A 72,089-nucleotide genomic window follows, 5' to 3' on the forward strand; every position below is an offset into this window, starting at 1 on the left:
CTGTCTCGCCCTTCTATAACTCTCGCTTACCTCCTCTCTGTCTCGCTCACCATCTCTATAACTCTCCCTCAACTCCTGTCTCTCGATCTCACTCCATCTCTCTCTCTCACTCGTCCCCTCTATAACATTCCTCAGCACCCTGCTCTTTCCCTCAAACCCCCGTGTTGCTCCACCCTCTGTAACTTTTCCTCAACCCCCAAATCGCTCAAGCCTTTCTCTCTTCCTCACACCCCCCTCTCTCTCAATCTCTCTCGTTTGTCACCACTGTATCTCGCTCCCCCCATGCTCGCTCCATCTCGCACTTCCTCTCTCTCTCTCACTCACACCATATCTCTCAGTCTCATATGTGTCTCACTCTCTCTCTCGCTCGCCCCTTCACTCTCTTGGTCGCCATCTTTGTCTCTCGCTCACGCCCCCCTCTTCCTTGCATGCCCCCTCACTCGCTTTCTCACTCTCTCTCGCTCTTCCCCTCACTCTCACTCGCCCCTCTCTCTCTCACTGGCATGCCCTCTCTGGCTTTCTCGCTCACCCTCTCCCCCTCGCTGTCCCCTCCCTCTCACTATCACGCTCGCTCCCACTCGCTCGCTCTCACATTCGCTCTCTGTCTCATCCTCTCTCTCTTTCTTGCCCCTCTCTCAACCCCTCCCTCTCTTTCTCACCCCATCTCTCACATTCACCCTCGCCCTCTCTCCTCTTTGCCCCTATCTCTCTCCCCCCCCACCGCTCACTGTCTCCTTTGCTCTCTCTCTCTCTCGCCCTTATCTCTCGCCATCTCTCTTGCCCTCTCTCTGTCCCTCTCTCGCCCCCCCGTCTGTCTGTCTCTCTGCATCCTCTCGCAATCTCTCTCTCTTGCGATCTCTCTTGCCCACTCTCTCACTCTCTCTCTCTCTTGCCCTTTCTTTTCCTGCTTCTGTTTCTCCCTCTCAACCTCTCTTTCTCGCTCTCTCGTCCCATCACTTCCACTCTAGCCATCTCTCGCCCTCTCTCTTTCTCTCACCCTCTCTCTCACCCTCTGTCGTTCTGTCTCGCTCTCACTCTCTCGCTCTCACGCACTTTCTCTCTCTCTTTCTCTCTAATCCTCTCTCCAACTCTCTCGCTCTATCTCGCTCTCGCCCTCACCCTCTATCTCTTGCACCATCTTCGCCCCTTCTCTCTGTCTCGCCTCCCTCTCTCTTCTCTCGCTCACAAACTCTCTTTCACCCCTCTATCGCTGTCTTGCCCCATCTCTCTCTCTCCCCCGCCTGGCTCACACCCTCTCTGTATCTCTATCACTCTCTAGCCCAACCTCTGTCTCTCGCCAACTCTGTCTTTCTCTCTCATCCCTCACCCTCTCTCTCGCTCACCGCCTCTCTCCATCAATTGCTTCCTCTCTGTGATTCTCTCTCCCGTCCCCTCTCTCTCGCAGCATTTCTCTCCCTCTCTCTCACCCTCTCAGTCTCGCTCTCGTGCTCTCTCCTCTCGTATCCCTTCCTCATCCCTCCCTCTCTTGACCCTCTTTTCGTCTCCAGCCCCCTCTCGCACTCTCTCTCTCACTCTCCCTCTCTCCCCCTTCCTCTCAAAACCCCTCTTGCGCCCTCACTCTCTCTCGACGCCCTCTCTCTCTTTCGCCCTCCACCTTTGACTCACTCACGTACTCTCTCTGTTGCCCTGCCTTCTCTCTCCCCGTCATACACTTTCTCGTTTGGCCCGCCTCACTCTCTCTCTCATCCTCCACCCTCAGTCTCCTGCCCCCTTTCTCTCTCTCCGTACCTCTGTGTCTCTGTCTCCATCTCTGTCTCTATCTCTCTCTCTCTCTCTCTCTCTATTCCCCCAGCCCTCCCCCCACTCCATCTAGCCGCTCTCTCTCTCTCTCTCTCTGGCCACTCTCTCTCTCCATCTCTCTCTCTCTCTCTCTCGCTTCCTCTTTCTCTCGCCTCCCACTTTTAATCACACTCTTTCGCCCTCTCGCTCTGTCTTGCCCCCTCTGTCTCTCTTGTCAACACCTTTCTCTTTCTTGCGCCCCTTTCAACCTCTCTCTCACCCCCTCACTCTCTTGCCCTCACCCCACTCTCTGTTGCCGCCCTCTCTCTTCCTCAATTTTTCTGCCCCACTCTGTCTCTCTCTCTCTCGCCCCCTCCCTCGCCCAGTCTCTCACTCTCTCCCTGTCTCGCCACTCTCTGTCTCTCGCATCCCTCACTCTCTCCCTCTATCTGACTCTCTGTCTTTCACCCCATCTCTCCTCCGCCTCTCTCACTCTTTCTCACACTCTACCACTCCTCTCTCTCTCTATACCTCGCCCCTTCCCGGCCTCGCTCTTTGACTACCTCTCTCCCTCCCCACCTTCCCCCATTTCACGTTGACTGCATCTCTCTCCCTCCTCTCCCTTCCTCCCTCTCTATCTGACACACTCTGTCTCCCTGATCTTTCCCTCTCCCACACACCATAGACTAGCGTTTTGGTGGTGAGGCTGCATGTGCGGGGGTTGAGAGTATAGAGAGATGTGGGACGTTAGTTAAGGAGGAAAACGTGGTAGAAACGGAGTTGTGGGAGGGAGACAGGGACAGCAGAAGGGTGAGAGTGAAGGGGAGGGGAGAGAAAAGAGTGGAGTACGGTGGACAAACAGGTGGTTGAGTGCGAGATAGAAAGGCGGGGGGTAGAGGGAGAGTGAAAGAGAGTGTGCAAGAGAGAGAGAGGGGGAGAAATTAGGAGAAAGAAAGGGGGAGAGGAAATGGGGAGGCCAGGTTGGAGTGGGGGGACCCAAATATAAAAACACAGACAGAAAGGGGTTAAAGCCAACTCCTCAGCTCAGGGTCCAGTCCCCTCCACTTCACTGAGGACCAGCGCTTGGGGCTAAGTCTGTCTCTCTCCAGCTCAGCTTCTCCAACACAAAGACACACAATGACATTGGTCACTTTGCTGCTCAGCACTTTTTAATGAACATTTTTATTTATTACAAATTGAAGTGATGGATACAGTCAGTGGGATGATGTATTTTCTCACTGGCCCCTGAGTTGTTGGAAACATTGAAATGTGCCGCTGTAATCGACGCCCCCACCCCCTCCCCACTGTGGGATAAGAATGGACAAACCAACGCTGCGCTCAATCTGTTAGCATAGCGACTGTCTGCTTCATCGCTGGAACTCAGAACTCAAATGAGAAAATCCCGGATGGATTGATGAATGAGTGAATTTGATTGTTTGATGGATTTAGGTGAAGGGATATTTCAGCACATTCTTCAGCTGCTGCCTGAACTTAGTCTGGGTCACGGCATAAATCGCGGTGTTTGTGCAGCAACTGAGGAGCTGCAGCATGAGTCCCAATTCCTGCACAAAGGGATGGAGTTCTGCAGACTGATACCCAATCCAATACATTCGGTACCATATAGAATACGCCATTAACGCGGACCATAACAGCATGAAATTGGCCGTGATAACATACAGTAAAATGATGGATTTTTTTCTGTTTCTCATTTCAGTGTCAGACTGAGCGTCCCCATTAGTGTTAGCCCGGAGTCTCTTTGCTGGTCACTAAAATGTGTCTGACGGTGAGAACATTGATCAGCAGAATCGGGTAAAATTGGACACACGGGGTTAGAATGTTGTGGAGGAAATCGATTGAGGCCCAGACACTGGAGAAAAAAACAGTGCTTGTTACGTTACAAAACCAGGGCATGTTCCCTAGCCGATAATGAGGTAAGAGCATAAAATACCAGAAAATATTCATTCAACAGCTCAGCACAGTCACTGCTCCCAGAACCACAGCCGCCGTTTTCTCACTGCAATATTTACTTTTCAGCTTCTGGCAACAAATGGCCACAAACCGATCAAAGGTGAAAGTGACGGTGAACCAGACAGAACAGTCAGTGGCTGCATTAAGCAGGACGGCGTGGATATTACACACGGGGATGGAGTGCCTAAGGAAATAAAACTGTTTCTCATAAACAATGGGAATGTGTCTCAGTATCAGGTCGAGGATAATAACTTGTAGATCTGCCACTGCCATGGCCCCCAGGTAACGTCTGACACATGGAGACAATCCACAATCTTTATAAAGCAGGACGTAGATGGTCACTACGTTAACTATGAGGAAGGGAAACAAACCCATTATCCATCAGCCTGGAGGCAAAGGGACCCGTTTGATTGGGGACCCAGTGAGATTTTCAAATGTGTCCCTGCATTCAGGGATTTATTAAAATAATTGGAGCTGAAATAACAAACGAGAGAATATGAATTACTGACAAAAATGCGACATAAACCACAAGAAACCCTCCTTCCCCAAACACACAGAGACAGATGCATAAGGACAGATGGTTTCTAAAACATTCCCACATACACAATTACTCGAGAGTAGACACAGACCACTTCTTTCCAGTTCCTAATACGGAGGGTGAAAACGTTGCTGTCCTGAAGGATTCTCTCCCAGGTAACTGAAGATAAACAGAGTTTAGGAATTTCTGTATTTTGATCTAAATTGTGGTCGATCCTGTTTCGTGAAAAATGTAAACACAGATTAAATGTATTCACCCCTTGAAATGCCTGAGGGAACATCTGAAGAGTGTTTCCTTCTCCCTGGAACGGGATCTCTTCTCTAGGAATTTTATCGTTTTTTCAATTCACTGACGTTTGGCCGGTCACAAACAATGTCAGTGTTCCGGGGAATGTCAGTTATAGAATGTTGGAGATAGAATGTTCCGGGGAATTTACCCCAGCGACATCAGCACCATCCACCCCCACCCCCCACCTTTTCTTCCATTATATTGGTGACTGTATCGATTCCTCGTGCTCCCATGCGGAGGTTGAACAGTTAATCAACTTCACCAACACATTCCACCCTGAACTCTCGTTCACTTGGACAATCTCGGACACCTCCCTCCTCTTCCTGGACGTTTCCATATCCATCCCTGGCAACGGACTAACGACAGAATTCTACTACACACCCACCGACTCCTACAGCTACCTGTACTACATCTACTGATCCTAACTCCTGTAAAAGCAACATCCCTTACTCCCAATTGCTCGGCCACCACTGCACCTACCCCCAGGAGATCCAATTCCAAATGAGAAAATCCCGGATGGCATTCTTCATCCAAGGCGGCAATTTTCCCACCCACTTGGTCCATCAGGCCCTCCAGCACATCTACTCCACTTCCTGTAGCTCCTCCCTCTAACCCCACCCTTCACAATGCAACAAGGACAGAACCTCCTCGTCCTCACATATCACCCACCAACCTTCATATACACCATATCAACCTCCGGTATTTCCACCACCTCATAACAGACCCCACCACGAGGGATATGTTTCCCTCCGCACACCTGTCAGCATTCCAGAGAGATGATTTCTTCCGTGACTCACACTGTGCCTCACACCAGCCCTCACCCCAATCCCAACACCTTTCCCTGCCACCGCAAGAAGTGCAAAGCCTGTTCCCAAATCTTCCCCCGAAATCTGTCTGTCATCGCAAAGCGTCCTTCCACATCGGTCAGCAATTTACCTGTACCTCCACTAATGTCATCGATTGTATCCATTGCACCAGTTGTGCTCTCCTATACGTCGGGAGGCCGGACACCAACTTGCAGATTGTTTCAGAGAACATCTCTGGGATACATGCACCAAACAGACCCGTAGCTGAACACTTCAGCTCCCCCTCCCAATCTGCCGAGGACATACAGGTCCTGGGCCTCCTCCGTCGCAAAACCATTACCACCCAACGCCTGGAAGAACAGTGCCTCATATTCCGTCCTGGCACCATGTAACCACACAGGATTAATGTGGATTTCGCTGGTTTCCTCATTTCCCCTCGCCCCATCATATCCCAGTCTAAAGCCTCCAACTCTGCACCACCAGCTTGATCTATTCATCGCCTTTCCCACCTATCCGCTCTACCCTCCTGTCGGACCTATCACCATTACCTCTACCTCCATCTGCCACTTATATTCTCAGCAGCCTTCTCTCCATTCCGCCCTCCTCCCATTTACACCCTGGGATACCGTCAGGGAAAGAGCTGTCCTGGAATTCCTCAATATAAATTCCATAACCCGTGTAACTCATGGTAACAGGTCACAGATGGTCAAAGAAAGCACCTGAGGATGGAAATCTCCTGCCGCCAACTCCACGCCTTGGCGATAACTCAGTTCCCCTCAATGTTGAAAACAATTCAGAGGTAGCACTGAGGGTGACAAAACCACAAAGCGTACTCTGTGTGTGGGACTTCATTGTTCATCACCAAGAGTGTCTCCACAGGCCCACCACTGACTGAACACGGAGAGGCCTCTAATATACAGCAGCCAGACTGGGGGAAGTGATGGGGGAAACAACAAGAGGGAAACATTCTCACCAAACTCATTATCCCAGATGAATCTGTCCCTGACAGTATCTGTATGAGCAGCCAGCACACAGTCCTGGCAGAAGGGAAGTCTGAGCCTCAAATTGAAGATATTGTCCACGGTGTTACGTGACACTGTCTCTTGTGAAGTAGTATATACATCTAAAGGATTGAGCAAATGGAAGGTGGACATCCATGAGGCACTGTGGGTTATCAGCAACTGTAGCATCAATGGCCTTCCCTCCATCGTAAAGTCAGAAGTGGGCTGTTCACTGATGGTTCCGAAATATTCTGCACCATTCCCAACTACACATGTACTGAAGCATGCGATTCAGCCCACCAAGAGTTTTACACAGGAACAGAATGAGGCCATTTGGCCATTGGAGGCTGTTACTCAGCAATTGGAGCAGATCTTTTAATCTCTCATACCTGTTACACAGGAAATGGAAGGGAACATTCAGCCTTTCAAAGCTGCTGCACGGGAATACAGGGAGGGCTGATTATTGAGCCAGGAGCAGGGATAAATTAGGGAGCAATCAGTCTCTATCAGTTAAACACAAATTTACGACTGCTATGACACATTGACCAGTGCTGGGCCATCAACTATTTGCAAAATATATCAACGGTGTCCAGAAATGGAACAAATGTGTTCTAACTAAATTTAAGTTTACACCAAGTTAGGCAGGGACTGAAATTATCAAGAGGATGTAGAGAATCTGTAAATGTCTATGCAATGGACAGCAACTTGGTAGATCGAATATAACGTGGGTAACCGTGAACCTGTGGTTTTCTTTTTCAGGAAGAATAAAAGGTTGTGTATTACCGGAATGGAGAGGGATTTCAAGACTTAATGAAACACTCCGTACTGATCCGTTCAGAAGTATTGTTCCACCTCCCTGATGGTTTGCTCCCTGATGTTTCAGGGGCTCCATTGCTCTCAGTGCACACGGAATATTTTGATGTGGCTGTTTGGCAGTGGAGAGTGGTCCGGGGAAGTGTGCTTTGAGTCGTGGACTAAGGTGACGGCCTTCTTTTGGGAGGCCACCCTTTCTTTCCCCACAGAGACGAAGACAATGGGATTGGGTGATTGTTTCTGAATGAAGAGGCTGTAACTGCTGCCAGGACAGTGGATATTCACCAATATGATGTACTGTGCATGGGCACACTGTAACGTCAATGGGGTGAGAGATGAAGGGTCCAATCACAAAAATGGGAACGAAAGGCATTGCCAGATCAGCTGAAATGGTAGTTGTATCACATTCTCAATCCACCTCCAGAACCAGCCCAGACACAATAAAACTAAAGGAGATATATGCTCACAGTGGAACATTGTGTAAACCAGGCTCGTGTACTGCTCAGTACAACCCAGCAATCAATCTAGATTGGAACATTGTGTGCAGATTCATTCATTGCACTGGTCAATAAAATCCAGCAATCTGTCCGGAGTGAAACACTGCATAGATCATATCAGAGGGTTGATCTATAAACCTGGACCAGATATCTGTCCAGCACGGTGAGCTGCGCAGACCACAGCAGTGCATTGATCTAAAAACCCGGACTAGATATACTACGGTTTGTCGACAGGGGCATGGAGGTCCTAATGAATGGGCTAGTACAGAGGGGGAACCATTCACTTCCCGGGGGGGGGGGGGAGTGTTGCACACCACCAAAGCCACCGAACATGGTCTGAGCTCTCCACCCACCTCAGTGCAGTATCTGCAGTCTGAAGAAATGTCCAGCAATACAAGGCAAGCATCAACAATCTTCCCTGCTCTGTTAGGATAAGGGTTACCTTATTCTGCCTGCTCCATGACAGACACTGTATTTCTGTTACAGTATTTACATCTGAACAAGTCGTATGGTTCAACTGCTGCATGCCACACCTTCCTTCTCTCTCTCTGTCACTCTCTCTCTCCCTCTCTCTCTCCCTCCCCTTCCTTCTCTCTCTCACACAGACAACATACCATTGGAATCCTCCCACACGGTGGTAAAATTATTATGGAATTTTCCAGATAATGTTCCAAATATTTTCCATTTTCATGAAAATGTCAATGCCCCAGTATGTAACACATAAGGGGAAGGAGTAAATATGCATGTTTTCAAATCACATACAATTCAAATCCATCAGGAGGCTATTCAGCCCTTCTAAAGTGCTCTAGAATTTAATAATATCGCGTCTGATCTGATGATTTTCTCATCTCCATGTTACAGGAACTTGCAGACATTCAACCACCTGGGTTCCTGTCACTGACCGGACGACACTCAGGCACTTATACCCCGGTATTCTTCAAGCGCCTGTTCGTTGGTGCTTCCACGGGGACGGACTCTCCTAACAATATATTCCATTTGCTTTATACGTCTCTGTAATGGTAAACACATTTTACAATGACCAATAAAAAGTCTAGACTTATTTTATGGCTTTTGCAACCTATCACAATTACTCATTTCGGTTATTTCACTTGCCTCACCATATTGTATTCATCCAAAAACGGCTTCTAAACACTTATCTCGTTATAAAGTACTATTTCGAGCGAAGATCGTTTTTATCCTCAGCAGTTATCTTGACCATGATCTGAATTGTATCTTTTTCCGACTTTTGAAATTTTCTCTTGCCCTTAGTCTGTGACTGCTTCTGTCCGTAACTGTTCCACAGTCTCCCACTCAGTTGGCTGGAGGGCTGGTTGGTGATGCAGAGGGAGGCCAACATCCCAGGTTCAGTTCCCCCATAATGACAGATGTTACCATGAAGGGGACATGCTCTCAACCTCATCCCATCCCCGACGTGGGGTGACCCGCAGGGTAAACCACCACGCCTAGTCTCTCTGTAATGACAGAGCAGCTCCATGGTCCTTTGGAATTCTATTCTATTACTGTTCGCATTTTAAATTGTTATCAATATGATCATTTTGTTTTGCATTATGTTCCTGAATGTTCTGGATCAGTGTCATTTGTTCCACTGTCAGCATTTCCCCCACACTGCACATACCTGCCCAATAATCCTTGACAGTGTTGTAATTTATTAACCTTCTCTCTGTGCCTCAAAATATTCAATTTATCTGCCTCCAATACTCTGCGGGAAAGAGAGCTCCAAGATTCACAACGCTGAGGAAACTAATATAAAAATCATCTGAGTGTAAGATTAATTTTTGTCGCCTGACTTGAGAAAGGAGAGAGTTACAATGGAAGATGTTCAGATATATTACAGTTGGTGTATTCCAGTGATGAAAGGGTGGAGGCTTTAACAGGTGAATGGAGGCTTTAACAGGTGAATCTTGGAATTAGAGGTGATCTTATTGAAACATTCAAAACCTTGAGGAGAGTGGATCAGGTAGATAACTACTGGGTGTTTGTATCGTCCAAACGTGTTGTCATTGTTGTAGAACCTCGACAATGCGGAAGCAGGACAGCTCCCCAACTGAGTCCATACCAACCAATTGAATAGCATCCAGCGAGTGGTTAGCACTGTTGCCTCAAAGTGCCACAAACCCGGGTTCAATTCCCGCCTCAGACTGTGTGGAGTTTGCACATTCTCCCTGTGCCTGTGTGGGTTTCCTCCGGGTGCATAGTCTAAAAATGTGAAGGTTAAGTGAATTGGCCATGCTAATTTGCCCGTAGCGTTAGGTGAATGGGTGAAATGTGGGGGAATGGTTCTGGGTGGGTTAAGCTTCGGCGGGTCGGTGTGGACTTGTTAGGTCGAAGGGCCTGTTTCCACAATGTAAGTAATCTAATATAAAAACCCAGACCTGACCAATGTAACCCTGTATTTCCCATGACTAACCCACCTAACCTACACATCCCTGCGCACTATGGGCAATCTAGCATGGCAAATCCTCTCTAAGCTACATATCTTTGGACTGTGGGATGAAACTGGAGCATTTCGATGAAACCCCACACTGACACCGGGAGAATGTTCAAATTCCACATGCAGGCTTGCCCGAGTTTAGAATTGAGTTCAGCTCCTTGGTGATGTGAGGCAGCAGAGCTAACCACAGATCAACCATGCTCCTCCATTAGATATATTAGTTATTTGTGTCTGACTAAAAAAATCGGCCTGACTTGGTCCTATCAATGAAACTGACCCAGTCTGAGAATTTTACCATCAGCCACATCAGCAGCCTGGTTACATTTCAAATTTGTTGTGGACAGTGGAGGAGTGGGACTGGTAAAGGAAACAGTGACACCGCCCAATCTCAGAACCGGAGTGAGGAGAAAGTCACGAACAGAAAGTCACGCAGAAGTTTGGGATGGCTGAACCTTTATATTATATCGAGGCTGGCTTTGTCTGATTGTCCACAGACAGGTGAATCAGCGATAATGGTGCATGGAGTAAAAAGTGCAGCTGGGACCACAAGGAGATGAGACACGACCTTATTTACTGGTGGAGTAGTGTCAAAGGGCCGAACGGCCTGCTCGTGTCCCTCAGCCCTCTGTTCTGTTGTTCCATTCAGCCCTTCGGACCTGCTACACAGGGGCAGATCGAGGCCACACCGATGGTTCGGTGCAGTTTTGAAAAATGTCCTTGGAAAATCCGGGATCGGTCAGGAAGTAACTTGCAAACGTAATCCCTCTTTCCAGACTTTTCTATCTGTTTGTAACTTCTGCTCTAGATGTGGGTCATGTTACAGACCCAGATTCACTCCCTATACAATCCCTATACCCCAAAGAGGGTTAACTCAAACAAATCCATTTCTTTCCCTGAATGCAACATTGTGCAACACGACTTCCAAGAAAATAACCAGTTTCTTTCCAAAAGCAATGCATAAAAATGTAAGAAATAGGAAGAGGAGCAGGCTATTCGCCCCCTCAATTCTGCCCTGTTATTCATGAAGAACATGGCTGATCGAATCCAATGCTCACCTCCAATGTCCTGCTAACCCCTCGTATCCCTCAACTTGCTGATACGTCAAAAACCAATCCACCCTGTTCTGTAAATGCATGCAGTGACTCAGACTACACAACGTGGCTTCGGGACAACCAGACATTCACTACCGTCTGAAAGAATACATTTCTCTACATCTCAGTTGGAAATCGATATCCCTTATTCTGTATCTATGTCCCCGTGTTCGAAACTCTGACCAGGAGTGGAACCATATTCTCAGAATTTACCTTGTCAAGCCCCCACTGTATCTTGTACGTTTCAGTAATATCACTCTATTTCAGTTCAACCACAAAGAATAATGCCTCACCATTTTAGATGTACGCAATAATTCAATCCTTTCATCCCAGGATTACGCTGAATGAACCAGCCGAGTTACTAGCTGCATCGTGTGCTGACGTTATGTTTCATACACAAGAACACTCCAATCTCTTTGCACTACTCTTTAGTTTGGGAGTCCTCTTTATTAAATAAAAAAATCTGCCTTTTGGTTCTCAGTGTCATCCTCAAACTTGGATGGATATTGCACTCAACTCCTGCCGTCACGCTGTCAGTATAGGTTGTACGACTGAAGCCGTCGTAATGATATTTGTGGTACTCCAGTAGATATTTTTTTATCGATGAATCCTGACTGTCCGATTTTTGTGTTAACCAATCGTTATTTCATGCGAATACATATTCCATCATCCTATGACCCTCTGTCTTGTGTAAGAACGTTTAATTTGTTCTATCTCGTGGAAGATCTCTGGAAAGCATCGTGTCTACCAGCAAGTGCGCATGTTACATTCTCAGGGATATTCAGAAAACACCTTTGCGTGATTTTACAGGGCAAAATATAGATGCACATTCACAAAACCATGCTGAGTCTGCGTGAAGCTTTTCTAAATGTCCAGCAATTCTTTCCTTAATAACAGACTCTAACACATTCCCAGCAATAATGCTGAGGCTAAATGGTTCCAGCTTTCAGTCTCGCTCCGTTGTTGAAGATAGGCGCCACATTGGAGATTCTCCAATTTCACTGGACTACCCCTGTAATCCAAAGAGTTATGGAATACATCACACAGAGCTACTAGTCACTCTGTAACCATTTCTTTTAAAACCAACTATGAATTACTGCTGACCTGTCTACCCTTAATCTTATCTGTTTGTTAAAAACCTTATTCCTTTTGATAGAGGCAGTTCATGAACTTCCTTCCTATTACCATTTTGTTCATATCACTGCAATACTTACAGTGCATTCCCCTGTGAAGGATGATGTAAAATACTAGTGTAAATGATCTGCCTGTTCCCTCTGGCCAATTCCTGAGGAAGGGCTTATGCCCAAAACGTCGATTCTCCTGTTCCTTGGATGCTGCCTGACCTGCTGCGCTTTTCCAGCAACACATTTTCACCTCTGGCCAATTCCCCAGTCACACCATCCAAATATGCTCAATACACTTTCCTCACTTCATTTCTACCAAAGGTTACACACTCATTCTGAACGACTTTTCAATATACTCCGAAAAGCTCGTGATGCCTTTTTTTTAATCTTTTTTGCCAATTTGCTTACGTCTTATCTTTTCTTCCTTTTTCCTCCCTTTCTAGATTTATACAGTGATTTAGCACACAAACAGAACCTTTGATTCAACTTGTTCATGCTGACCAGGTTGTCCAAACTAAACAAGTCCCATCTGCTTGCATTTGCCCCATATGCCTCAAAATATCTCCCAATCACATATTTGTACAAATGTCTTTGAAATGTCGTAACTGCACTTGCATCAACTACTGGCAGCTCATTCCATACACATATCACCCACTCCGTGAAATAGTTGCCCCTTGTCCTTTTTATATCTTTCCCTTTCATCTTAAAGCTGTGCCCTCTTTATTTGTATTCCCCTATTCTCCCTATCCATGCCTCCCATGATTTTATAAACTTCTACAATGTCACCCCTCAACTTCCTGCACTCCATCTGATAGTAACTTCAAGAATAATCATTTAAGCAAAACCACAGCAAATTTGAAACAATATTAAAAATGACAGGAAAACAACACTCAACCCAAAACTTCATACTGTGATTTGTTTTTCTTCATGTTACAATACTGATGCAGCATGAAACTCTGACTAGTACCAGTAAGACGTCAAAAACCTGAAATCGTTTGTCTGAAGGGGTGATGATTTCTACAGTGAAAATGTATCTCTGGCCAGATCAATATGATACCACATGTTCAACATTCTTCCTCCTGGCCTCCCTATGACGTTGCGTGTTTGCGTCTTCTTTATCTTACTCTCAGCAGAGGAAACCCCATTTCCCCCATTCACATCTTAATTTGAAACCAATTTACGTCATCTTCTCATTCATCATTGCTAAAAGCCGGTTTATCCTTCGCCACGCCCTCTTTTCCCTGTCGCCCATCCTCCACCTATGCCAAGGGATTCAAAAGCCCAGTTTCCAAGACTTTTCAGTTCAGTGGAAGTGTCACACTGGGCTTGAAACGCCAGCTCTGTTTCTCTGACTCTGCAGATGCTGCCAGACCTGCTGAGCTATCCAGAAATGAATAGCACAGCACAAGTTTTCAATTAAACCAATAACGATGGATACTGGAGACAAAATTCAAAACAAAAATGCTGGAGAAATTGGGAGCTTTGTAGAAGGGACACTGGGCCCGAAAGATTAACTCTGCTCTCACTCCACAAGATGCTGCCAAACTTGCTTAGTTTTTTCAGCAATTCCTGTTTTTGAACGAGTTCCAACAATGTTCATCAAAGATGCTCAAAAGCCCTATCCAACACGGAACACCATACACTGGGAAGTGAATGATAAGGCAAAGGTTACAAATTCCTGGGTTCTGAAACTACATAAAGCGGAAATCCCGGATACTGAAGAGTTATTAATCATGGTCAGGGAGAGAAACAGAGGGAAACACATTAACTTCAAACAGCGAAGACGACATTACAGGAATGGAAAAGATTCAGAAGATTATGTTAAAGTGTTTGAGTAATGCAACAAATTGGAGGCGTAACACCAGGGAGTGACCCTTAGCAGAATGAGAATATAAAAATGGAAGTGTTCCCACAGCAGAAACCAGGTAACTGAGTATAGGGCTAATGGGTATAGGGGACCTGGTGTGAATTGGGGAGCAGTCAGTCGAATTGAATTGCGGCTCAAACTAGGTATTCATGTGGTACTGTAGATCACAGCAGCTGCAGCAGCAGAATTGCATTCAAACACAATCTGTAAACTTGTCCCCAGGATAATCCTTCAGTCTACTATTACCATCAAGCTGATCTATGGTTCAGTGGCGAGTGTGCGTGCACTTGCCAAGGTCAGAATCATGTGGACCTCAACCTGTTGACAACCCACTTGACCAGTTACATTCCAAACAGTAGAACCAATATCTAGTGGTGAGGGAGAAATTATCCCAAGTCTAACAGATAAGATCTAAGCTCTGCAGTCCTGCAACATCCAGGAATAAATCTCGATGGATTTTAAACACCTTACTGGAGGAGTGGACTCCACAAATATCCATATCCTAAATAACGGAACATCCCTGTACATCAGTGTAAAAGAAAGGATGTAGTATCTGCCCAATCGCCGCCAAAAGTGTGGAGTGGAGGATCGACACCAGACTCCTCATGATGCCTACAAAATCACAGACGCCAGTATTCTATCAAATCGATTCGCTATACGTGACATGAATAAACATCTGAACACAGTAGATACAACAAAGGTTCACTGTGTCTCACACATATACACACACACCGGAAAAAAAAGAAAGAAAAAAAAGAGAAAAGAAAAAGAAAATAGAAAGAAAAAAAAGAGAAAAAAAATAGATACAACAATGGAAATTGGCCCTGACGCCATTCCTGCAATAGGACTGAAGACTTGTGCTGCATAACAAGCCGTGTCCCTGGGGAAGCTGTTTCCTTCTAGCTCGAACTCTGACGTCTTTGTGCCGATGTGGAAAATTACTCAACCATATCCAGTCCCCGAAGTGAGGAATAATTACAATCTGACCAATTACCAGCCCCTCAGTCCCATCACGAAAGTCACATTGGTGGGAGTTATTTTTGACAGAGCTGTCAAGCAGCACAGAAATAACCTGCTCTGTGTGGTTTCTGGTAGGCGCCAATGTGGAGACGATGTTGTTCTGGAAATGTCATGGATTACTAATCCATATCAGGATAATGTTCTGGAAGTTTAGGGCAATTAATAACATATCGAGTCGGAAAATCTGGTGTCAGTAACTGTGAGCTTGAAGCCAATGTTGATTGAAACATCGATCTCCTCCCCTAATGTACATTCAGGAAGTGAATCTCCCGTGCTTTCCTGGTGTGGCCTAAAAGTGACTCCAGGCACACAGTCATGTGATAAACTTTTCAATGTGTCTGAAACGGCCAAGCAAGACGCTCAATTGTATCAAACTGCTCAGAGGTCTTAAAGGAAATACCGGAGAGAACACCCAGCGCCAGCCTCAATATCGGAAAGAGGGATGTGAAAACTTAGTCCTGAGGACCCTGCACAGACCTCCTTCCTAACATCTGAGAGTTTGTAACAACATTTACAGAGATTTCCCACAGACTGCACAGAAATATTGGGAAAGGTGGAGGTCATACAACACATTGAGCCTCCACCATTCTAGTTCATGGAGAAAGTCTCCTCAATGCAGTTTCCCCCGCACAGTTTTCATATCCCTTAGTTTGTGTAAACATCGTGAAAAATAAAGTAAAAACTGCTGTCGTCCCTTTGGTCCATCAATTTTGCTCTTCCATTCAATATACAAGCAGTTCACCAATAACGCTTGTTTATTAAACACAATTTAGCTGCAACACGATTCATGAATTGCGGATCTTTCTTTACAAAGGGATCTCCTGTTCACTGTGACACAATTTCTTACACGGCACCTAATGAACAACAAATCCCAGCCTCAGGGTCCTCTGTCTGTGAAATGCGCCCTTAGTGTGTTCAGCTAAAAAAGGAATGCAAACCGCTCTGTAAACCTTGAACCTGAGTCTGAAACTAGGAATTGTAGTCTACATTTAGAAGGTACTACCACCTGATGAAGGGGCGTCGCTCCGAAAGCTAGTGTACTTCCAAGTAAACCTGTTGGAATATAACCTGGTGTTGTGTGATTTTTAACTTTGTACAACCCAGTCCAACATCGGTATCTCCAAATCATGCTGCAGTCTGTCACTGTAGTGTTGAAGTGTTGCATTTACAGCACTATTTCATTACAATATAAGATTTAAAGTCTGAGCTATACTTTGTGTTCGTCTAACGATTATTTTTGTTTTGATTTGTAGTTATACTTTAACGGTTTCCCTCTAAAACCACCATTAATAACATTTATGATTTCAGTAAGACAGTGTTCCACAGGATCACAGCTACCACATTATTGGACCTGTCATGATGGCTGGCCCTCGAGCTCCAAAGCATTCTCCTGCTCTCTCTCCATTACTTTAGTTTCCAGAAATTGTTATTTATATTCAGTGCCTCGGCTTCCACAGCCTTATGCGAGAGATAATTCCCCATGTTCAACAGTCTCTGTGTGCAGACATTTCTTCTCATCTCAATGCAGAGTGGCATGCATGTACCTAAGACTGTGACCCCTTATTTTATACTTGCCAGCCTGGGGAATTTTAAGCCCTGCTTCCAATCTGCCTCGCCCTGTCAGAGTTGTATATATCACTGAGATGTCGATTCATTTTCCTATACCCCATGGAATACAGGCCCAGATCCCCAAACTCTGCTCGCACAACAAGCCTGTCATCCGACAGATCAGTCTGGTCATTCTTCACTGCTCTCAGATATGTCCTTCATTATGTAAGGAGACCATAACTGCACACAATACTGCACGACGTTCGAGATGCAGTCTCACCAAGGGCCCTGTACAGCTGCAGTAATACACGCCTACGCCATTGATATCAAGCTCAGCACCATATTTATCTTCCCAACTGCTCTCTATTCCTGCAATATAGCTTTCAGTGACCTGGTGTACAGGGATGTCCAGGTCCTTTCACACCATACACTCACAGGAGCACAGACTTTGTACCATCATATATACAGCACGGTCTACATTAGTCCCACTTTCCTACACAAGGCCCATAGCCGTGAATGTTATGACACTTAAGAGCTCGTCCAAGTACTTTGTAATGGTTGTGAGGTTACCCGTGCAAACTCTCCTCTCAGGAAGTACATTCCAGACCCCAACACCCTCTGGGTGAAGAATAATCCTCTAATTCTCTCTCATCCTCAAACCCTTCACTTTAAAATTGTGCCCCCTTGTTCTTGACCTTTTTCCACCCTGTTCATGTCCATCGAAATCTTGATTTGTAGATGCCGGTGTTGGACTGTTGGACTATAACACCAGGTTATAGTCCAACAGGTTGAATTGGAAGCACACTAGCTTTCGGAGCTGATGAAGGAGCTACGCTCCGAAAGGTAGTGTGTTTCCAATTAAACTTATCGAAATCTTATCCTTCTGTATCGCGACCCCTCGGCTTTTTCTACTCCAAAGTAAACAAATCGAGCATTTCCAGCCACTCTCCACAGCTGATATGCTCCATTCAACCGAAAATCATGGTGAATCTCCTCTGCACACCCTCCAGAACAATCACATCCTTCCTGTAATGTGGCTCCCAGAACGACACACAGTATTCCATCTTGGCCTCACCAATGTTCCGCAAAGCTCTTATAATCTATGTGCCGATGAAAGGAGGCTATGTTTACGATCCCCTATACGTTCTCAACTTGTGCATTAACCTTTTTAGTCACATTTTGGGATGTGTGGAGAAGCACACTCTGACCTTCCTCGTGTGCTACTATTCATTGAGTACTCCACATCTGGTTCCTTCTTCAAAACTGCATCACCTCATACTTAGCAGGGTTACATTCCATCTGCCATTGATTCACCCATCTGACCATTCTATCAGTATCGTCCTGTAACATAAGGCCTTCCTTCCCACTGCCAACCACCTGGCCAAACTTTGTGTTACACATACACTTACTTATCACCCTCCCCCAACACCGCTTACCATTCACATCTACATCATTTATGAATACCACAAATGATAAGGTTAAAAATCACACACTACCAGGTTATAGTGCAACATGTTGATTCGGAGGCACTAGCTTTTGAAGCGCTGCTTCTTCATCATATGAATGTGCGCTTTGAAAGCTCGTGATTCCGAATAAACCTGTTGTACTGTAACCTGGCGATTTGTGATTTTTAACTTTGTACACCCCAGTCCAACATTGGCACCTCCGAATCACAAATAATAAGGGGCGCAGCACTGATCCCTATGGTGTACCATTGGACACTGCTTTGCAGTTACACAAACAGCCTTCTACCACCACTATCTATCTCCTACCACTCAAGTTTATTTGGATGCAACTTAGCAAGTCACTGATGGGTTCTACTGTTCCCGAGTCATTCGGTTCCTATTGATAGATGCAGATTACCGAGGGAATTTCCCAAATCTTGCACTTCCAGCAGGTTTCCATGCCCCTGTGTTAGTCAGTCCCCAACAAGTGAATAATTTCCTCCTTATTGCGGTCTTAAATGGCCTGTCCCTTCTCATGCTATTGTTGCCTTAACTGTAGAGAAGACAGCCAGACAAACGTACTGTTTATTTCCAACTTGTCAACTGTTTAATGTATATTGTAAATTTCACTGCGATTGCCTCTTATTCTTTGAAACTCGAGAGAACACAGGTAGAGTTTCCTCATCAGGCAATCTCACCACCTGCTTTATCTGGAGAATGTCCATTGCACTGCCTCTGTCGTCAGTATATTTTTCTCAGATTGGGTCACCAAAACTGTACACAATACTCCAGACACAGTCTGCTTCAACATGACCTCCCATCAATATTCTGATTCCCTTAAATGAAGGCGAACCTAACTTTAACTTTCCACTTACATCTATTCCTCCAAATACCCTACAAACTATTTCGAAGTTTATCAAGTATGATTTCCCTTTCAGCAATGCTTACGATTTCGCTAATGCTGCTGTTAATTTTTAAATGTCCAATATCTCACCCTATGTAATAGATTTCAACAATGTAACGACAGATGTCAAGTTATTTGTTCTGCAGTTCTCCACATTATCTCTTCTTGCCTTTGTACATGCTTGGATACATTCCATTCATCTACCATGCTTGTATCACGTTTACTACCTTCCATTCATCGAGAATGGCTTCCGTCGTCTGCAGAATTCATAAGAAAATAAAACACGCTAATCGACTGTGCAATTAATACTTCTGTTGCTGATTTATTTGTAATATTTTGATATGAAGTACACTTATCAATTCTCAATCCAGCTACAATGTTAAGTACTACCTTGTTACTGATATGAATTTACTTTTTGTCTTTAGTTCCACATGTCCTAGATGATCACTTGGTATTTCTCAGAGATTTTCGGGATCTTCGTCCATGAAGACAGGTACAAAGGAATTGGTTATATTCTTGGCCATTTCCCTGTTCACCACAATAAACTCTACTCTCCCGGTTAAAAATTCCTACATTTGACCTTGCTTTTATCTTGTTTTATTTGAAATATAGTTTTTCGATTTATGCCATCTTTGTGTTCTGTTTGTTAATATACATGTTCACTTTTTGATTTCCATATCAGTGTCATGGCACGTTTCTCGATTGTAATTTTTTGAGAATTCTCAGTTTTCCAAAATGTCTGGAATTCTTCTGAAGTCAATTCCTGTGATTACTATAATCGATAAGTTGTTATGTTAACCATCATTAAGTCACTTTAACATATTTTGGTGTTTTTACCTTCAAGAAATAGACGTACTTTCAGACTTTGCAGTATTTCTTTAAATCTACCATTTCTGACCAGAAATATCCGAAAGCACTGCAGGAGGAGAGAAAAGAAATTGCAGCGGCGGGGGGGGGGGGGGGGGGGGGGGGGGGGGGGGGGTGTTGGCAGTGAACGTTTTGTCCTTATTCAAGAGTCTGTGGCGTTATTAGTGAGAGACATGGGCAACACATTCGGGGAGACTCACCTCAACGCTGAGATGATGTGAAGAAATATCCAGCAATACAGGACAAGCATCAATGTCCTCCCAAGTTTGCCAGGGTAATGGTCACCGTATTCTCTCTGCTCTCTCACACTCACTGTGTGTCTGTCATAACACCGATACCCGAACAAGCCTCACGCTCTATCTGAAAATAAGGGTCATGCACTACCACACTATTGAATTCAGCACCTTCCTTCAATCATTTTGTCTGTGGTCTATGCAATACACCGCACGAATAACACTGCATGGATTCTGCACTGAGGTCTGTCTCCCTCCAGCCATCTCACGATCTCCCCCACCCCCACCTACACCAGCACTAACAGCAGGGCCACCCACTCCCACCTTCATTCCCTTCCTCCATTTCTCCGATTAGAGGAGAAACAGCCTGGAATAGGACAGAAAGGACCAAGCTGGGTGTTGGAGTGCCTGATATCGGGTACTCCATTCCTCACCCCCTCCCCACCACCGCCATGTGCGGAGGACATGGTACAAGCTGGGCAGGATCGGTACTCCTCGTGTAGAGATTCTGAAACATCCATGTCCCACCAACCGAGCAAGGAGCAATGTTCAATGAAGGGCAATTCTCACTTTGAACCCACTGGCAGTTCCAACGTCAGCTCTCTCACTCCCTCCCCCCAAAAAACACATACCACATTGCGCAGAGATGCAGGCACAGAATTACACAGAAATATTGGTAAATACCCCAATGTACTAACGTGCACAAAACATACAAGAAGATAGGCATACACACACGTAGAAGCACACAGGGGCATATACAGTCACACACAGATAGACACAAACACAGATAGAAACACATAGGTTGATGTACAGACAGACGTCGACACACAAATACTCAGATAACAAGCACATGGACACACACACACATACACACACACCGAGACACTCGTGTCTGAAAGACACCAAGAGATAAGTTTTTGATTTAAAAGGGGATCAAGGATTCTTGGAAGAAGGCAGGAGAATGAGGTTGAGGAACATACAAGAAATTATTGAACGGCATTTCAGACTCGATTGTCCGAATGGCCTAATATCGCTCGTTTTTTAATGCTTGTGTGTTGTTATGCGATCAGGTATTCTCGTGCTGAGACAGCAGCAGAGGCTGGGTTTGATACATAAAGAGTCAGGAGGAAGGTGGGACAGGTTTAGAGGGCTGAATGGTTTATGTCTTTTCCTAATTATTGTTTCCTTATGTCTCAAAAGAGGCGATTTGATGTGAAGTTAAGTTAAGTTTAAAATAACGGGTCCTGCAATGAAATAAGGACGTCCCTTTCCCTTTAGTGTTGTGATATCTGTGGTGTCCTCATTCTCAGGGAGCAGTGAAGACTCAGTTATTTAAAATATTCAAGGTTGAGCTCGACTGATCTTTGCTGGGCAGTGGATTCAATGTTTACTGAGTACAGACAGGCGACGGATTGTCAGACATAATCGGATCAGCCATGACTATTCTGAATTGTGCTGCTAAATGGCCAACTGCCGTCCCTTCCCGACGTGTTGTTCCCTTAATCCACCCCTTGAGGCTATTACAGGGATGTAGTGCTGCCTCTACCACATGTGTTGTTCCCTCAATCCACCCTCGACGCTGTTGCAGAGACACACTGATGTCCCAACCCCACGTGTTGTTCCCTCAAGTAACTCCTCGATGCTGTTACAGAGATATACTGCTGCCCCTACCCATGTTTTGTTTCCTCAATCCACCTTCGATGCTGTTAAAGGGTAGGTGACAACCCCATTCAGCTACATAAGATCGTTTCAATGAGATGGGAGGGAACCATTCTGCACCTCGAAGGAGTTGTAAAGGAATATAGAATGAAGTAATTCAGCTCGTTGAGTACATTTCGCAGCCCAGGAGGAGACCATTCAAACCACCCGAGCAACTTAACAGGAAATAGAGAGTAGAGATAAATGTTCATTTTCAGGTTGCAAAGCTGTAACTGATAGATTGTCTCAGAGATCACTCTGGGATCGTCAATGATCAATAATCTGTATGAAAGAGCTGGAGGAAGACGAGGGAACGGCTTGAAGCTCAATTAACTTGTCTACCAATATGATCATTCAATGTGTCAACAAATAAAGGTAGTGAGTTTCTATTGTGATATAGACAGGCAAGGTTAGTGAGCAAACTTTCAGCAGAAATAACATAAGGTGAGGTGTCTGTTTTGGCAGGAAGGATAAAACAATGGTAATCAATTTTAATGGGGAGATTGCAGAACTCTGTGATGCAGGCTGTTTCCATGTTCCTGGTAAATGAGTCATATGAAGTCAGTCTGCAGATGCAGCAAGTGATTTGGAAGGTAAGTGGAACGATGCTGTTTCTGGCAAAAAGATAACAGGTTAAGTGAGGAATGTTTCGCTGCATCTGTACAGGGCAATGCTGAGACCACATCAGATACACTGTGTGAAGGTTTGATCCCCTAAACTAAAAAAAAGATAATTCTTTCAGATGATTTCCAACGATGTTTCCATTTACTCATTCACGGAATGAATGCCTTTTTTTATTGGGGATTATCAGTTTCGATCTTAGATGATAAATCTTATAAAACCATCCATGACTTTCTGAAAAGTGTATCAGCTGAATGCGTATTTTCTCTTGTTAAGGAGATTAAAGTAGAAACTTAATTTAAGAATAAGTAATATTGATTTAGCACACGTATTATAAACACATCGACTAATATTTGCAAATTATGCAGACACTTATAAACATGTCATCAAATTATAAAGCGGGGACATTTCTTTTTGCGAATGAAAGCATTGTGCTCAACAACTGCAACTAGGCACCTGCATATAGTTCATTATCATCCATTCCAGAGAATGTTCATGGAGAGCGCACATGGCCCAGTTTGGTGTTCAACTGAAGTTATTTTATGCTCTAACACAGAGAGGGCGAAAATGTTTCCCTGCCTAATTAGCAGCAGCCGATTGATCCATTTCTCTTACTCTGTTCCAACTGATAGCAAAATATGAGACCATAAAATTCCTGAGTTACCTTTACCACTTTTCAAGGATTCCTGATGAGTATTCATTGGAATCTCTCCACAGCCTGAAGCAAAGGGAATTCAGCCAAATCCAACTTTCCTTGAAAGAAATTCCACTTCCAGCAGCTTGTGTGAACAGACTAACTTCAAAAGCATAAAACTCTCCCATTTTACCACTTGTGATGTGTTCAACTTTTTGTGTCTCATAATTTTCCAGAAAATGGCCAGTGTGAGACCTACACAATTGGTAATATCACTAAACTGGTTAAATTTAAAATTTGTTGTAACCAGTGGAAGAGTAGGGCTGGAAAAGCAAACAGTGACCCTCCAACATTGATCGGAACACAAATGAGAAATTCTTTTCGGGCAGTTCAAGTGGGAATTCCCTTTCCCAGACGTTTGTGGTGCCTGGATGTTTGCATTTATTCAAAGTTGTATTGTATTCAAACGTTTGACAGGGAAGTGAATTTAGGAAAATATATACAGTGAGAAAAGAGCTGCTGAGATCGCAATCAGATCAGCCAAGATCTTAGTGCCTGCTGGAACCATGACTAAATGTCTGATTACCAACTCTTGATCCTCAGTCCTATGTTCATATGTTCCATTTAGACTCTGAAACCTCCTGCACAGGCGCAGATGGGGGCAACACGTTCCAAATACCTGGTCCACAGGAATACAGCATCTCATTCAGTCCCTCAAGACTGACACACACAGTTGGTGTGGGTTGCATAATGTTATTGTGAAATCCAGGCTGTGTTCGAGTAGAACGCATTGCTGTGAGTTTGTAGTGTTACAACACAGGATACATTCTCCTGCTTAATTTAAAACCAGCAACAGAGAAAAGATTTATTCTGTGCAGTAATCTGTGGTAAATTTCGAGTCCAAACCTATTTAAAGTAAAAATTAACAACTTTACTTCTGAAAGTATAAAAGCGAATAATAAACCAACGATTATTTCCAACTTCGTCCTCTCACCTATATTTTACCTTCCTGCTCCCCAATACTCGAGTCCTAATTAAGATTCACAAAACAAAACATTTTATCTCTAAACCAGGAAGCTTTCAGTTCTTTTGCGTATTCCTGTCTTTTTTTGTTCTTGGGGATTTTGCTTCAACAGTTACTGTTTAATAAAGGTACTTTCATGAAAGCTATTTTTCAGGCAATCTTTACATGGTAATAGCTTGGCAGTTCTCCTCTCAACTGTTCAATTTCCCAGATCCTGCAAACCGAAAGCATTGGATTCTGTCATTGTCTTATAAGATTACCAATATTTTAAATTCAAACTTGTTTGGAGCTGTGCGTTTTGGGGTGTAATTTAAACTGATTGGTTGAATTTGTTTTTGTCTCCCAGCAACCAGCTAATCGAGTTATTCCACCAAGTGTTACATTTTATCATTTTTCAGAACATTTGGGGCTGCCAGGTAGTAATTACCTTTTTAATTTTCTTAAAGGTACAGTACGCCCACATCTTCATAACGGAAGTTACACAGAAACCTGACCAGGGAAAGATGACACATTGACTTCCCTAAACGACTTGAGGCAAGTAGATGGACTTTTATAACAAATGATAATGGTTGTTTTTAAATTGCACCAATTTCCTTCATGAGTTATCAAAAGACGTTTATTCTGTGGCGCTTGATTATGAGTCAATGATTTGGCCTCCATAAAGTGTCTTCTCGTTTTTGCAGAGAACAAGTTAAACATTCTCAAGAGAAATTATTTTGATGGGCATGTGGTTAGAAGGGACTTGTAACTGTTGCGTCCAGATTGAACCACGGCACAAATCATGGTTTATTCAGAAGTTGCACTGAGACTGAGGACGAGACTGAGGTATCATGACGGTGGTATTGGACAGGATCGGTGAGTGGGGAGGACATGGAGATGTAAATATGTGAAGGGCAAAAAGGCTTATGAAGCTTGAGAACAGTCTGGTTCCTTGCCGCATATCAGCGAGTGATGTATAAATAGTAGTTTGATTAGATTAGATTACTTACAGTGTGGAAACAGGCCCTTCGGCCCAACAAGTCCACACCGCCCCGCCGAAGCGCAACCCACCCATACATTTACCCCTTAGCTAACACTACGGGCAATTTAGCATGGCCAATTCACCTGACCTGCACATCTTTGGACTGTGGGAGGAAACTGGAGCACCCAGAGGAAACCCACGCAGACACGGGGAGAACGTGCAAACTCCACACAGTCAGTCGACTGAGGCGGGAATTGAACCCGGGTCTCTGACGCTGTGAGGCAGCAGTGCTAACCACTGTGCCACGGTGCCACCCAACCCTAGAGTGGGAGCTCTCGGCGATGCTCCCACTCATACTATGGGATAACACATTGACTGAGCCCATTTATCACGAAACGATGGAAACTCTGCACTGGAATAAATAGAATTCATGGAGATTGACATTAATCACAGTCACTGAACAAGCAGGTTCAGTTAACCACTTTAAATTAAATAGGGTTTGGATACTTATAATTTATACAGGAAGGAATTTTTGTTTGGAACTGAAGACTTCCGCTATTCCAAAATTTACCTGTCATGAGCAGGAATTCAGTTCAACCCGGTTCAATAGATAAATGGAATGACTTACCAGTAACACAACTATAGCGATGATGGGATAGTGAAAACCTTGAATAATCCAAAGTATACCTGATCTGTGATGTTTATGATATCCAAGGATGAGATACATAATAAAGACAACGGGATAAACTCCTATCTATTGCTATAACATTCCAGACTGTCATTCTCAGATTCTGATGCATTGTTAGAACACTCCAGTCTATTGTTCTCAGATTCTGAACCATTGTTGCAAAATTCCCGTCTAATGTTCTCAGATTCTGATCTCTCCTCCCCCTTTCTCTCGAGCTGCTGATCCCTATTAGTGCTCTCGGCGATGCTCCCACGCATACTATGGGATAACAAATTGACTGAGCCCATTTATCACGAAACGATGGAAACTCTGCACTGGAATAAATAGAATTCATGGAGATTGACATTAATCACAGTCACTGAACAAGCAGGTTCAGTTAACCACTTTAAATTAAATAGGGTTTTTATTAAAATTCAAAAGAACGTTTGAAATTTACACATTCAGCATGTGATATGCAGGGGTGACTGAGGGAAGAAATATTGGAGGAGGTAGATTGATTGTGTATAATCGTTCAATCTTCTTAGATGTGTGAGTAATGTCATAGGATTGTCAGAACATAAACAAGTTTCTCTGTTTCCAAATGGAAGCGTACAGCCTGTAGTTACTGATCATTGATTACAACGTCAATAAAACACGGAGAGAACTTTCATTGTCCATTATCTGACAGGAAAATGCGCTTAAGACAACATGGGTTATAACAGACAAATGGCATTGATATGTTAACAGAGAATATTACGTGACAAACGCAATTCAGATGGTTTTTCGAGGATCAGAGATGGCAGGTGAAGATCCTGCTGTTAACTTCATTGATGTCAATTAACTGTGATGAAGTGCCAATCACTGGTCTTCAATTGCAGTGTGATTATGATATTGGGGAGGAGACAAATCACACATGGAATTGGGGGACATGGCTGGTGAGACTGGATGGAGGGAACATGATATTGCCCGGTCATCGATATATTACTCTTTATAACTGATCTAAAGATAAATTTCCAGGATACATCTACAATGGGGAGTGAGGCGAACAAAAAATTAACCACACGACCAGACGACATTGGAGCAGAAATTTGGCCATTCAGCCCATTGAGTCTGCACTGCCATTCAATGATGGCTGTTACGTTTCTCAACCCCATTCTCCCGCTTTTAACACCTACCCCTTGATCCCCTTTAAAATCAAGAGTTTTTCGATTTCAGTCCTAAATATACTCCATGACCTGGCCTCAACAGCCTTCTGTGGCAGTGAATTCCATAGATTCACCACTCTCTGGCTGAAGAGGCTCCTCCTTAACTCTGTTCTAAAATATCTTCTCTTTAATCTGTCCCCTCTGTTCCTAATCTCTCCTACCATTGAAAATATCTTCACAAAATACACGTTGTCCACGTCATTCAGTATTCTGCATATTTCAATTAAATTTCCTAACATCCTTCTGAACCGTATTAAATATGGACCCAGAGCCCCCAATCTTTCCTCATATTTTATGCTTTTCATTTCAGGGACCATTCTCGTGAATCTGCTCTGAACATGCTCCATGACCAGTACTTCCTGAGATATGGGACGCAAACCTGCGCACAATAATCCAAACGTAGCCTGAACAAAACCTTATAGAGCCTCAGAAGTACTTTCTTTTTTTTTATATTCAAGCCATCTTGAAATAAATGCCATCATTGGATTTGCCTTGTTAACCACTGACAACCTGTAAGTTTATCATTCGAGACTCCTGGATTAGAAACCCCGAATCTTTTTGCACTTCAGATCCTCAATTGACTTGCTATTTAGAAAATAGTCCATGCCTCTATTCGTCGTGGCAAACTGTATGATCTCACATTTTTCCACGTTATACTCCATCTGCCATTTCTTTGCTCAGTCTCCTAACCTGTGCAAATACTTCATCAGGCGAAAGTGAAGATTGCAGATGCTGGAGATCAGTGTCAAATAGTGTGATGCTCGAAAAAGCACAGCCAGTCAGGCACCAGCTGAAGCCCAGGAAACTCGTCGTTTCGGGCAAAAAGCCTTCATCAGGAATGAGGGAGCTGGGAAGAAGGGGACTGAGAGATAAATGGGAGTGGGTGGGGATTGTGGAAAGGTAGCTTGGAAGGCGAGAGGTAGATGAAGGTGGATGGTGATAGTGATAGTTGTGAGTGGAAGGTGGAGTGGATAGATGGGGAGGAAGATGGGCAGGTAGGACAGTTCAAGTGGGAGGTGCTGAGTTTGAGGGTTAGATCTGGGATAAGGTGGAGGGTGGGGAGCTGAGGAAACTGGTGAAATTGGCCTTGATGCCGTGTGGTTTGAGGGTTCCAAGTTGGAAGATCATCCGTTTTTCCTCTAGAGGTCGGGTGGCCAGAGGTTAGCAGTGGCGGAGGCCACTAACTTGCATATCCTTGGGGGAGTGGGATGGGGAGTTGTAGTGTTCATCCACAGGGCAGTGGGGTTGTTGTTCGTGAGTGTCTCAGAGTGTTCCCTGAACTGTTCCGCAAGTTGATGCCCTATCTCCTCAATATAGAGGAAACCTGGAGCAACAGACAGAGTAGATGAGGTGTTTGGATGCACGGGATGTTGTCTGCCCGATGTGGAAGGATCATTTGGGGCCTTGGATGGAGGTGAGGGGAAGGTGTTGGCACAGGTTTTATATCTCTTGCAGTGTCAAGGGAAGGTACCAGGAGTGGGAGGTAGGTTGGTGGGTGGCGTGGACTGAAGGATGGAGTCGTGGATTGAATAGTCTCTGCAGAATGCTGATGGGGTAGGGAGGGAAATATATCTCTGGTGATGGGGTCTGACTGTTGGTGGTAGAAATTGCGGTGGATGATGGGTTGTATCCTGTAATTGCTGGGTGGTGTTCAAATCCTTGTTGTGGTTGGAAGGGTGGTGATCAAAGGTGGAGTTGCGGGAAATTGAGGAGATGCGCTAGAGCAACCTGCTGCCGCCAAACCACAACTTTAATGCTACCTGTCCCTCTGTCTATCTTTTTACTGTCTGAAAATTTAGCCAGAATGTCCTCAGTTCCTCCACTTAGATCATTAATGCATAAAATGTAACGTTATGGTCCCAACACTGAGTCTTTTGGAACACCACTAGTCTCTGGCTGCCATCCTGAGAACAACCCTTCTATTCCAACTCCCTGCTTTATGTCAGACAGCCGTGCTTCTTGCCGCTAACTCCATGTGCCCTTATCTTTCTCAATGGCCTCCTGTCGGCACCTTGTCAAAGGATTCTTTAGGTGCGGCGAGATAACATCAATTGGTTCTCCTTGGTCTTATCTGCTCGTTACTTCATCAGAGAATTCTAGCAGGTTTATCAGTCATGACCCCCCCCACCCCTCCCCTCATGAAACCATGTTTTTTTCCTATTTTATCAAACACCTCCAAGTATTCAGAAATCTCATCCTTCACGATGTATTCCCTCAATCAAGGTTAGGCTAAGCACTCTGTAATTTTCCATCTTCTATGTGAGGGTGTCAGTGGTAGGGTACAGTTTGGTTCGGCGGGAAAGGAAGAAGCGGAGGGCTTTGAGGCCTTCGTGATGGGGGTGGAGGTGTATAGGGAATCAACTAACTCAACTTCAGCCAGTGGTCAGAGAGAGGGGAGTGTGTAGCTATGAGTGAGGCAGTAGAGGGACCGAGGAGGTAGTTTCATGAGTCTCAGCCCCTGTCCGTGTCGAACAGGTTCAAACTCTTGTTCCCTGCGTGGATGGGAATTGGCACTGCAGCGAACATGAGACAATGGGCCCCAGCACCAAGTTTAGGGAATCTTTCAAGGGTGGGGGGGAGGAGAAGAGACATGTTGTTGCAACTGGCGATAGTATAGTCAGAGGCATAGACACTGTTCTCTGTGTCTGGGATTGGAAGTCGTGAAGATTTTGGTGCCTACCTGGTGCTCGCATTGTGATATCGCAATTGGGCTGCAGAGGAACCTGGAGTGAGAGGGGAATGAGCCAGTGGTCGTGGTCTGTATAGGTACCAACTACAGAGACAAAACTAGGGCAGAGGTTCTGCTTAGCGATATGCACAGCTTGGAGCTAAGTTAGAAAGCAAACCCAAAAAGTAAATAATCTCTGGATTATCGACTGAGCCATGAGCTAATAGGCACAGGGTCAGCAGGTAAATGTATGACTCAAATATTGGTGTGGGAGAAATGGTTTTGAATCATGGGACATTGACATCAACACTGCGGGGGACGGGAACTGTTCCAATGGGACGGTCTTCACCTGAACCGTGTTGGAACCAGAGTCTTAGCAAATCGTATAACTATGTTTATAAACAGGACTTTAAGCTTAATGGGGTGGGGTGGGGGTCGGTTATACGGAAAATTAGAATACCCGAATTAAAGGAGAAGCTAAAAGTGCACAACTCAGCAGAAGTTATTAAAACCTCCAACACAGATACAGAGTGAATGAAAAGTGTTAGCAATCAAACTTCAAGGACACAGGACAAACAAATAACAATGAAAAGAGGGAGGTTAATACAGGACGGAAGTGTTCTATCTGAATGTATGCCGTCTCAGGAATAAAGTAAATGAGCTTGTGACACGAACACAAACTGGCAGATACAACATGGTGGCCATCATGGAGACATCGCTGCAAAAGGATCAGGATTGGGAGATGAATATTCAAGGATACTCATCCTGTCGAAAAGATAGACAAGAGGGCAGAGGAAGAGGGTTGCCTCATTGGTAAGAAATGAAAGTGAATCAATAATAAGAAATGAAGTAGGTCAGATGGTGTAGAATCTGTGTCGGGTAGTTTAATGGAAAATTAACAAATTTAACATTTACTGTGAAATCTGAAAGTGAATGCTTTTCTAAATTTAATGCTGTGCTGAGTTCTGTAGCCAGGAGATAGCTTGTCTTTGTTTGACGTTTGCAAACATTCAGTTTGAATTTGCCACATTCGAATTCAGCGAAATCTGAGGAAAGCATAGGGAACAGTTATGTCCACGACCAGTGGATGAGAGAATAACAACTTAAGTTTTCCCAGTCTTCAAGAATATCTGAAATATGCTCCTGTGGCCCTTACATGAAGCATCTGGTCGAATGTATTCGATCGGTTCTGCAGAATCTGAATAGAACTCTTTTGTTTGCTCGTGCTAACAGTTGAGTCGAGTCGATTTAATTTCCACGACAGTAAACTTGGGGGCTCGTCCCGGCACCCCGCGACTCGGTGGGATTCTGAAGATCCCCAAGAGGCGCAGACACCAGCGCCTTGAAAGTCTATCACTTTATCTCGAGCGCTGAATTGGCCCCTTTGCGTGAGAGGACTGGGAATCTGTGGATCGCCCTCGCGCCGGGATTCGAATTGAATAATTTCAGGCTACGAGTCGTGCCTTAAGTAATCGCACATAGAGACTCATTCTCTGAGAATAAATGAATCCGGAAAAGTGTTCAGTAAACTCTCGCGTGATATTTGAACTAAACTCAAGGGAAAGGATTGCCGTCTCTGGAGTGCTTAAGAGACAGTGATTTTAAGTGTGGTTTTAGACTTGAAGCCACAACTGGCTGAGTTAAACTCGCCAAAGACGTACCTAGTACTTGGTTTCTTGGTTTACGAAAACAAAAGCATTGAGGCAGATGCGCCGAAGGCGAGAGGGGATCTGCAGAGGTAACAAAGCACGTCAATGCAAAAATATGATACTGCGCGCGCGAGAGAGAGCTGAACGCTTATTGTTACGCTACAAATGGGCTCTGGCCAGAGCAAACAAAAAGAGGGTCCACCGAGGACTTGGAATGGCCAACCAAAAATAAAATGCATGCAAAATAATTACGGCCCAGAGTCTGTAAAGAAGTTAGAATTGTGGGTCAAGGAATTTGGTTTTCCGGAGGGAGGAAGTTTGACTAAAAGACAATTGGAAATATTGAGGTGGAGGTTAAAGGAGAGAGAGAAGGAGAAACGGAAGGGAAAACAGAACTTGTGAATTGGAGTGCTTATAACATGTGGAACGCTGAGGCAGATATCAGAGAAAGGATATCTCATGTCAAAGGTAGATCCTATACACATACAAACACCAGCACACATGGAGACACGCTCAGAAAACAACGGAACGGACCTGTGCTGTGTCTTAAGTCTGTTTCAGATTCTGACTTTGATGACTGCCCTCCAATTCCTACAGCCCCCCTAAGAGATCTGCCTGGCGAAGGTTCCTTGTTAGCGGCGCCACCTCAAGGTGTGCTGAATCAATGGTAACACTTCGTACCACTAATCAACTGAAGCAAGAAGCCCAAAGTAAGGGCGCCACTCCAAGATGGAAAAGGATCCCGGGCCTGCTCGCGATTACCCCCGATGGATGACGAGTCAGACCGTGAGAGTAGTGGTGTGCGATCGTCTAGCCAGGTAGTTCTGAAAGCTCCAATGGTTGAAGTTGCAGGTCCAGAAGGGTATCCAGTGGTGGTCCACAGTCCATGGACCATGAAGGATCTGGAAAGTGCCTATGGGTAATTTCCTGACACACGCGAGGTTGGAGGTAATAAGTTCGTTGAAGACGTGACAAAGTTCTGTACTGAGTTCTGTCCCAGGTCACATGGAATCAGACGTCTCTTGAGATGACACCTGGGTGCCGATGTCACCAAAATCAAGTATAAATAGCCAGTCGTAAACGTCCAAGCCAGGGCAGCCGACCCCAAGCTTTGATGCTTTTGTTGCAGCCGCCCGTCGAGAGGCATTCCCAGTGCAAATGGACATGACCAAAATTGCAATGGGCAAACAACAAGAAGGTGAAACAGTGTCCCAGTACCTTCCGCTCCTCACTGAAGTCCATAACGACCATAGTGGACTGAGACTACCCGACGACATAACGGTGGCAGAGATCACGCTGTATGAGGCACACCTCAGGAACAGCTTCATCAATGGAATGAAGGACAAAACAGCTAAAAAGGTAGAAGACACTTGCATTACCTGGGACACCCGAAAGCTGAATTTGATAGAACAACATGCAATGCATGATGAAAAATTGCTTACCCACGAGAAGAATAAGCGGAAACTCAAGATGGAACAACAAGCACATAAACTCCATAACTATGATGCAAATGATAACCCAGCCGTTGGTAGAAGGTGCTGCAGAAAGAAACAGAGGCTGAGCTGGAGGTCGCAGAAGAGGCGCTACCAGAGGCATAACTGGCGGTTGAGTTGTTTGCGGAGAAATGGACCACTGGGCAAGGCAGTGCCAGCATAGACAGCGTCAATCAGCCCGGAGCCTGAGCGGCAGGGCGACTCAGAGGGGAGGGTTGAGGTGGAGGTAAGCAGCCCACAAGGTACAGGTAAGCCTCTTTCCTTTATGCTTGACAACGAAGACTCGCTTATGGTAATCTTTTCTACTAACCATACTGGCACTGAAACATTTCTCACCTCTGTGTTAAGCTCTGAGATTGCGAAGTATATCAGTGATGCATATACGTCGATGCCTACCTCTATGCTACATGTGGAAGGTAAAATTTACCTTTTTGGTAGATACAGGGGCAGCATATTTAGTCCTGAAATCAAGCCAGTTCAGAGAGTCAATGCGAATAAAGATGAGTGGAAGGTTCCTGAACTCAATGGGTGCATCAGGTGTCGTGATACGAGGAAGATTTACTGCATCCCTATTGTGCCATTTTATTAGAATGATCACAGATGTGCAGTCAGTATGAACTTATCTAAGGTATCTGTAACAGCAAGCAGACCCTGTCTTTTTAATGTGGAAGGCTCCGCTACCCACGTGTCACTGGCGAAGGCACTCAGTGACAGGTGGCAGGTATTGCGTCTAAGTGCGCAAAGTACGAAAGATTGGGTCTTCAAGGAGGATTTGGGTATCTGGTTCAATGCAGATATGTGAACATATGACAATAAAGTTAATTGGCTAACTCAGGCTGATAGGACAGTCCAGGTAACTCCCGCTATCCCTGGAAAGCTTTGGGGGGTAGCCTGGCATTTACCAAAGATAGAAATCTCAGATCCAAGAATTAAAACGGTCCCTACTGAGTTGTAGGCAAAAGGCAAACATGATATGTGGCTCATAAGGATAACTCCGAAATCTGAGTATCGTTTTTGCAGAGCACAATAATAATTAACACCCGAGCCATAGAACGGTTACTCCAGTCTTTTAATCTGTCCTAATGGCTGGAGAGATAATCCACTGTGGAAACTCACTGGTGAGAAGCCCCATTTTTCTGGTCAAAAAGGCAAACATTTCCGGTGAACCGGAGTAATGGAGGTTTGTTCAAGACCTGCAGGTAGTCAATTATGCTGTAGTCCCACGCACCCCAAATGTTCCCAACCCCTATGTTATGTTAGTTCAAGTTCCACCGGACAGTAAACGATTCTCTGTTGTGGATTTAGCAAATGCCTTCTTTAGTGAACGTTTCCACCCAGATATTCAATTCTGGTTCGCTTTATCATTCAAAGGAAAATCATATGCCTTCACACGACTTTGTCAAGGTTACTGTGAGCCCCCCCACCATATATAACAAGGTTCTACGCAGGAGTCTGGAGACTCTAGCTTTAACCCCGGGGTCAGCGCTTCTGCAGCATGTGGATGATTGCTTAATAGCAGCATCGACAGAGGCCGAGAGCACATTTGTTGAATTTTAAAAGGCGGTCCAAACTGCACTTACACTGGGAATTCCAAATCCAAACAAGCCTTTTGTACAATCAGTCGTTGAGAAACGTAGCTGCATGACATCTGTACTTTTGCAGGATCATGGGGGGAAAATTGAGGCCAGTAGCATATTTTTCAGCGAAAAGTAGACCCCGTAGCAGAAGGATTACCTAAATGCCTGCGATCCGTGGCCGCAGCTGAAAAGGCTGTTGTAGCATCCAGGAATATAATCGGCTATGGTGAATTAACTCTTCTGGACCCACATGCAGTATCCTTTCTGCTTTCGGAGCAAAATACCGCACACATGTAGGCAGCACGTTGGCTCAGATATAATACTGTGCTATTGGAGATGCCTAACATTACAATATAGCAATGTAACGTTCTTAAGCCTGCTAGCCTTCTCACACAGAAGGAGATGGAGACCTACATGATTGTGTCGCTATAACTAATGCAATTCGCAGCCCGAGACCAGATTTGCAGGATTCACCACTTCAGAATCCAGATATGGAGATTTTTCGTGGATGGGTCAGCATTCAGGTGCAAGGAGACAGGCCAGAATTGTGTTGGGTATGCTGCAGAATTGTGTTGGGTATGCTGCTCTGACAGCACAAGCAGCGGAGCTGATTGCCTTGACTGAGGCCTGTAAATTGGCTGAGGGAAACACATTGAATATTTACACCGATAGCAGATACGCATTCAGGGTTGTACATGATTTTGGAACCCTCTGGAAACAAAGGTGCTTCTTGACCCCTACCGAGATGCCAATCACACACCGTGGCCTGATTTCTGACCTCCCTTGAAGCGGTCCTATTGACTAAATCAATCGCTGTGTGTAAATGTGAAGCCCACACAGAAAATAATGATTCTATTTCTCAAGGCAATGCGAGGGCAGACTTTGCAGCCCAGCAGCTGCCACGTGATCAGATTGGCATGTGTATGACAATAAATTGTGCCCCAACAGCAGACGTATGGGAGCTATAGTCACAGGCCACACCTGAAGAAAAGCGTGAGTGGACGAAAGCAGGATGCAGTGTGAGGGAAGGAGTATAGCGTGGCCCCAATGGTAAACCCTGTCTCCCACGATCATTATTTCTATTCTATGCCAGACTGACGCACGGTAAGGACCGTGTGTCAAAAGGGGTGGCGGGGTGGGGGGGGGGGGGTATTTATGACAGTATTATGGCACTGATGGATTTACTCATTACTCCCAGAAATATTGTGAACTTTGTGTTATCTGCCCCACTAATAACATGGGGAGGGGAATACAAATGAGTCAGGCAGCATACCCCCAACCCCAAAAAACCTTTGAACTTTTACAGATGGATTTTATTGAACTAACGCCCAGTGAAGGGAAAAGGTACTGTCTGGTAATAGTTGATATGTTTTCCAAATGGGTGGAAGCGATCCCCACGTCTAAATAGGATGCCAGTACAGTCGCCAACTCTTTGCTAACTGAGATAATTCCCAGATGGGGCAACCCTGGAAGGTTTAGTTGCGACAATGGGACACCATTTGTCAGTAATGCCTTACAACAGATCAGTGATCACTTGGGAATAAACATAAGACAACACTGTGCCTACCACTCAGCGAGCGGTGAGTCATTGGAAAGAGAAATTGCTACCCTAAAAATAAATTGACAAAATGTTGTGAGGAACTTGGGGTGACGTGGACATAGACACTCCTGAATGTGCTAAAAGTATATGGAGATCCAGGAGGAGAGGAAGAGCTAATCTTAGCCCGTTTGAGATTTTGTTTGGTAGACCACCCCACACAGGAATTGGACCAAGACCTAAGGTAAGACAGATAACAGACGACTATGAGGATGAAATGTTGTGTTACTGTATACAACTCTCTGCACTTTTGTCTCAAATACAGAATCAAGTGAAAGCAGCACGACTCGAACCAGCCGAAGGGAAACTGCATAATCTTGAACCTGGAGACTGGATAGTGTTGAAAGACATCAGGAGGAAAAACTTCAATGTGAAGAGTCGGCTGGCACCGTTTCAAGTGCTCCTTACAACACAGACAGCTGTTAAGATCGCTGAAAGAGCTACGTGGATACACGTCAGCCATTGCAAGCGTGTAGCTGGGCCTGAGGAGACATCGGAAAACACCCGGACGAATTAAGTGCAAGTAGTTATTAGAAGCCTCGTACGAATATGGGGCTGCCACAGCTCACACTGTTCGTAAGCACCCTGATAGGAATTGTCTTAAGGGAAGGGGCATTTGGGATGCAGCCACAAACGGTAATCTTAACTGAGATTGATAGGGGCACCTTCACATACGACCCATGGCCGTTTAGAAACCAGGACGACTATATGTGGGACAATAAATATTTAAGCAGGGATCCTTGCGGCGCCAATGACTGGCACTTAGTAGTAGCCACCACAGGTAAAGGAACACCTGACACGGGAAATGGATATTCTATGATCAAGTTAGGAGGTTCCGGGGCACGGGTGATAATATCCAAGACTCAGAAGAGCGATAGGGGAGTCTGGTGGTCTGGAATAGATAAACCCTTCTCCGACATCTATTGGCAGGTGAATATAGTGGTACAGTCGCTCAGCCAACCCCTCCTCCCCGAAATTCAGTGCAGAAGGTCCTACAGAAGATAGTAATACCGGGGCATGGCAGCCAATCAAACCAGGTCATGGACCTAACCCCAAGCAGGCCAGAGGGCATTAATGTCACGCCTGAACGCAAAGGGAGTCAACTGGGGGACGACAGCGAGTCTAACACAGTAGTGGAGTTTTCCCCTGCAAGTGATAAATGGCGTAAATGCGACGCCAGTAGGTTGGGAGGTGCGTCGGGCCTTTGCTAGATGTTCAGGGAACAGAGCATGAGCTTTGGCCCTAATATTACTCCGGAGATTAGGGTTTGGCTATCCTTGTTGGATATGTTTGCAGACAGCCCAATGCTGAACTGCCGAACCAATCACAGAGAGCCTGGCGAGAAGTGTTAGCGGTCTGCTTATGCGGGCGGTGACTACCCTGGGAACAATTAGGGCAAATCTCGCGTCACCTCCAGAACTCAAGGCTAACTGCAGACCCAAAGCTGCCGCGTTCCCGACGACAGCCTTCCATAGAGGGGAAGGCAGGTGAGAAACGTGTATTTGCACAAATCAGGGGAGACTCCATTCAGGATCTCCCAGTGTACTACGACACTATATTTGAACAATGACTCTTGTTCAGTAACTTATGCAAATGGTACGATCATAACTATTGCTTGTTCCTTTATCAATAATCAGACAATGATGGTGGGTATAATATGGGCCTGTGGAGAGAACGGTACCTTCAACTTCCCGGGATTGAAGGGGTGCTGTTACCCCACGGTAAAGTCCACTGCCACAACAGTGTTCGTCCCAAGAGCCAGGAACAGATGCACCCGAAGGGACGTCCCACGGCGTTGGAATAGGTACACACTCGCAGACTCTCGGACTTCACCAGGAGTGAATATTGGGTGCTCCATTCTCTTGGGAGCAGGGACAACAGTGCTTATAAACAAGAATAATGGCTTTGCATTTAGTGTATTACTGTAAGCTAACGAAACAGAGGAAGTCCTACTACTCATTAACACTGAGTTAACGGCGATTAAGGAAGCAGTGATTACAAAATAGATTAGTGCTAGACATACTGACGGTCGAGAGCGGGGGCGTCTGTATAAGTTTAGGTGCCTCATGCTGTTTTAATATTCCTGATGAGTCCCAAAATATCATTGCTGTAATAAATAATATGAAGGCAGTGATACGACCACCTCCCCCAGTAGATGACTCCTGGTTCCGATGGCTCACCTCCCTTTGTTGAGGATAGGGTATTAGATTCTACACGTCCTACTAGTTGTAGGACTGAGCTTATGCATAGTGCATTGTATAGGACCCCGTTTGTGTACCTGCCTGCACCACTTGCTTCTGAAGGCAGGAGGATAAAAATGGTAAAATTATCAGTGGCCCCAGGCAGGAAAATCCGATTTCGGGGATCCTACCCTGCCGTGACTTTGACGAGTGTAACGTGTGAACATGAGCTGTATACAAGGCACACTAGAACAAGTGACGATCCACCACAAAGCTGTCTTGCATGTAGGTGGTGTCTGAGGAAACGCCTGGTGTTTCTTAAGCATTTTAAATGTATAGCTAATCTGACTCTAGTTATTTTTGTTGCTGGAGTTCTCCTTGTTGTCATAAAATGACAGAAAGGGGGAAATGTAATGCACAATGAACAAATTTAACATTTACTGTGACATCTGAAAGAGAATGATTTTCTAAATTTAATGCTGTGCTGAGTGCTGGTTTCTGCAGCCAGGAGACAGCTTGTCTTTGTTTGAACTTTGTAAACATTAAACTTGACCTTGCCACATTCGATTTCAGTGAAAGCTGAGGAAAGCATAAGAACAGTTATGTCCAAGACCTAGCGATGAGAAAATAACAACTTAAAATTTCCCATTCTTTTCCCTTGACAGCGTAATAATAACTGTATAAGTACTGTATCTGAATTATGCTCAGGTGCCCCTTACATGAGACATCTTGCCGAATGTATTAGGTCGGTTAGGCAGAATCTGAATAAAGCTCTTTTCTTTGTTCTTGCTAACAGTTGAGTCGAGTCGATTTCATTTCCATGAGGAATCAAAAAGGTAAAAATAAAATAAATTTGGAGTTATGTACAGGTCTCCAAACAGTAGTCAGGATCTGGGGTGCAAGGTACACCAGGAAATCGAAAGATCTGTGAGGAAGGCAAAGTTACACTGATAATGTGGGAATTCAATATGCAGGTGGACTAGGAAAATCAGTTTGCTTGTGTTTCGCAAGAAAACGATTTTGTGGAATGTATACGAGATGGCTTTTTGGAGAAGGATATGCAGACAGACAAGGTAAGGAACGTAAGGTCAAGGAAACCTTACGAGACAGTTACCATTATATGATTGAAATTATTTTGAAATTTGAGAGTGTGAGGGTAGAATCAGTGGTAAAGGTATTACAGCTGATTAAAAGCAATTACAGAGTCATGAGGGACGAGCTGGGTAGAATTGATTGGGAAAGGGCTCAGCAAAGAAAGACTGTGGAACAGCAATGGCAGGAGATTCTTGGAGTACCTCAAGACAGGCTGCATAGATTCATCCCGAGGAAATACATGCATGGTACAGGGAAGGTGAGGCAACCATGTATGACGAGGGAAGTCAGATAAAGCATAAAAGCAAAAGAGAAAGCAGATCATGTGGCTAAGAGCAGTCGGAAACCTGAAAATTGAGAAAATTGGAAAGACCAGCAGAGGGCAACAACAAATAAATACAGAGGGAGAAGATTGAATATGGGGTAAGTGGATCACGAAGATAAAGGAGACTGTAAGAGTTTATTTGGATATATAAAGTACAAACGAGTGGCAAAAGCGAATATGGGACCGCAAGAAAATGAAATTGGAGAGATAGTATTGGGGAACAAGAAAATGCCCAAGAAATGAATAATTACTTTGTGTCAGCCTTGACGGTCGAAGGCACGAGTAATACATTTAACATTTAAGAGAGTGAGGGTGCAGAGCTGAATATGATGACCACCGCCAAGGGGAAGGTGTTAATAAAATCTGTGTGGCCTGAAGTAGCTTAAGCAACCTGGACCAGACGGATAACATTCTGGTGTTATAAAGGAGAGAGCTGAAGAGGTATTGGAGGCGCGATAATGTGATCTTTCAACAAATTCAAGAGTTAGGAAGGATCCTAGAGCACTAAAAAATACCTAAGGTGTCACCACTTTTTTAACACGTGAGTACGGAAAATGATAAAAAACAAACCTCAGTGATTAGCTTAACCTTGGTCACTGGTAAGATCCTGGAATCCATTGTGAAGGATGAGTTTTCAGAGTATTTGTAACTGTTTGAAAAAATAGGGCAAAGCCAGGATGGTTTCATTAAGACAAGGTCATGCCTGACTAATCTGCTCGAAATCTTTGAGAAAATTTTGAGCTGGCTAGACCAAGGACAGCCAATGGATGTTATTCAACTAGACTTCAAGAAGGCCTTTGAGAAGGTGTCACACAGGAGATTACTAAATAAGATAAGGGCCCGTCGTGTTAGTGGAAAAGTAGTGGCGTGGATAAAATCTTGGCTGTCCCCGCCCCCGCCCCTCTCCGGCCTTTAACCCTCAACTTAACCTCCGTTCACCCATCGCATTCTCATCCCCCCTCCCCTAGTCCTTCCTCCCTACCTCTTACCTTAGCCTGCTTGGCACACTCTCCTCATTCCCGAAGAAGGACTTATGCCCGAAACGTCGAATCTCCTGCTCCTTTGATGCAGTCTGACCTGCTGCATTTTTCCAGCAACACATTTTTCAGCTCTGTTCCCCAGCATCTGTAATCCTCACTTTCTCCCAGTTGATTTTAACCTACTGCGAATCCTCTTGGAAGGATGCCTTCCTTGACGAAGCTCTCTTCCACCCTCTACAAGAATCTCAGTGAGTCCCTCTCTCACTACACCCTCCAGGTCATCTCCTCTGCCCTGAAGCTCTTCAGCCACGTCCAAATTCGTCCGCCTCCACCGCATCTGCTCACAGGAGGACCAATTCCAATACTGAACAACCCAGAAGGCCTACTTCTTCAAAGACCGCAAATTCCCCTCAGATGTGGTTGACGATGCTCTCCAAAACATCTCCTCCACTTCCCGCTCCTCTGCCCTTGAACCCCGACCCCCAATCGCCACCAGGCCAGAACCCCACTGGTCCTCACCTACCACTCCACAAACCTTCAGATACAACGTATTATCCTCCGCCATTTCCGCCACCTCCAAATAGACCCCACCACCAAGGATATATTTCCCTCCAGTCCCCTATCAGCGTTCCAGAAAGACCACTCCCTCTGCGACTCCCTCGTCAGGTCTACACCACCCACCAACCCAACCTCCACTCCCGGCACCTTCCCCTGCCACCGCAAGAAATGCAAAACTTGCACCCACACCTCCCCATCACTTCCCTCCAAGGCCTCAAGGGACCCTTCCATATCCGCCACAAATTCACCTGCACCTCCACACACATCATTTACTGCATCCGCTGCACCCGATGTGGCTACCTATACATTGGGGAGACAACCACCTACTTGCAGAACGTTTCAGACAACACCTCTGGGACACCCGCACAAACAAACCCAACCGCCCCGTGGCTGAACACTTTAACTCCCGCTCCCACTCCGCCAAGGACATGCAGTTCCTTGGCCTCCTCCATCGCCATACCATGGCAACACGACGCCTGGAGGAAGAGCGCCTAATCTTCCGCCTAGGAACCCTCCAACCACAAGGGATGAATTCAGATTTCTCCAGATTTCTCATTTCCGCCCCCCCCACCCCCCCCCCCCCCCCCCGCACCTCATCTCAGTCCCAACCCTCGGACTCAGAACCGCCTTCTTGACCTGCAATCTTCTTCCCAACCTCTCCGCCCCCACCCCCTCTCCGGCCTATTACCCTCACCAATAACCACCATTTATTTTGTAATGGACACTTGCTTGGAAGGGACCTGAAACAGTTGTATCCGGATTTAACAAAGGCGCAAACGATGGTCTATTCAGGAGTTGCACTGAGGCAGAGGAGGGAGTACTGGACAGGATTGGTGAGTGGGATGGATTGGATATGTAAGTCATTGCAGGAGAAAAAAGAGCAAGGAGTTTGAGAACATTCTGTTTCAACCTCGCATATTGGTGAATAATTTGTATTGAGTAAATTGCAAGGTATGATTTGTACGAAATGGAATATTTGTATGGAACTGGAAGTATTGACATGCACCTTTCCAAAATTTACATATCACAAGCAGCAATTTGGTTCAAACCGTTTCAGTAGACAGATAGTGTGACTTACCAGGAACACCAACTATATCTAGGATAAGATAGTAACTAGCTTGAATAACCATCAATACATCTTCAATCCACAATGCTAATGATAGCCAAAGGTGAAAAAGCCAGAAAAGACCCGAGGATAAACTCCTTTCCATAGTTTGAACATTCCAGTCTAATGTTCTCAGATTCTAATCCATTGTTTGAATATTCCTGTCTAATGTTCTCAGTTTCTGATCTCTCCTCCCTCTCTCTCTAAAGCTTCACATCCCTGTTACTTGCTGTGAGTAATGCTCCCGCTCATACTCTGGGATGACATATTGAAAATACTTCGTTCTTGATAGAAGAGGAAACCCTTCAGGGACGCATAGGATTCATGGAGACTGACATAATCACAATAGCTGAACACATAGCTCCAATTAAACGTTTCAATTCAATTCTATTTTGTTAATATTCAAAATAATATTTATGCATTCTGGATGTGATGTGGGAGTGTGACTGCAGGAAGGAATGTTGGAGATGGCAGATTGATTGTGTATAATCATTCAGTCTGCCTTGGATATTGAAGTAATGCCATAGGATTAACGGAACACAAACATGATTGTCTGATCATAAATGGAGAAATAAATCCTGTAACTACTGCTCAGTCATTGTAAAATCAGCAAAACATTGAGAGAACATCTATCATCCATGTTTGATGGCAAAATGTGCCTAATACAAAGTGCGTTTATAACAAACAAACAGCATGGATATGTTAACAGAAAATTGTACTTTACAAACAAAATTCAGATTGTTATTCCAGAATCAGAGAGGGCACGAGAGGGTCATGCTGTCGATGTTATCCATGTTAAGAAACTGAGATGAAGAATCGTTTACTGGATTTCAATTACATTGTGATTATGACACTGGGGAGAAGACAGGTGATAGACAGGACTGAGGGACATGGCTTTTCAGACTTGGAGGAGGGACAGTGATGTTCCCTAGTTATCAGTATTAGAGCGTTACCCTTTATAACTCATATGAAGAACAGATTCAAGGTTACATCTACAATGAGGAATTAGCAGAGACAATATTAATGAAATGTGTTCATGCAATACAAAATACAGGCAAAAACTGACTTTCTGTACATATTACAATATGGAAATAACAAATTTATAAGATTTTTATAATGAACTCCTGATATTGGGCTACATAGGTTGAAATGTGGATTTCAAAACCATGGAAATGGTGTGCAAACTTTATCAGTCACTATTTGACCCAGAGCTGCGATCCTGATTTCCTCTCTGTCAGTGATCCCCCTCGCTGTTCAGGTCCATTCGCAACTCCTAAAATACTGAAGCAGTTCATGAGCAATATCCAGGCTTGGGTTGACAAGTGGTCAGTAACATTCGCAAAACACTATAGATATGACCTCAGACCCTACTGTACTCCCTGCACACACAGCTCTGTCCTCAGCCCCCTAACTTACTCCCTCTGCACCCACAGCTGTGCCCTCTGTCACTACTGTACACCGTGCGTACGCACAGCTGTGTCCTCAGACGGCTACTGCACCCCCTGTGCAACCAAGGTTCTGTCCTAAGCACCCGACTATACGCCTTGCACATCCACGGCTGTGCCGTCAGACCGCTTACTGTACTCCCCGTACACACATGGCTGTGTTCTCAGCCCACGACAGTACAACCTGTACACACACGACTGTGCCCTCAGCACACAACTGTGCTCCCTGCATACCTACAATTGTGTACTTAGCACCCTACTGTACTCCCCGGACACGCATGACTGTGTCCTCAGCCGCCACTGTACATTCTGTGTACACGGCTGTGTCCTCGTCTCCCTACTGTACTCCCTGTACACACATGGCTGTGTCTTTAGCCATTACTGTACTCCATGTACACCAAAGGCTGTGCCCTAATCACCCTACTGTACTCCCCATATACCCACAGCTGTGTACTCAGCCCCAAATGTATTCCTTGTACACCCACGGCTTTCCCTCAGCCCCCCTCTTCACACCCACAGCTGTGAGCTCAACCGCGGCAGTATTCCCGGTAATCCCACATCGCTCTCTTCAGTCCCCGACTGTACTCCCTGAATACCCACGGCAATGACCGCAGCCCCTACTGTACTCCGTGTATACACATGGATGTGCTCTCAGCCTCCTAATGTACTCCCTGTATAGACACGGCTGTGCACTCAGTCTCCTAATGTTCTCCCTGCATACCCACTGCTGTGTCCTCAGACCTCCTCTGTGCTCCCGTTACATCAACGGCTGTGTCCTCAGCACACGACTGTACTCCCTGTATAACCACAACTGTGCCCTCAGCGCCCTGCTCTACTCGCTCTACCCCCATGACTGTGCCCTCAGCTCCCTACTGTACTCGCTGCACACCCATGGCTTTTTCCTCAACCCTCTACTATGCTCCACGTATACCCATGGCTGTGTCCTCCCCCCTACTATACTCCGTGTATACACATGGCTGTGTCCTCAGCGCTCTACTGAACTCTATGTACACCCACAGGTGTTTCTTCCGCCTCCAACTGAATTCCCTGTACACCCATGTCCATGACCTCAGCACCCGACGGTACTCCATGAATAAACCCGGTTGTGCGCTCAGCCACTGCAGTTCTTCCAGTACACCAACAGTTGTGTCCTCAGACCCCTACTGTACTCACTGCACACGTACGGTTGTGTCCTCAGCTCACGACTGTATTCCTTTTGAACCCACAATTGCGTTCTCAGACCCGTACTGCACTGCCTGTACACCCATGGCTGTTTTCTCAGCCCCCTACTGTACTGCCTGTACACCCACGGCTGTGGCCTCAGCCCACAACTGTACTCCCTGTATACCCACAGCTGTGACCTCAGACGCCTACTGTACTCCATGTACACCAACGACTGTGTCCTCAGGTTCCTACTGTCCTCCCTGTACCCCCACGTGTGTGCAATCTGCCTTATACTGTATTTCCTGTACACAAACGGCTGTGTCCTCAGATCTCTCCTGTTCTCCCTGAACACCCACGGCTGTGCCTCAGTGCCCTACTGTACTTCCTGCATACACAGCTGAGCCCTGAGACCCTGACTGTACTTCCTGTACAAGACAGCTACGTCCTCATCTTCCAACTGCACTCCCTGTACCCCACGGCTGTGTCCACCGCCATCTATTGTATTCGCCATACACACACGGCTGTGCACTCAACCAACTACTGTACTCCCTGTACACCAATCGCTGTGTCCTCAGTCCCCTACTGCTCTCGCATAAACCCACAGCTGTGCCTGCAGCCCCTAACTGTAATCCCTGTACACACACAGTTGTGCCCTCAACCATCTACTGTACTCCCTCCACGCACACGCCTCTCTGCCCATCCCCCCAGGTCTCTCACTATACACTCACAGCTGTGCCCTCAGCCACGTACTGTACACCTTGTACAACAATGGCAGTGCCCTCAGCCCTCTACAGTACTCAATGTACACCCATGGCTCTTGCCTCAGCCATCTACTGTACTGCCTGTTCACCTACGGCATTGCCCTCAGCACTAGACTCTACTCCCTGTACACCCACAGCCCCCTACTGTACTCCATGTCCACCAAAGGCTGTGCCCTCTTCACCCTACTGTACTCCCCATATACCCACAGCTGTGTACTCATCCTCCGAAAGTACCCACGGCTTTGTCCTCAGACCCCGATTATACCTTCCTCACACCCACAACTGTGCGCTCAGCCACCGGCAATATTCCCGGAAAACCCACACCGCTGTCTTCACCTCCCCTACTGTACACCATTTACACTCCTGGCTATGTCCTCAGCCCTCGACTGTACTCCGCATACGCCCACAGCTGTGTCTGCTGCCCAGCGTTGTACTCCATGTACACCCACTGCTGTGTCCTCAGCCCTCGACTGCACACCCTGTACACCCATGGCAGTGACCGCAGCCCCTACTGTACTCGCTGTATACCCACGGCTGTGCTCTCAGCCTCCGAATGCACTCCCTGTACATCCATGGCTGTGCACTCAGCCTCCTAATGTTCTCCCTGTATACTCACTGCTGTGTCCTCAGACCACCACAGTGCTCCCTGTACATCAATGGCTGATTCCTCAGCATCCTACTGTACTTTCAATAAAACCTCAACTGTGCCCTCAACCCCCTGCTCCACTCGCTCTACCCTCACGACTCTGCCCTCAGCCCCCTATTGTACTCGCTGCACACCCATGGCTGTTTCCTCAACCCTCCACTATGCTCCAAGTGTGTCCTCAGCCCCCGATTATACTCCCTCTATACTCACTGCGCTGTCCTCAGCCCCCTATTATACTCCCTTTATACTTACGGCTGTGTCCTCAGCCCTCGACTGTACTCCCTGTGCACACGCAGGTGTTTCTTCCGCCCCCGACAGAATTCCCTGTACACTCACGTCCATGACCTCAGTCCCCGATAGCACACCAGGTATACCCCCGGTTGTGTGTTCAGCCACTGCACTAATCTCAGCACACCCACAGCTGTGTCCTCAGAACCATACAGTTCTCCCTGTGTACCCATGATTGTGTCATCAGCTCACTAATGTATTGCTTGTACACCCACAGCTGTGTCCTCAGACTCGTACTGCACTGCCTGTACACCCATGGCTGTTTTCTCAGCCCTCTACTGTACTCCCTGTACACCCACGGCTGTGGCCTCAGCTCCCTAATGTACTCCCTTTATGCACATAACTGTGTTCTCAGGATCCCACTGTCCTCCCTGTACTCCCACGTCTGTGCGCTGAGCCTTTATACTGTATTTCCTGTACAAACACGACTGTGTCCTTAGACCTCTACTGTTCTCCCTGAACACCCACGGCTGTGCCCTCAGTGCCCTACTGTACTCCCTACATACATAGCTGTGCCCTGAGACCCCGACTGTACTTCCTGTATAGCGACAGCTACGTCCTCATCTTCCAACTGTACTCCTTGTACACACACAGCTGTGTACTCAGCCCCCTACTACAGTCACCATATACACGTGGCTGTGCCCTCAGCCCACTACTGTACTATCAGTGCACACACAGCTATGCCCTCAGTACCCTACTGTACTATCCATACACACACAGCTGTGCCCTCAGGACCCTAGTGTACTCTATGTACACCAACGGCTGTGCCCTCAGCCCTCACCGTACTCCTTGCACACCTACGACTGTGTCCTCATCCCTCTACTGTACTCCTTGTACACCCATGGCTGTTTCCTCAGCCAACTACTGAGTCGTATGCTCCAAGTATACCCACGGCTGTGTCCTCACCCCTCTTCTGTACTTCCTGTACACCCACAGGTGTTTCCTCCAGCCCCGACTGAACTCCCTGTACACCCAATTCCATGACCTCATTCCCAGACGGTACTCCCTGTGCAGCGCCGATTGTGCGCTCAGCTGCTGTAGTACTCCCGGTACACTCACAACTATGTGGTCAAACCCCCTACTGTACTCACTGTACACCAACAACTGTTCTCTCAGCCATCTATTGTACTCCCTGCACACCCACGTCTTTGACCACAACCCCTTAGTTTTCTCCCTGTACACCCATGGCTGTGCCCTCAGTCCCCTGCTGTACTCCCTGCATACATGGCTGTGCCCTAAGTCTCAGATTGTACTCCCAGTACACTCACCGCTGTGCTCTCACTACCCTAACGAACTCTGTGTACTCCCATGGCTGTGCACTCAGCCCCTACTGTGCTCCTTGCACACTCACCGCTGTGTCCTCATCCCCCTACTTTACGCCCTGTACCCACACAGCTGTCTACTCGGCCCCCTGCTGCACTCCCTGTACACACATCGCTGTGTCCTCAGCCCCTTACTGTACTCACTGGATGTCCTTTACCGTAATGCAGGGAATATTATCAGACCGACTGATGTGAAAAGGGGACGAGGTGACATGGAGAAGTGGACATTTTTGCCATCGCTAAGATGTGTTTGAGGGGGGTCAGGGGTGACAACTCAATATTCTGTGGTACAAGAACTATCGGCAGCACAGGAATGGGGTGAAAGAGAAGGTGGTGTTGCATTATTAGTTATGGAGGTAATGAGTGCAGTAAGGATTGATGATATCTTGGAAAGGCATTCAAATGACGCCTTGTGGGTTGAGGTTAGGATCAGAACAATGACAAACACACTGCTGCGGATATATTATACACTCCCAGATAAAAGAAAATACAGGAGCAGATATATAACCAATTCACTGAGGTGTGTAAATACAATAATAGGATCATTGTATTCAGACGCTTCAATTCCAAACATTCATTCGGGCAGTGATCATTTTTAAAGAGGGCACAGATATCTTGATATTTATTCCAGAACGCCTCTTATATCAACATGTACCAGATTCAACAATGGGCTGGGCTGTGCCGGGCCTCACTGTGGGGAATGAAGCCAGTCAAGTGTTGCATGCAGAATTGGGAGATCATTGTCGGACCAGTGACCATGACTCATGTTCTTTAGATTTGTCAGGCAGATTGTATCAAAAGAAAGACAGAATCTGGCCACAATACAGTTACTTCTGGGTGAAATTGCAGCAGAACAGCGTGGGGGTGTCACATGCTCAAAATGGAATTATTGAGTATCACCGCAACATGTTCCACCGAAGATGAAATTTAGGAAAACAAACCCAGTGAAGCTTGGATGTCTACAAATATTCAGAACGGAATTAAAAATGAAAGAGAAGCTTAAAGGAGAAATAAAGTGAGCAGGTCAATGTCGGTCCCAGAAGAGTAGAGACCATGTATGGCTAAACTCAAGAAAGTAAGTAGAAGAGCAAAAAACGGAGGGAGGGGTGATAAAAACATTAATGGGCCATATTTTCAAGAATCCAAAGACATTTTATCGATTTATTAAGGGTGAGAGGGTAACAAGGTAAAGAATATGGAGTATTAGGGACCGAGGACGCAACCTGTGCATAGAGCCAGATAATATGTCAAACGCATACTACACGTATTGGTCTTCACTTTGGAGAAGCAGTTCCTGGATTCACTCTCTGTTCCTGCCAGTGGGACCTGAAGCAAATTGAAGCTAAGGAAGTATTGGAGGTTGATGCAGGATAAAAAGTGGGCAAATCCCTAGATCCAGATGAACTGTATCTTAGACTGATGTGGAAGATGGTGGAGGAGATTACAGGCTCTGAAGCTTAGTATTGTTGATTGTTTCGTCTCTGGCCAAAGACGTGGTGTGATTGAACAGGACAACATCTAATGTAGGTTCAACTTCCACACAGAGTGCTAGAAAAAAATCCATGGGTTTAAAGACTACTAAATCTCACATCAATGGGAAGGAAACAATCGTAGAAAATTGTGAAGGTTTTTGAGGCTGGGTCACTAAATATCGTTAAGGCTGAGATGGACACATTTTTTAAAAAGGGTTATGGGGAAAGCACAGGAAAATAGAATGGAAGGTTATCAGAATATATATACGCTAATTGAAAGGAAAAGCAGACTCAGCGAGCGGATGGGTATGCTGTCGCCCATATGTCTAATGGCAAACTATTTGTAATAGCTTGTATTCACTGGACCATCAACCTCTCTCCCTCCGGAGTGAGACATAGTGTGGAATGCAATCAATGGATTCAAGGAATTCATAAATGCAGTACTAATAGACAGAAAACTCCAGAGGACAGCGACAATGCGGATTGACTGTCAGGGTGAATATTTGCATCAGCGCAGTCACCACTACTAGAAGGAAGACCTCAGCAAGACACGCTTCAAGTCCAACATTGCGCCTGATGTCAAGGATTGCATGAGGCCCAAATGTTCCATCAGTCTAGTGTCTCCCTCCTTCCCTTACCAAAACTAAATGTGGAATGGTCGATTGACATGCTATTAGTAGCAGAGTAGGTAGTAATGCTTTCGTTCAAGAGGCTTCGGTGAGCAGAAGCTCACCAAAAAGTACAGGTAAGGTCAGGTAAAGTCTTTTTAACGCTCATCTGGCAACAGTTGAGATGGCAGTTAGGGCAGTTGCACACTCCTCCTGCAGAATGTGGGAGCTCAGGGAGATTTCCACCGTCACTGATGACTACACGTGTGGGCAGTGCAACCAGCTGTAGCTCCTGGGAGACCATGTTCGGAAGCTGGACCTGGCTGCTCTCCGGATCACCCAGATACAGAGCCCTTCACAGAGCCCTTAGTGAGGTGGTCACACATAAGTCCCTTCCTTAGCCAATTTTCTGTAAAGACTGTAATATCCAAGTCCCATGTAAAGATCCACGCCCTGATTTCATCTGCCTTACCTGTCAGCCCTGTTTCATTTAAATAAACGCAATTTAATCCAACAGGCGTTCCTTGCTTCCGGTAATGTTCCAGGTAGAGAGTAGCTGGGCGACCACCAGGAATTGCAAAGGGAGTAGACAGGGAGTGCAGGATTCCCCTGTGGCCATTCCTCTCGAAAACAAGTTTATCATTTATAATACTGATTTTTGTGTGTGTTGGGAGATGGGGGATGAGTGTCAGGAAATGTCTGTTCAGGGGAAAGCAGCAGTAGCCAGGTTGGTTGCACTACGACTGGCTCTGGAGAGAAATGGGAAAGGATAAAGGTAAACAAGGTCTTAGAGATAGGTGATTCGATTCTTAGAGGGACAGATCAGAGATTCTGTGGCCTCAAACGGGAAACCAGGATGGTGTGGTGCCTATCAGGTGCCAGTGTCCAGAATGTCTCCGAGCGGCTGCAGAACATTCTCAAGTGGAAGGATGATCATCCAGAAATCATTGTGCACGTTGGCACAAATTACACAGGTAGATATAGGAATGAGGTCCTACAGAGTGATTACAGAGAGCTTGGAGAAAAGTTAAAAACCAGGACCTCGACAGTGGTAATCTCCTGATTGCATCCAGTGTCATGAGCTAGTGAAGGTAACAATAAGAGGATTTGGCAGATAAATATGTGACTAAAGAATTGATGCAATGAGGAGGGATTCAGATTTTTAGATGTTTTCTATGACAGAGTCGACCTGTTCAAGAGAGAAAGGTGGTACATGCAATGGAGGGGGGACCAACAGCTGGGCAGCCAGTTTTGCTTGTGCTACACGGGAGAGTTTAAACTGGATTGGCGGGGGTGGGAGAGGGTGGGAGTGGGATGTACCCTCAAGATCAGGGAGGAAAGTGCAAGGCTGGAAGGAGATACTGTGATCAGAAACAGTAAGCTGGAGAGACAGTTCAGGCTAGAAAACGATAGAGAGCAAGGAATGCCGGCTGGATTAAATTACATTTATTTCAGTACAAAAGAGCTGACCAGTTAGGCCGATGAACTCAGGACATGGATACATATGTTGGACTGGGATATTTTAGCCATTACAGAAACATGGCTAAAGGAGGGACAGGACTGACAGCTTAATGTACCAGGGTAAAGTGCGTTAGGCGGGACAGAGATGGTGGAAGGAGAGGAGGGGGCGTTGCATTTTTGATTAAGGCGAGTATCACAGCAGTGATCAGAGATGATAGATATATATATATATATATATATATATATATATATATATATATATATATATATATATATAAAGGATCAACCAGTGAGGCTTTGTGGGTGGAGCTAAGAAATAAGAACGTGATGGTGGCATTATTGGGGTTGTACTATAGGTCCCCAAATAGTCAATGGTAATTAGGGGAACACATATGCAGGGAGGGAGGGGAGACTTGGAGGAACAACAGTGTTGTCATAATAGGGGCTTTAATGGGGCAGACTGTGACTGCATGAGCGTTAAGGGATTTGATGGAATGGAATCCATGAAGTGTGTCAGGAAAGTTTCCTCAAACAGTACAGTCCTGTTCGTTAAATGGCAAAATTTGACCTACTCTTCAGAAATAGGGCAGACAGGTGATGAAGGTGACAGTGGGTGAGCATTTTGCGACCAGTGACCATAGTTCTGTTAATTATCAAATAGTTATGGAAAGGGAAAATGAAACTGCTTCACACGTTCAAGTTCTAAATTGTGGCAAGATGAATTTTGATAGATTTATACAGGAGCTTCCCTGCCTCCTCCTCTCTCTTTCTATAAATAAAAAGCAGGAGACAACAGCCTCGTTTCACTTGGAGGTCGCCACTGATGATGTTACCTAGCCAGGTAATGAAAAGTCTGGATATCAAACCTACAGCTCAGCGAGCAAACCTACACCGTAAACCTCAACTTGAGCTACAAACCTTCACAAACCTTGCGATCTGTACTATATGGATTTCAGTTACACCAGAACAAGATGAAGCATTTCAGCCCATGGAGCCTCAGTCCCTCAAGTCAAAAAAACTGACGCAGTTTAGATCATGCAGCAACACTATCAGTCTATTCAGCTACTTCAAGTCAGTAACACAGGAAATAGAAGAAGCCACAATGTGACTGGGGTATACTGGAATAACACCAGGCTACACAGAGCCTCAAGCCTGCCCTTCAATTCAGTAAGGTCATGGCTGATATGTTCTTGGCCGGAATTTCCCTTTCATGCCCAATTCTTTGGAGCCATCAACTCCCTGACGTGTCAAAACCCAGTAACGCCACTCCACGCCCCAAACGTTTCAGTGATGTAGCTGTCTGGAATAGAAAGGCCCCAACAGTCAATACCCTCTGAGAGAACGAAATACTCCCCACACATATGCCTTGGCCTATTGACATGAACAAAAGATATGAACACAACGTCAGAGTGATTGACCCTGATATTACAGCAGGATTTGACTGAGCAAGATGTCAAGGAGTCCGAACCAAATTGAAATCCCCACTGTTTGGCTCATTCGGAACACAACGTGGCTGGTGGAGATCAATCCTCTCAGTCCCTGGATATCTCTGTAGCGATCCTCAGGGAAACTTTCTCGGCAAAAACAACTTCAGCTGATACATCAATGTCTTTCCCTCCATCATGCGATCCGAAGTGAGGATGTTCAGTGAAGATCACACAATGTTCAGAACAACGCGTCATCTCCTCAGGTGCTAAAGTATCAATAACAGACAGCATTCAAACTTGTGCTGTTAAAGTCTCGGCAACATTCATGTAACAGTGCGATCAGAGCCTGCACATTTCCATGGTGAAAAAAAAGAAACTCATGCAGAATCCCAAGCTGGTTTCACAGGAATGTGAGAAAGCCATCCAACGCATCAAAACTATTGGTAAAAGAAACACAGCCCATTCTCTTTCTGCGGCCGACTATACACGAAGATATTTTGAAAAAAATATCTGCACATGTTGGAATCCAAAGTAGACATGCAGGAGGCTGAAGATAACAACAAGCCAGGCAGCATCAGCCGGTGGATAAGGCAACGCCTTGGTCATAAACCTTCTTCAGGACTGCGGATACAGTAAGGGAGCTAAATACAAAGGGGCGGGGCGAGAGAGGAGGAGGCAGGGAGGTGCGGTGGAGATAGGTGGACAAAGGTAAAGGGGTACCACTGGGTTGGACGATGGGAGGACTGAATCTGGGTAGCAGCTGGAAAAAAGGTTGAACAGTGGAATGGAAGGGAGGTTGCAGGGGCTAGGAAGGGAGTTGGTGGATTAGAAGAAAGGTTACCTGAAATTGGAGATCTCAATGTTGTGTGGCTTGCTGTGATCTTCCAGCCGCCTGCCTGTCTACTATTACCGAGGAAGATAAGGAGTCTAGACAGTACATCACACTGGTCAGCTTGAACCAAAGGTCGCCCAATAATGTCCATGAACCTTTTCCCTGGGACCAGGAGGAGGACATTCAGGCCCTCAAAACACGAATGTATGAAGAGAAGAGGCCATTCAGCTCTTCCAGATTGTAACACACAGGAGGATGTCATTGACGCTCCAACATGACAAATCATTGAAGCATAGAAAAGCTGCTCCATGTTGCTCCTCCTGGCTCCATTGCTAATGTTACATTAACGATACCATGGTTTGCTGACAGTGAGGAGGGACAGCGGATGGTTTGTGCCAAGTCTCAAGGAGGCATCTCCCATCGCCGAGAAGACAGGCTAGTGTTCTGTATGGAGGTCAGAAGCTAATGATAATGGAGAACTCTATCAGAGTGTGGATGCTTACAGATTTGTGAACAACATGGCGTTCAGTACAGGGTCACACACCAGCTGCACGTTGAGTCAGTGAGAGTTCATTCAGAACCTGGAGCTCTCAATTCACGAACATGAGGCCCCACTCAGGTAAGTACAGAATCATAGAGTCATAGAGTCCGACAGAACGGAACAAGGCCGTTCAGCCCAAACTGGTCCATGCTGACCAAAATGTCCATCCATGCTAACCCCGTTTCCCTACACTTTTCTCCTATGCTTCTAATCGTTTCCTTTCTATATATTTGCCCAATTGTGAAAGCATGTATCGCAGATACACGCATGTTTTAGATAATGCTGTCAATGTTCCGTTTTGAAAATAATGAGTGTTGATCCAAAACCCTCAAGTTTTAATACAATCATCTCTTTTTTTGTAGTGATACAGATTATTTCTTTCACAGTCTCTTCGTGATAGCATCATCACATGGATTAGTCCGGTGATACTCCTTTGCACTGCCTCTCTGTGGCAAGGTGATATTCCTTATAAAGGAGGAATAATTTGTACATAGTGCCCCATTTACTTTCTGAACAACACTCTACGACAGCAGGAAGGTGCCTTCACTCCGATACTTGAATCATTTTTCAATAACGGACAGTATACAATTTTCTATGTTGATTACTTGCTGCCTGGTATGAATTCTGTTAGTGACTCATGATCAAAGACTCATTTTCGCCAAGGGCTCTTCCGATCCTCTAATCTTCTAATAAAGACAAAAATAAGAAGGAAGTTATGTTTTGCAAAATCATTACTTAGCTTCGCGATCAGCTGTGCTTCAATCATAGCCACACCAACATCAACATTACTATTGCCAACAGCGATTGTTGGAGATGCTGGGAAGGTGACATATTTGTGGTATTATTAATCCAGGGACCCATGTGCTGATCCCCACCCCAGAATCGAATCCCACGACGGGAAATGGTGAAACTTGAATTCAATAAAATCAAATGAAGCTATAAAACCATTGTCAATTGTCGGAAAATCCGACCTAGCACTCAAATGTCCTTCAGGTAATGAAATTTACCACCTTCAGCTGATCGGGTTTACATGTGAATCCAGAAATGCATTTGACTCTCAATTGCCCTTTGAAATTGATAAGCCAGCCACTCAGCTATATCACTCACTACAAAGTCTCAAAGAAATGAAACGACACGGACCGAAGCACTGACTATTTACAGCCCACGGACTGCAGTTGGTCAGAAAGGCAGTTCAACAACACCTTCTCATTGACAATGAGTAAAGGGAATTTAATACTGGCCTAGCATCCCACTAATGAATAAGGGAAGATAATGAATACACTTAGGGAAGAGAGACAAAGGGACATAACTCACTTTAAACAGTGACTTTGGTGTATACCCGACATGGCATGATTTTCAGTAATATAGGAACAGAAGAAAAATAAATAAGTTTAATCTCGTTTTTTATTTACTTTCCAGCCTATCATCAACAATTCCTTTGTTTGCTTCTTGTTCTCTCTCCCTCTTTTTATCTATTCAACTCACTCCTCCCCTTTACTACAGATGTTCTTTTATCTCTCCCTTTATCTATTCAACTCCCTCCTTCTCCCCTTCATAACAGACACCCCTGTCACCAACATCAATTATAATATTTTTAATCTATGTTCAGTTATGACGGATGGATAGTGGACTCGAAATGTCAATTCTATTTTTTTCTCTCGACGCAAGGGTGCCAAATCTGTTCAGTTTCCGCGGCAGCTTCTTGATTTATTTTTGTTTCTGATCTCTTGCAGTAATCTTTGTGTTATTTAAATTTCAATATTGTTATGACATGGGATGTCTGCATCGCTAGTAAGGTCAGCATTGGTTGACCTCTCTAAATGTCCTTTACTGTGAGGTCATTCCTTCAGACAGTAAACATCCAAGCTCATTGCTGTGGGTCTAACATCACTCTTAAACCAAACCAGGTAATAATGCTAGATTTATTTACCAAAGAACATCAATGAAATAGATAAACTTATTGACAAAAAGCTTGTGCTGTTATTGTTGATATTAGTGAAATTTGCTCTTATTTCCAATTCCTGTCATTTGAATTTAAGTTCTGACATCATCTGAGGTAGGACTTGAAACAGTGTCTTTAGTGTAGTAACCTGGGCCTCTGAATTACATGTCCAGCGACATTGCTTCTCTGACACATTGTGCCTGTCATTAATTTACTTTAGAGACAATACCAAGGTTCTGATGGACAAATTTGTAACAGACATAGTGCTTAGAAGAAAACTGGAAACATAAAGTCTGAAATTTACCAAGGCAGAGATAATGACTTATTTAGGACCCGCACTGACGTCAAGTTGAGGACTGGGAATATTACGGAGCTGGTAGTGGGTATGTTTGGTGATGGAGAGAATACCGAGAAATAAATCAATTCAAGGCAAAAGGTAATTTGTGATTGTGTACAGTCCAGTTCTCAGATGTTTGTGAGGACTTGGGTGTTGGGTGGTTCAGAGGTTTATGGTAATGAATGGAATTTGTATTTGAAACTGAAGACAATACAGAACAGAGAACATTACAGCGCAGTACAGTCCCTCTGGCCCTCGATGTTGCGCCGACCTGTCATACCAATCTGAAGCCCATCTAACCTACACTATTCCATGTACGTCCATATGCTTGTCCAATGACGACTTAAATGTACTTAAATGGCGAATCTGCTACTGTTGCAGGCAAAGCATTCCATACCCTTATTACCCTCTGAGTAAAGAAACTACCTCTGACACCTGTCCTATATCTATCACCCCTCAATTTAAAGCTATGGCCCCTTGTGCTCCCTGTCCACCTTATCTAACCTCTGATTATCTTAAGTGTCTCTGTCTTTGTCAAAGACAGGTAACGGAAATAACAATGAAGTTCAGCATGGTTTATGGGATTAATAAATGGATAGAGATGGAGAGACTTACCAGGAACACCAACAATAGCGAGCATGGGATAGTAACCCGCCTGGATAATCATCAGTACCACATCTGTCCGATCTGGTAATGTTGACCAATACCACAAAAGTTCGGAAAGACCCCAGGACAAGCTCCTGTCCATTGTTGCAGCATTCCAGTATCATGTTCTCAGATTCTGATCCATTAATGGAACATTCCAAACTATTCTCAGATGTTTATCTCTCCTCTTCCTGTCTCTGCAGCTGCGGATTCCTGTTAGTGTTGGAGGTGATGCATCTGGTGCTACAATGGGATAACGCGTTGTAAGAGGCTCCTTACTAATAGAAGATGGAAACCATCCAGTGACATAATTGGAATCCATGGAGACTGTCATCAATCACAGTCACTGAAGAAACAGATCGGTTATCTCCTTTCAGTGTGGTACCCTTCAGATCACAATAATAACCGGACTGGACTGGATGCTGACATCACTGGCTATTGGTCACATCTCCCATCACCAATTGCTCGACTGAAGTTAGTTGTGAGGGAGAATGATGGATGTTTTTTATCGCAGGCTAGATGACTGCTCTGTTGTCTATTTGCAATGCTGTAACCGCCTGAACCTCCCACCATCACTCCAAAACACATAATCTATATGTTGTTAGCGTGCTCCCCTACACGAGAACACAGCACCAACCAGTAGATTTGCAGTGGGCATATTTGCCCTGACCATTACAGGAAGTGTGGACTTGCGTGGGCATTCCTCTAATTGTTTGAATAAGGCAATTTTGTATCTTCAACACACATTGTGCTTCAGCATTTTGTTTTGTATAAATTCACAAACACCTTAATACACTTTATTGGCTTCAAAACAGTAAGACTTACATTTATTGAATTCAGTCCAAAGCGAAATGTGGCATGTTGTCACAAAGCCGGTCCATTAACAAGGTTATGCTGTTCGTGATTGTTTTTAGAGAGGTTCTAAATGACCAATATTTCTGAATTCTTAAAGGTTTATTGGCGTCCTTTTGTTTATACAGAACAATAATGCTGCAGGCAGACAACTTTCAAGTTTTTAAAAAGAAACTTGTATTATCAAAAGGACGTGGCCAGCTCTCGAGTTGATCAGGTCGATTCCGTCTGGGGTTAGTTGAGTCAGGGTCAATGTTGAAATTGGATGCTCTCCCCTGCTTCTGCCCTTCTGACCTCATAACCTGTAAGTCAGAAGCCTATAGACAATGTTTCAGGAATCTAAAGAGGGATCCTGGTCAACTCTATTTTGAGTTTGAAAGGATCAAACAAAGTAATTTTGATCAATGAATAAGAGCTTTAAAAATCAAGCAAATCTACGGTGCTCGTCGAGAGACAATTAATTTGGAGGTTTTTAAAAAATTCTTGCCTGACATAGTGCAAACTCATTCGGATAAGCAGAAAGTTAAAACAGCAAGGTTAGCAGCTGAAGTAGTTGATGATTATGAATTAATCCATACAATACGGTTTGGCTTCCAGAATCAATTTCAGTCCCTGAGGGATAGAAATTGGACCAATGATAAATCCTCACGTGGAAAGGGAATGGTAGATCACAGTGAAGGTCATAAGAACAACTTACCACAGGATAAAAAGGAAACCCGTGAAGAGCACAATGAAGTTGGAAAAGCTCTGGTGTTTTCATTGCAATAACTTAGGTCACATGAAATCACTCTGCTGGTGGGCTAGGGAAAAAAAAACACAGATGTAGGAAAACAGAATAAGCCTGGGAGTTTTATTGGAGCGGAAACAGAAAGCACAGTGCAAGTTATAAAGCTGCATCAGATTGTGCAAGCTTATTGGAGGTTGGTTAAGGAGGAAGTGCCGGATCTGCTCATAAAATGTAACTACAAATTTTATTCACATAGGCCAAGAGTAGCAGGTAAAGACAATGTGATATTAAGGGACACAGGATCCTTTCAGTCAGTGATGTTGAAAGATGAGGTGATATGTACTCCTGAAGGACTATTTCTAGAAAAGGTACTGCAGGAATGGAATTCACGGTGAGACAGAAAGCGCAAAATTATGTAAAGCTTGTGTAGAGTGTCCAGAAGCGTGTGGAGAAACTATGGTGAGAGTGTTGCACACGCTGTCAGCTGCAGGAATACGAATTGTCTTTGCAAAAATATATAGATGATTCACGTAGAAGTGCTGCCTACTCTGGTTGAAAAGCCAGCAAAGACACAGGCAACTGAAACAATGCAGGAGTCTTATCCTGTAATCTTTCCTGATTGTGGGGTGTAACAGGGTCCCAACGTCACCAGTTAAAACAAGAGAGAGCAATAATGTAAAGATAAGGAAGCTGAATTGGCATTAGCAGACACTTTATTCCATCAGATAATTGAAACAAAACAGGAGCAAACAGGGTATCATGCATGTCTTTTAGCTCAGCTAACCTAATTAAGTTATAACAGAATGAAAATTTAAAGCAATTGTAACAACAAAAGCATATACATTAGGGATTCTGAGTGTATCCTTGAGTGTTATTACCTTAAAAATGATTTCCTAATGTCGAAATGAGACTGTCACATATTCAAGGGGATGAGAAATGGGCATTAATGCATTAAAACGTATTGCCAATGCAGTATAGAAAGGAGATGCTGTTAGTAGCGCACGAGCGACCACCTGGAGGTCATTTCTGAGTGACGAAAACACAGGCTTAAAAACAAAGACATTTTTACACACATGGACTGCACCAGAATGTAGTTGAAGTTTGCCAGACGTAGCATACATGTCAGGTAATTGGAAATCCACAGGTGGTAATGAAAACTGCATCTTTAATAACTATTCATGCATTTGAGTTACCTTTTACAAGAGTCTTAATTGATTGGCTCGGTCCCCTACCTCAAACAATAAAGTGAGAATCAGTATTTGTTAACAACAATGGATTTATTGACTAGATTTCCAGAGGCCATCTCCAGATGCAAGATCACAGCTAAAAGGATTGTAGAGGAATTACTCTTTTTTAAAAAAAAAAGATACAGACTACCAATAGAGATACAGTGATATCAAAGTACAAACTTCATATCCAAACTATTCAAGGAAGTTAAGGACCGCTTAGGAAAAAAGCAATTCAAATCTACTGCGTACTATCCAAAATCGCAGGGAGCACTAGAAAGCTAACATGAAACATTAAAGACCATGTTGAGGGCTTATGGTCAGGATTATCTAGACGATTAGGGTAAGGGAATTCCATTTGTGCTTTTTGTGACCAGAGATGCATCAAATGAATCGACCAAATTTAGTCATTTGAGTTAGTTTTTGGGAATGAAGTGAGAGGACCGTTAAAATTGATTAAGGAGAAATTAGTAAATCAGTAAATCAGAATTCAATTTGGAATAGGTCTCAAATTTTAGGGAATGAATAATAGCGCTGAGGATTTGGCTCGTCAGCATTTAAATGTATTGCAGCTTGCAATGAAACAGGAAGCGGATGGGAAATCAAAAAAATGCAAGATTGCTATAGGGGATAATGTATTAGAGTTACTTCCAGTAATAGGTGAACCGTGAAAAGCAAGGTTTAGTGGACCTTATCAAATGCAAAGGAATTTGAGTGAGGGTAACTACCTGATAGGGACTCCAGACAGAAAGATATGTCACAGACTATGTTATATTAATATGGTCAAACAGTGTTTTGACAGGGAAGGAAAACAAGAGGAGAAGGTGTTAATGATAACAACGAATAAAGAAGAGCCAATTTCAGAGGATTCTGAACTGGACATTTCTCAAGTTAAATTGGAAAATAAGGAAGTAGTCTACAATTGGGATAAATTATTGAGTTAACTTCCTGAGAAAGGTCGGAATGACCTGAATCTGACCTGAAACGTCTGCAAGCACTGAGGATGTCACCTAGACAGGGGACGAAACGTCTGCAACACAAATTCCCAGCTCGGCGAACACAACCACAGCAATGAGCACCCGAGCTACAAATATTCTTACAAACTTTGAACGAGTTATTACTATCACATGAGGAGATATCCTGAAGTTAACTGGGATGCACTTATCTAATTGTGCATAATGTAGATGTAGGAGATGCTGTTACGATTATGAGAGGCATGGCACTAATCCACTGATTCAATCAACAAGCACATCGACCTGGACCCTACATACCGGCCACTGCAGCAGAAAGCTGGAACTGACAACCGGAAGCGGCAGATTCAAACCACTATAAATGCTGGAGAAAAGATCACAGAAGTGCTTCACAGGAGGCTCCCAAGCACTCAAGATGTCACCGAGACAGGGGACGAAACGTCTGCAACACAAATTCCCAGCTCGGCGATCAGAACCACAACAACGAGCACCCGAGCAACACATCTTCGCACAAACTTTGAGCTGTTACGATTAAGAAACATCCTTATAAGTATAACCCTCTAAAGTTGGCACACGTTCAGAAGGAAATTAAACACATGCTCCAAGATGGCATAATCGAAGTGATTTACAGTGACTGCAACTCACCCAAAGCCATGTTGCCAATATAAGACAGTGCCCAACGGTTGTGTGTGGATTATCGCAAAGTCAATGCAGTTACAAACAATGATGCATATCCAGTTCTGCGGTTGGAAGACTGTGTTGAAAATGTGAATCGAGCAATTTACATTTGTAATGAAAATCGTGTCAGCCACATTTTAGAGACTAACCAATAACTTGCCGTATTATCCAACTATGCGGTGTATATTGATGACCTGGTGACTTTAGACACTCGTGGACGGAATATTTACAAGGCTTATGAGACTTGTTCGATCAACTTCAGAAGGCAGGCTTCGTGATAAACCTAGCTAAACGTCAATTTGCCAAAATACAAGTCATTTTCCTGGGCCATGTTATTGGACACAGATAAATGGTGCCATGGGATGTAAAACGAAGATAATTGGGGAAATTTCGGTACCATTGACAAAAGGAGCATTACTTCAGTTCTTGGGATTGAGTGGAATTTGTCGAACGTTCGTTCCTAATTTTAGTAGTGTGGCTGCTCCACTCACTGAATTGTTAAAGAAAGGCAAGGAGTTTCAGTAGACAACGGACTGTCAAAAGCCATTTTACGGCATGAAAAATGTGTTAACCACTGTCCCAGTATCAGCCACACCTGATTACACAAAGCCTTTAAGGTGGCTATAAATGCAAGTGATGCGGGTGTCAGTGCTGCGCTCCTGCAGGAAGATGACAAGAAGATAGAAAGACCTGTTGGGCATTTCTCCATCAGGTGAACGTTATTTGGTAGAAATATTCGAAAGCTGAGAAAGAGACTTTGATCTTCGTGTTGGCAATATGACATTTCAGCGTTTATATTACCAGCAACACATCTGAGCAAACTGTGCACACTGATCGAAACCCATTGAAGTTTTTTGGAGAAATTTAAGAAAGAAAATGCTGGACTGTTTAGACAGACACTGAAGTTAAATCCACTCAATTTGAAAATTGTGCATGAGGCAGGTGTTGAAAACGTGATGGCTGATGCATTGTAGAGAACTGAAAGACAGGTCAAGGCACTCAATGTTGGGAGTACCATACATTGAATCCGTATGTAGTTCTGCATGTTGCATGTTCATAGTAAGTGAATGTATATGTGTGTTTTAGTGTACAAACCAATATTTCTGAGGGGTTTTGAAAACAAAAGCCATCTTTGTATATTGATGATTCAGTTTTATATGGGGGGGGGGGAGGAGGGTGGGACTTGTCACAAAGCTGCTCCCTTTACATGGTTATGTTGTCCGTGACTTTTTTCAGCAAGGTTCTAACCAACCCAAGGTTCCAATATGTCTGAATTTTGAATGGTTCATTGGGGTCCTTTGGTTTATTCTTAACAGATGAGACATCTGGCAGAACGCTTTCGAGACTTTAAAAATACTGATACAATCTAGGACACGTGGCCAGCTCTCCAGCTGCGAAGGTCAGTTCATTTCGAAGGTTAGTTGAGGCAGGGTCCCCGTTAAAACTGGATGGCCTCCCCCTCCTCCGGCCCTCTGACTTTGTAACCTGTAATCTTTTTGTGTAATTTTACTCTTTGTCCTAAGGGGTTTGTTTATTGGGATTGTTGAAAGCAATCTGGAGCAGCGACATTAAGTTGTGATAGCCTGTCATATTTGGATAGGAAGAATTATTCGGATGTTCTATGTTCGGTTCGTTGTATTTCATTCCTGAATTTGTAAAACGAATTCCGTTTGTTTAACACTGGGCAATTTAACCAGCTAATTCACTGTGGGAATATGCACTATACACTTACCTTCAACAATTAGCAAAGTTATGGTCTGGAGGACATGCTTAAAAAACGTTTTGCGGGGTCGGGCATGGTCCGTAACAATGTGCAATAACCTTGTTCATTAAAAGTCATGAAATTGACGAATAACGGAACGAAATGAAAAAGATATTGGAGCGGCAGACATCCGGTAGGTGGCCACCGCCATCCGACGCCTTAAAACAGCGGACCCGACGCAGTGCACCAGTTGGAGGATGCTCAGGTGTGCGGTGGGATCCCGTCCGCGCTCACCCCTGCCCGATCCGCGCTCACCCCTGCCCGGACGGAATTTCACATTGGCCCCAAGGTCCCATACTTCCCGCAGGAACCTGTGCCCGCAACCTGAGCCGCCTCAGGAATTTTAATTTCGTCCCTTTTAAAGACGTAAAAAGGCGGACCGGGGTATCGAGTGCTGCTGCACACCGTCCAATTCTTCACCCTCATCCACCGTCCGGACACGCCTTGGCATGCTCATTTGCCACTGGGCGGTGGTGATCCGCAGTGGAGGGCTCTCTACACGGGAGTCCTCCCTCTTTCTCTCGGGGATGTGGGGTGGAGGATGCTGCACGTAACGGTCACCTGCAACCGCAGATTGTGGTGGTTCATGGACTCCCAGCCCAACTGCTTGTTCTGTGGTGCTGTGAAGTAGGTGGACCATGTATATATTGGGTGTGGGCATTTGCACTCCCTTTTTGATTTTCTCAAAAACCTCCTCCTCTGCTTTTGGTTTCACTTCAGTCCCATGCTCCTGATCTTTGGGCACGCGGTACGGAGGAGAGAAGGCAGATCTGAAGACCTCGTCGTGGGTCTGCTCCTGGGCCTGGCCAAACTGGCCATAAACATGTCCAGGCAGTGGGCCTGGAGTGGTCGTTAGGGCCAACTGCCTCCCCCACCTCCGCGGTTACGTTCGAGTCCGGGTGTCTCTGGAAAAGAAACACGTGGTGGCCACCAACACGCGGGAGTTGTTCAGGGAGAGGTGGGCGCCGCAGGGTGTTGAGTGCATTATTTCCCCCCAACTCTATTTTGATTTAATCCCTGCCACCCCCCCCCCTTCACTGTGTGATCACACAGTATTACCCTTTGACGTGAAGGACACTGCTTGTCACAGGCCCGTCGGGTGTTTCTTTTCTTCCTGCTGGTGGAAACTGAATAAAGATTCGTGCACCTTGTGTCCTTCACTGTGTCTCACGCCTGCACACACATAAGGGTGCTGGGGTTGGGGTGGGGGGGAAGCACTACTGCAGCTAGGCGGTAGTGTGTGGGTAAAAAAATAAAAATAAATGAAAAGGATATTGGCTATGATACAGAAAGGTCTGGGGCCAGTAACTGAGGAGACCTGAGGGGAGTATAGCAATATCTCCCAGTCACGAAAATTCAACCATCACTCGTTCAAACAATTGGAATGAAGTGTAATGCAGAGCAAGAGAACAGGTTACTTTTTGTACATGGAATATTGAATGACAACGTGAATAGAACAGTGCAATTTTAAATGTTATGTACAGACATATCACGCAGTCCATCATCTCTGTACCAGCACAGAATGAACTATATCCTCACTCTAACTCTGCTGTAACTCCATTAAACCGCAGACATTTTGTTATCTGTGTCTGTTTTTAATTCAGAATATCTTATCAATCTGTATAACCTGTAATTAAACAGTCTATATATATATATATATATAGACTGTTTAATTACAGGTTATACAGATTGATAAGATATTCTGAATTAAAAACAGACACAGATAACAAAATGTCTGCGGTTTCATGGAGTTACAGCAGAGTTAGAGTGAGGATATAGTTCATTCTGTGCTGGTACAGAGATGATGGACTGCGTGACGACCATTTTTGCAGTAATTATTCTGACAAATAATTGTCAGAATTGAAAACTTCCAGAGCATAAGGAGACAAGCTTAATCATAAATCGCACAATGTCATAATTAAGAAACTATTCCTATTTTTCATCAAGTGTAGCTGTCTCTAAAATGCTTTTAAAATTAAAATCAATTTGCTGAGATTCACACAAATATTTTCAGAACTTAAGGCGTACTTAAGGCATACATGCGTACTGGCACAAATAATGGGAACAGCAATAGAGCATAATGTCCAAATATAACCGGGTTCAGCATCTAGACCGATTTAAAAAAGCGAAATATTAGAGGTAATGGAAATCTGAAATCCAAACACAAGATAGTGGAGAAATGCAACAGATGATGAGGATCTGGGCAGAGAAACAGACTTAACATATCGAGTCGGATATGAACCTGTTCTGAACAAATCATACTGTACTCAAAAAGTTAATTCCGTTTTTCTCTGCTGCGATACTGCCTGAACTGCTGGGTTTCTCTCCAGCACTTTCAATTGGTGCAATGGTAAGAGACAGAGTAATAGTAGGCCGTTGCTTTTTGGACTGGAGGCTTGTGACCAACAGTGCTCCACAGACTTGGTTCTTTGCTATCATTGTTTGTCATTTATGTAAATAATTTGGAATAGAATGTAGAAAGCATGGTAAGTAACTTTGTGGATCTCACCACAATTGGTGGCAGAGTGGACAGTGAAGAAGGTTTTCTAAGATTACAAAAGGATGTTGATCTAATGGGTGAATAAGCTGACAAATAGCAGATAGAGTTCAATCTGGATGAATGAGAGGTGCAGACAATAGTGTGCGTTTGCTGCTGTTTAGTGCACCAGGAATGAGATGACTATATCGATATCCTTCATGAACTTAAAGAGGCCTTACCCTTTCCATGGTTACCCTCTTACTGCGAATGTAGTTGTACAATATCTTTGGATTATCGTTAACCTTATCTGTCCATGCTAGAAAATATCTCCTTTTTGCTTTCCTGATTATCTCGAAATAATGCCCAACACTCTTTGTATTGCTGAAGTGATTCAATTGAATGAAGTTGACGATATCTAAAGTAAGACTCTCTTTTATTCTTGACTGCAACGTCAATAATTTTGGTCATACATTGTTCCTTAATCATACCAGCCTTACCCTTCACTCCAACAGGAACATAATGCCTCTCAACTCTCGTTGTCACACTGTTGAACGACTCCCATTTGTCAGACATTGTTTTACCTGTTAACAGTCTACTCCCATCAAACTTGGTGAGTCCTTGTCCCATGCTATTAACATTTATCGTACGGCAATTAAAAAGATAATATTAGTGGAAGGCGTGTTCTGTTCCATTACCATTTTGAAACGAATAGAGTTATGATTGCAAGACTCAAAGTATTCCCCAATGTTTACTTCAATCACTTTCTCTGCCCATTGCACAAACGAAAATCTGGCTTTACTCCATATCAATTAGACTCATCCACATATCAATGAAGAACATTTTTTTGAACACATTTGGCAAATTTTTCGCCGTTCAAACCTTTAACACTATGGTAGTCCCAAACAATTTTTAGAAAATTAAAATCACCCATTCTTACAACCTTATTAGCTTACATATATCCTATAACACCCTGCATGCATGTTTCTCAATTTCTTTCCTACTGTTGGAGAGCATATGGTACAACACAATCAACGTGCTCTTTCCTTTCTTATTTTTAACTTCAGCCAATATATTTTCACTGGACGGTTTGTCACAAATGAGCAAACCACACAATCTCTTCAAAGTGATCTTTACTTTCTTATTTTTAATGCTACCCATATATTTTAACTGGATGATTATTTTTTTTCAGAAATACCTCCCTCAGTTCCAATAATAATTTATTCCTTAATCAAAAATGGCAGGCCTCCCCATTCCCGCCCATGGCATGTCTCCTTTTCTATCCTTTCTATGATACCCAAAACCCTGAAACGTGAACATCTCTCAGGCAAAAGCGAGTGCTGCAAAAGCAGGAGATTAGAGTCGAGAGTGTCGTGCTGGAAAAAGCGCAGCAAGTCAGGCAGCATTTGAGGATCAGAAAATCGATGTTTCGGGCGAAAGCCTTTCATCAGCCCGTTCCCGATAAGGGGTTTTTGCTCGAAACGTCGCTTTTCCTGCTCCTCAGGTGCTGCCTGACCTGCTCTGCTTTTCCTGCACTACACTCTTAGTCTGAACATCTCTCAAACAATATCCTGGAATAAATATGATGTCCCAATCCCATGTTCTTAAACATGCCCTGAGTTCAACATCTTCCCTGTAAGACCTCTTCCATTGAAATAAATGCAATTTAGTGCTTGAGAATTATTGTATACGATGACGTTTTCGTCTTTCTTTTCTAATTGACGTGTTCTCTCCACACTCATAACCTCCTCCAGCCGTCATACCATTAACACTGGGACTCAGAATCCCCCCGTTGCCCTCTCTATCAATATAACGTCTCCCTACATAGAGTGAGCTAATCTCCCTGCTAAGAAATTGATTGCTTTCCAGTTTAGATTATACCAATCCTTTTTGGACAGGTCTTTTTTTATACCAAAACACATTTCAATTTCCCACTAAAAAATACCACAACAACAAACTAGCTCTTCAGCCATTGATTTGTCTCCTTTAACCTTTTGTTCCTTCCCCGGTTGAATTTGGCATTGGGAGTAACCATATTAATGTTACCTTTCATTACCTACAGACAATAATGTTAAAGTGGAGAAATATATACATATGCATGTCAAACATATAAAAAATAAATAAAATGAACTATTTAGCTCATGAAATCAACAAAATTATTTGTCTTCAATAAATTACGAGAAGAAAAAAGTCTTCTCCGAAGCTGAGCGCGTGTAGCACTCTCCTGGATGAAGGCACAGCTCCTTATTTAAAAAAAAACTGTTTAATTTTTAGATACAAAAAAAATTGCAGCGTAAAAAAATCTTTTAAGCATAAATAGACATTTTTTTGTAAACCACCCTGAAAATGTTCTTTTAAAAATGTTCTTTTGAAAGAAAATCATGATATTTTGAATGTTTTTGTTTTATTTTCGAATGTTAATAAAACAAAATAGAAAACTAATGTTATATTAATAAACTAATATAACTATATAAACTGCAAAAAAAAACTATGATAAATATTTAACTGTCTGCAATCCTAGGAACAGCTGTAAGATCCATGCTGCTCTAAGAATATTTTTGTGCGACTGTTTTTACAATATGAAGAAAAATGGGCGTATGCTTTAATAATTTGTTTCCAGTTCAAGGTAAACATGCCGATATGATTTGATCCCCTTGCCGTTTGTTGATAAATAGAATTTAATTGGATCTTTATCCTCATCACTCCAGCTCTTTAAAACAAAATTTGAAATCTGTATCCATCCTACGGACGAGACGTTCCTTCAGCTCTGACTATTGCAGGGAATGTTCCAATGAACATTATCCAGGGTCCACCTAAAACACAAATATTGCAGTGAAAGCCATCTGGACCGAATCCAATATTAATTATGTACACGCCTAATGAATAAAACATACAGTGGGGCATAGTATAAAAGGAAAATTCAAATCCATGTCCCAAATAAAATCTGTGGCTCCCTCATAAAAAGACCTCAACTGCATCACGCTGTAAATTCACCAAAATAGGGAAAAACCAAGAGAATGGGGTTATCAATTTTTTCACTGTGAAGAACAGGAAGAAAATCAAGGCTTAGTTGTGAATTTTATAAATGATGAGGATGAGAATGGGAGGGAGGGATTTTGGGGGGAATGACAAACAATGTTGTGGATTACACCAATATGAGCTTGGTGGTTCACACTGAGGAGGAACATGTGAGGGTACAGGAGGGTATACCCATTTGTTCAGGTGAACAGATCAATCACTGATTAAATTTAACACTGATAAATGTAATACCTTTAAGAAGTAACAAGGCAAGAGAGAAATCAAACTGGAGGGAAGCTAGATTTACTTGATTTTACTTTTAAGCAAAGAAGGTTAAGAGGTGTTTAACAGCATGCAGGGTATGGACAGGGTGAACAGAGAGCAGTTATTCCCCTTACACGAAGGCTCAAAAACAAGGAGACATACTATCCGTTAATCTTTAAATTATAGAAAAAACTTCCTTATTTCTAAATATGTTGGGTTTCAGGTGAAGCAGCATTTCACTTGCACTCTTTTAATCCAGTCTCCTGTCAATGCTGCTCACAATGCTCTCTCCTTTACATTGGGGAGACCAAACCGAGACTGTGTTGAGGCACACTCCCACTCTGTAGGAATAATCCTGACCCCCTCATTGTTTCCCATTTCAATAACCTACCTTGCTCTCGTGCTAACATTTCAGTCCTGGGCTGCTGCAGTGTTCCAATGAGGCAGAACCTAAGCTCAAGTAACACCACAGTGCTGTAGTCAGTGATTGTAGTGTTGAGGTATTACATTTACTGCAGTGTCTAATTACAATATATATATAATGTAAAGGTTTACTTAGACTGTGCTATCATTTGTGTTGGCTAACTAATATTTTTGTTTTGATTTTAACATATACTCTTGGTGGTTTGCCTCTGACACTTTTTCCCCTTAGGTCCCATTATTGATTTTGTACAATTTTCAATGACACAGTATTTCACAGGATCACAGCTACCACATTATTGGAACACTGCCGACCAGGATGGCTGACTTTATAACGTGGTGCGTTGCAGCCTTAAGAAGTTAATATTCACTTCCATAACTTCACAGCCTGACTCCATTATGGCAGTTCTCCATTCTTCTTGCATTGTACCTCCTGGGCTCCCTTTGTGTCTTGTTTATACTGTACTGAATTGAGTGAATCAATTGCTCCCATTCAAACCCCAACTTACACCTATTTTACATCTGTTTCTCTTTCACCCACAATTAAAAGCCCGTTGTCTTTTCTGCTGCACCTCCACACCACCTGTTTTCTGTCACCCCTCTTCCACTGCTGTAAAGGAATTTAAAAGACCATCTTCTTATCTCTTCCAGTTCTGAAGAAGAGTCACGGGGGATTTCAAACATTAACTCTGTTTCTCTGTCTACGAAAATGACGTCCGATCTGTTGAGTTTCTCCAGAAATGATCAGTACAAATGTACATTAAAACGAAGAACTGTGGATATTGGAAATCTGAAGCAAAAACAAAAATTAGAAACTTTGAAGAACGATCACGGGACCCGAAAGATTAACTCTGCTTTCACTCCACAGATGCTGCCAGACCTGCTTAGTTTATTCTGTAATTTCTGGTTTTGAACAAGTTTCAAAGACGTGTGTCAAAGCTGCTCAATCACTCTGTCCAACGTGGATCGCCACACACCAGGAAATGAGCAATAACATAAGGTGCACAAATTCATCGGCTGTGAAACTACACAAGGCTAGCATCACTGACACTACAGAGCTCTTAATCGTGGTCAGGGAGAGCAACAGAGGGAAACACATTCACTTCAGAAGATGGCAGTACTCAAGGCAAAACATTCAGATGAATTAAACAGTTGTATTAAAGTCTGTTACGTGGTTTTGAGGAATGTGCCAGATTGGAGGCGAGACACGAGGTAGAGACCCTCAGCAGAATGAGAATGTGAAAATGGAAGTGTTACCACATCAGACACCACAATAGGTCCCCGAGTGCAGGGCTGATGTGTAAATGGGTCTCGATGCGAACTAGGGGAGAGACAAAATTGTATTGCAGGTATTGCACATCGAAACTGCATATTCATGCAGTGCTGCAGATCATAGCAACATTAAAAGCAGAACGTGTATCTTTTTGCCTGGGATCATCCCTCAATTTACGATTACCATCAACCCGACCTATGGTTCAGTGATTCGTGTGGGTGAACATGCCAGGCTCAGATACATGTGAACCTAATCCTGATGACAACCCAATAAACCTACTGCAATTGACAAACATATCAGAACAAAGCTCTGTAGTCCTGCCACATTCAGGCATAAATGGTGTTGACGATTAAATAAATCTCTGGAGGCGAGGTCGCAACAAATATCCCCGTACTAAATAGTGGAACAGCCCTGCACATCAGTGTTAAACATAGGGATAATCTGCACCACCTTCAGCCAAGCGTGTTGAGTGGATGATCCACCCCACCCTTCACATGATGCCCACAGAATCACGGATGCCCATCTTCAGCCAATTCGATTCGCTGCACGTGACAGCTGAACACAGGCAATTCCTGCAATAGGACGGAAGACTTGTGCTGCACAACAAGCCGTGTCCCTGGGGAAGCTGTTTCTTTCCAGCTCCAACTCTGACATCTTCCTGACAATTCGACAAATTACTCAACTATGTCCAGTCCGCAAAGAGGAGAATAATTACAATCTGACTGACAGTCCCGTTCGTCCAATGGCGACAGTCAAATTGGTGGGAGTTCTTTTTCACAGAGCTGTCAAGAGGCTCATGTGGTTTCCGATAGGTCCCCATGTGGAGATGGTGCTGCTGTAGAAATGTCGCTCGATTACTAAAACAATGTTAAAAACAATTAATAACATATCGAGATGTAAAATCTGGTGTCAGTAACAGCGACATTGAAGTCAATGTCGATTGTAAACAACAATTTACTTCCCCACTGTACTTTTAGGAAGTGAATTTCCTGTGCTTTCCTCGTCTGGCCTAAAAGTGACTCCAGACACACAGACGTGTGAGAAACACGTCAATGGTCTCTGAAACAACCACGCAAGACACTTTATTGTTTCACACTTCTCCAAGATCGTAAAGAGACAACCTGGACAGAATACTCAGCACCAGCTCCGGTATTGGAGAAGGGAACGGGAAACACAGTCTTGTTGCCCTGCAGAGACCTACTTCCCAACATCTGAGAGCTCGTGACAACATTTACAGAACTTTCCCACAAACTGCACAGAAACATCTGGAATGGAGTAGGCCATTCAACACATCG

The sequence above is a fragment of the Chiloscyllium plagiosum genome, unplaced genomic scaffold (assembly GCF_037043375.1).
Source record: "Chiloscyllium plagiosum isolate Xiang-an unplaced genomic scaffold, Cpla_swu_hap1 HiC_scaffold_46, whole genome shotgun sequence".
In the NCBI taxonomy this organism is placed as follows: domain Eukaryota; kingdom Metazoa; phylum Chordata; class Chondrichthyes; order Orectolobiformes; family Hemiscylliidae; genus Chiloscyllium; species Chiloscyllium plagiosum.